Genomic DNA, 65,080 nt, shown 5'->3' with positions numbered 1-65,080 from the left:
TGTCCAGAAGGCCACTATTGACACCCTCAAGCAAGAGGGTAAGACACAGAAAGAAATTTCTGAACGAATAGGCTGTTCCCAGAGTGCTGTATCAAGGCACCTCAGTGGGAAGTCTGTGGGAAGGAAAAAGTGTGGCAGAAAACGCTGCACAACGAGAAGAGGTGACCGGACCCTGAGGAAGATTGTGGAGAAGGGCCGATTCCAGACCTTGGGGGACCTGCGGAAGCAGTGGACTGAGTCTGGAGTAGAAACATCCAGAGCCACCGTGCACAGGCGTGTGCAGGAAATGGGCTACAGGTGCCGCATTCCCCAGTTCAAGCCACTTTTGAACCATAAACAGCGGCAGAAGCGCCTGACCTGGGCTACAGAGAAGCAGCACTGGACTGTTACTCAGTGGTCCAAAGTACTTTTTTCGGATGAAAGCAAATTCCGCATGTCATTCGGAAATCAAGGTGCCAGAGTCTGGAGGAAGACTGGGGAGAAGGAAATGCCAAAATGCCAGAAGTCCAGTGTCAAGTACCCACAGTCAGTGATGGTCTGGGGTGCCGTGTCAGCTGCTGGTGTTGGTCCACTGTGTTTTATCAAGGGCAGGGTCAATGCAGCTAGCTATCAGGAGATTTTGGAGCACTTCATGCTTCCATCTGCTGAAAAGCTTTATGGAGATGAAGATTTCATTTTTTAGCACGACCTGGCACCTGCTCACAGTGCCAAAACCACTGGTAAATGGTTTACTGACCATGGTATCACTGTGCTCAATTGGCCTGCCAACTCTCCTGACCTGAACCCCATAGAGAATCTGTGGGATATTGTGAAGAGAACGTTGAGAGACTCAAGACCCAACACTCTGGATGAGCTAAAGGCCGCTATCGAAGCATCCTGGGCCTCCATAAGACCTCAGCAGTGCCACAGGTTGATTGCTTCCATGCCACGCCGCATTGAAGCAGTCATTTCTGCAAAAGGATTCCCGACCAAGTATTGAGTGCATAACTGTACATGATTATTTGAAGGTTGACGTTTTTTGTATTAAAAACACTTTTCTTTTATTGGTCGGAAGAAATATGCTAATTTTGTGAGATAGGAATTTTGGGTTTTCATGAGCTGTATGCCAAAATCATCCGTATTAAGACAATAAAAGACCTGAAATATTTCAGTTAGTGTGCAATGAATCTAAAATATATGAATGTTAAATTTTCATCATGACATTATGAAAAATAATGAACTTTATCACAATATGCTAATATTTTGAGAAGGACCTGTATCAATAGTGACTTTCAGCAGAGCTGTTTCAGTGCTATGATGAGTTCTGAAACCTGCCTGAAACTCTTCAAACAGGTCATTACTGTATAAATGCTCACACATTTGATTAACAACTATTTTCTCAAGAATTTTAGATAAGAACGGAAGATTGGATATAGGTCTGTATTTTTTCAAGTCATCTCGATCAAGCGAAGGTTTCTTAAGTAAAAGTTTAATTACAGCTACCTTAAAAGCCTGTGGTACTATAGATAGATTAATCATATCTAAAATGGGGCTGGTAATCAGAGGGAACACTTCCTTAAATAATTTGGTTGGGATTGGGTCTAACATACAAGTTGAAGGTTTAGATGAAGCTAATATTTCTGATAACTCAGGAAGCTTCACAGGATCAAAGCAGTCCAAACACAAATCAGGTTCTGCAGTTATTTCCAATGTTGTCTCACTTGCTGAGGATGAAGTAATCATCTTCGGGAGTACGTCAAAGATTTTCTTTTTAATAGAATACATTTTATTTAAAAAAAATCCCATAAAGTCATGGCTGCTAAGAGCTAATGGAATGGATGGCTCAACACAGCTATGACTCTGTGTAAGTTTAGCAACTGTACTAAAGAGAAATATAGGATTATTCTTGCTCTCTTCTATTAATGATGAGAAATAAGCTGTTCTAGATTGGCAAAGTGTCTTTTTATACAACAATAGACTATTTTTCTAGATTAAGTAGGAATCCTCTAGGTGTGTAGAGCACCATTTTCTCTCCAATTGTCTAACATTGTGCTTTAAAGTGTGCAGCTCTGAATTAAACCAGGGAGCTAGCCTCCTATGAATGATTACCTTCTTTTTCAAGGGGGCTGCATTGTCTAATGCACCACGCAATGATGAAGTAACACTATGAACAAGAGAATCCATTTGTGAAGGGGCAGAAACAAAATTATTGCCCTCCTCTGTGTTTTTTTTGTGATAATGAGGAGATAAAGTGGAACAGATTCTTTAAAGGTTGTTAGGTTGTAGAATGGTATTTTGTTTGGTGGCACTTCTTTAGCAGTACTTTTATTGTTAAAACTGAGCATTACAACACTCAGCCTCTAACTCAAAGCCAACTCCAAAAGTTGCTTTTGCTGCATTTCACAACAAAAGTATGAAGGTTAGTAGAAAATGACCTACAACTTAGACACATAAGTACTGACAACTCACTAAATAATGTTAAAGATTACAACTACCTTGGTTTACATGACTGACTGAAGATATTGTCCCTAATGTGTCACATTTAGTTTTTTAGGTTTTCACAACTGAAAATAGTTTTTCATCCCAAAAAAAGGAAGTTGTTTTTTTACAGTGTAAAGAGATTTTAAGTTAGAAACTTTAGTACTTTGACTGCCTTTGTTTACCAGAGGTCCACCTCCTAGCAGAAAAACAGCCTTTAACATACAGCAACAGCTGCAATAAAATGGTTTAGGTCAAAGTCTATTCGTCTGTTAGAATAGTACAATCAAAGCCCAGATTTAAATCTAACAGAATATATGTGGAAAGACTTGAAAATTGATGATCACAGATGCTCTTCATCCAGTCTGACTGAACGTGAGCTGCATTGCTAAGAACAGTGTGCAGATTTCAGTCTCTAGATGAGGAGACCTGGGGGAGAAACCCCTAAAGACCCCTAAAGCCTGGCAGCTGTCATTTTCAGCAGAAGGTCGTTCTACTGTAGATTAAAGGGGGTTGAATGTAAATGTATACCACTGTTTTCAGACCTGGAAAACATTTTAAATTCATGTTTCATTTTCACTTTACAATTATGCACTACTTTGTGTTGGTCTGTAAGATTAAGCCCTAATAAAATACATTGAGGTTTGAGGCTGTAATATGACACAATTTGAAAAAGTTATAAGGGTATGAATACTGAAAAAAGACTGAAGAGTGCATTCAGGCCAATTGTTTTGTAACACCAGTGCAAGGTCTACATAGAAGAAAAATAAACATTTCATGCTGTGCATTCCCTGATTTCAAGTGACTTAATTCATTGAGGGTTCATTTAAAGCTCTGAACTGGTGCATGTTACCTGAAAATCTTCAATTAAAGACTTGGTTTGCTCTCAGAGGAGCCTGAAAGCACAGCAGCTGTGTGAGAAACATCAACGTGGTTTTCGCACACCGCTTCAGGACATCAACTGAGGGGAATCCAAATAAAATGGTCTCACTAAAGAGGATAAATTAAAGTTCTTATCTTTATTCCCTTTATTCTCTTTTTTCCTCTTCTAAACAGCATTCACATCGTGGCTGCCATTAATTCAGGAAAGTGCTTGTAAGACGCAAACCGTGTACTAAAGTCAGCTTTGACATTTGAACATGGATGTAAGATGACGGCAAAGGTGCTGCTCTTGAATATTTTAGCCACCCGAAGCTAACATCGCAAACATAAACCCAAACACGTGTGCTGGGCTACAGTAACTCCAGATAAGAAGGGCAAATGTTTGCCCGAAGAAGCTGGAGGAAAAGACAAAAAGGAGCTGCTGGCTGTGAGATGTTTTTTCTCACATTATGGCTTTCATCCCTTCTCCCAGCCAATATTTATTGATCATTCGAATCATATTTTGCCCTTCAGAACACATTTTCAAAGATTTTAAGTTATGTGGATGATTTAGGACTTAGTCAGATCACTCTTTTGCTCTTCCCTTGGGACAGCTTTTAATTCTTTACTTTTCTTTCTTTCTTCTATCTGAAACTTTTGTAGTCCTAACTGTAGCTTTTAAAGAACTGCTACATGCTCAGGGCTGTATACAATAAAACCAGCAGTATGCTCTATAGTGCAAGCCACATTAACTCCAGTTATACTGGATTTAACCTAAAAACATCATTACATCTTTCATTCTCAGCCTCACAAATTCAGCAGTGTGTTTTGTTCTAATGCACAATTGTCACTCTAATTTTATTCACCTGCATCTGACAGGTAGGTGGAAAATGTTTTTATGCTTTTTTGAACATTCATACCACTCTGGTCACATTACAATTATAAACATGAATTTATTTACTGGATTCCTCTGTGATTTAATCCTTTTTCTTCTTATATTTGGAAATTATAATTTTTTTCTTTGTTTTAAAACCCTCCAAAAAGGAAAAAAAAATAAGCCACCTAGATTTCACCACAAAATATTTTATAGTAGGCCTTCATAAAACGTCATAATCTAAACAAATTTTAGGGAAGCAGGGGACAAATTCTTCTTTGGATTTAAAGATTGCTGACCCCTTATCTAAACTCACTGGCCAGGCAAGAAGCAACTCTGGAGGTGCTGTACACAAACATGTGGAAGAAGGTCTCTGGGCAGATAAGACCAAAATTAAGCTTTCTGGCATTACGTGCAAAACTGTGTGTGGCTGAAAACGAATGCTCTCCATCACCCTCAACACACAATTCCCACTGTGACACATTGTGGTAGCAGAATAATGCTTTGAGAAGTGTTTTCTTCAACAAGGGCAGGGAAGATGGATGAAGCTAAATACAAGGAGAAAATCTGTTAGAGGCTAAAGATAACGAGCCTGGAACAGAGGACCACCTTCCAACAGGACAAGAACCCTCAACATACATGCAGAGCTACAATGAAATGGTTTAGATCAAAGCAGATTCATATGTTGGAGCGGTCCAGTCAAAGTCCAGACCTAAATTCAATTAAGTTCACACAAGGTCTTCAATCTGACTGAGCTCATGTTGTTTTATGAAGAAGAATAGGCAAAAATATCAGCCTTCAGGTGTGTAAAGCTGGTAGAGACATGCCCCAAAAGGCTTGGAGCTGGAACTGCAACGTGGTTCTGAGGTCCATTTTCAGGAATACAATTAAAAACCATGAGCCATTTGTTTTCCACTTCACATTTATGAAATACTTTGTGTTCGTCTGTCACATAAAATCTTATTAAAAAACAAGCTCCTAAATGCTCTAAAGATCTGATTAACTAAAGTACAGATTGATAAGAATGCTTTAGTTGTGCTGTCTGTCAGTCTGTTATTTTAAATGTTCAGGAGTCAGTAAGTGTGCCACTGGTGAAGTTGTAAAGAACAATTATTTCTTCACTGATTAAACGCAATGATTGCAGGTATTTGTATACAAGCACTTTAGCATTATCACCTCCACTATTTACTGAACATAAATTACTTTATCTCTCGTTTTAGTTTATTTTGTTTTATTCTATTATAATGACTTGTTTTTGCACATCTACCTTCTTCTTTGATTGCACATTTGCTAACTATCTGCACCCTACTTGTGTGTTCCTAAGAGCTGCTGTAAACAAGTTAATTCCTCCATTGTGAGATCAATAAAGTATATCTTATCAAATGAAAGCTGGGATTTTATAAAGAGATTATTGTACTGCAACAAGAGAATAATTTATTTTAAGGCTTTTTATCCTTACCAAGGGTTCCAATAACTGGGTAGGGAGCTATACATACAGCATCTAGAATTTAACCCTAAAGGCATACAGATGAGAAACATCAGAACGCTGTGATAGACCATGCTGGAACCACAAACACCACAAAGAAAGTTATCATCAAAAGACAAAACTCGGACCATGCATGGTAACATTTATTACTCACATGCAAAAAGTACACCACAGAGATGAGAGCGGTCACATACAGTATGATAGAAAACAAAATCCAGTAATAATACAGAGGTGTAAAGTGAACAGCTGGCTCCTACACACCAGCACCACTGATGGAGAAAATCCAAATGAAGCTTGAGCCACGGTGAGGAAACATGGGGAATCTTTGGAGTTTTGCTGCTTTTGGATGTTCAGATGGAGTTTTTACTTTCTGCACAGCTATGATTCAGAAAACAGCATCAATTTGCAACTGTACAACCATACATTGTTGATGTTCACTTAAGGACTTTGGATTACATTAGCTGCATTGTTTCAGTTTTAAAAAGCCCTTAAATGACCATTAGAACTCAACAAATGGCATACAGTGAAATGCATTGTAGTTTTAACTGGGTACAAAATGCACTTTAATGGCCACAGAAAAACAACTCTTTTGAATATTGCATCACGATTCGCTGATTTTTATCCGAGCTTTGGAGCATAAGCCTTTTCATTTGTCAATACAACATCTACATGTATCTAAACTTTTAAAATGCTAGTTGTTTTTACGCAAACTTGCAGACTTGCTCTTTTACAAAAATAAGTAAGTGTCAAGGCCTATTACATGCGAAGATATTGCATATATATTTTTCCATATAAATACATTATGTACCTATACAAGGGGAAAAAGAAACATTCAGTAAAATAACATATTTTAACAGTCAAAATATAGAAATGTAAAATGTGTAGAAAGTTTGTAAATGTAAAAAAGTGTCTGCAAGGATGACAGGATAGATGAAACTGGGGATGGGGGGTGTTTGTAATAAAGGCTTGAATTAAAAATGGTAATCGTGCTTTTAACTGTCCATGAGAACACAAATAACTGTTAGTCTCTTTAGGATGAGAAACAAACAATAACAGTCTAAAAGAAGGCAGAGTATTGGGTTATCTACATTTGGGCATGCAGTTGGTCTCATTTTCTTCTTAAATTGAAAAACAAAATGATACAAAAGAAAACTGTTTTTCTTTCACAAACCCTTGAATTACAACACATTTTTCTTCCAGTTGCTGACGAAGCAGCCATCAAGACAATCTCGGCAAACCCAGCTATCTATTCATGTATAGATTCCCATATCTCAAATATATTTTTTTCCTGTATATGCTTCGAATGCAAGATGTTCATTTAGGATATATGAAGATTAAATGAGCCATCCCATGTTCGAAGACTATTTTTTAAAGGAACCTCGTCACAGACATAAAAAACTTCATCATTCATCCCTTACATATAAAAACCACCCTCTTCATGTCCAACGGTCCATTGTCCAAAAAGGGAGAAAACAACATGGAGCCTCCTTTAATAATCACACCAATCTGCATTCACTCCTTCCTCTTTTTTTACTTGAACAGTTCCATATCAGGATATTTTGTCAGGCAAATGTTACTGGGTTCTAATGCATGCATCTTTCAGTGATATATACTTGTGTGTATTTGTTGCAAGACAGCCATTCATGACTTGCCTACATTTTTTGCTGTCTGAAGTTAATCTTGATGCTGTGACTTCATGGCATAAAGTAGGGAATTGTACTCCATCTTTGTTTGAGCTGTCCCTTTTTTGTTGGCTTTGACGTAACATTTTTAGATTCTTGAAGCTCCTCCAGGTTGTTACTTTAAAGCTGGGAGAAAAAGAGAGAGGGGGAAAGAAGAAAGAAGTGTCAGAAACTAAGACAGGTCAGTACACACTTGGTAAAAGGTTTATATGAGATAGTGTATTTATTGAGATAGTGTAGTGAGATAGAGATTCGGGCTTTCTGAAGTCCTTTCAAAGTTGTCATCTGACTTTTGTTGTGTTTTCAATCATTTTCAATGACTTTAACATGAGAAGAATCCTTTATTCTACTATGTAGTAACATGTTAAATACATGGGAAAAACTTCCACATGTTCCCACACTATTTCATGTGTGGTCATTTTATTGTTTATTGTGATTTATACTGTGTAGCAACCTGTTAAGACATATCTCTCATATGGGAAAATTATTTCATGTAGTGACACGTGTTTCAGATCTTACAATCTTATTTTGTAGAAACGTGCAGAACCTGTGAAAATTTTTTTTAAATGCCAAATGTTTTCTTATATTATTAAACACGTAGGAAAACCTTCCACTAATTTTTACTTATGTGGGGATCATATTGTGTATTAGCATATAAACACATGATTTTCACATGTGCAAAGTTGTAGTCAAATGTGAAGCACATTTAGGAACTCCTTTTCAAATGTAATATTTATCCATGTGCTTCAAAAGATGAAAGTATGTCATATAATAACATGTGAAACACATGTAAGAAGGTCTGTTACATGTGAAATGTTTTCCCACATATTTCACATGTGGAAATTTTACAATGTTTTATGAAATTGTTTTACTCAGAAATTATATTGCTGTAGTAACATGTGAAATACATACAGGAAGGCCTCTCACATGTGAAACATTTTCCAATGTAGTTCACATGTGGAATTTTGTGCCATATAGCAACATGTGAAAGACAAGGCAAACCTTCCACATATAAAATGTTCTCCCACATATATCACATGCGGAAATTTTAGTAACGTGTGCAACACATTTAGTAACACCTTCGATTGGCAAGTGTTTTCCTTTGTGTTTCTCATGTGGAAATTATATAGTTTATTAACATGTGGAACACCAGGCAAACCTTCCACATGTGAACTGTTTTCATGTAAAGTTCTCAACCAACCAAACCAACCTTTTATTGTCACCCTATGGTTGCTTAGCAAAAGGAATCGCTGCTGAGTCAAAGATTTGATGTAGGGATATAAGATTTAACTCCTAGTTTCTCAGGGTGAAATTCCATCTCATTTTCATGGACAAAATATTGTGCATTGTCTCATCCCATGAACTGAAAGTACCCAACTAGCATGATGCCTTTGAACGGGCTCCACCTAGGATGTATGCCAGGATCCTGTTTGTGGACTTAGTTTGGCCTTCAACATCAACCCAGACATCCTCCAGCAGAAGCTCACCCAGCTTAGAGTGCCAGCCTCCACCTGTCAATGGATCATCAGCTTCCTAAAGGACCGACAGCAGCAAGTGTGGCTGGGGAGCATCTTCTCCTGCACAAGAATTATCAGCAAAAGTGTCCCCCGGGGGGGTGTTGTCTTCCAGCTCCTGTTCTCTCTGTACACAAATGACTGCACCTCAGCAAACTCGTCTGTGAACCCACTAAAGTTCACAGATAACACCCGTTACTGGTCTGATCAAGGACACTGATGAGTTTGCTTACGGACAGGAAGTGGATCGGCTGGTTCACTGGGGCGGTCGGAGCCACCTGGTAATTAACCTGCTTAAAACTGTGGAGATGACAGTGCATTTCTGGGGAAAACCCCTCATACTCTCTCCCCTCACCATGCTGAACATCGTTGGTTCCTAGGAAACACCCTTTCTCATGACCTGAGATGGTCCTCACACATAGACATACTGTTCTGATAAAGGCACAGCAGAGTCTGCACTTCCTGCAGCAACTGAAGAAGCACAACCTTCCACAGGAGCTCCTGGTCATCTTCTACGCTGCCATTAATCAGTATCTCCTGTGTTTGTCCATCGCTGTTTGGTTTGGCTCATTCACAAAACAGGTCAGGTTCAAACTGCAACAATCAATTAGGTCTGCAGAGAATCATCTGGTCTGACTTTCCTTCCATCCAGGACCTGTACAGGTCTAGGGTCAGGGAAACATCTCTGCAGACCCCACACATCCTGGAAGCAAACTGTTTAGTCTTTTACCTTCAGGTCGACGCTTCAGAGCGCTAATTGCTAAAAACCAGCCCCCATAGAGACACATTTTTTTCCCAAGGCTGTCTCGCTTATGAACACTTGAGAGTCAGAGCGGCCAGATCAATACCATGCATATTTGCACAAATTCAGCCGTGTCTTAATATTACACTGTATTTTTTCATATTTATATATATAAAAAAACTTTTATTTTTATTTCCCTTTTCATATTTGAAATGTCTTCATTGAGAACATAGTGGAATGGAAGTCAAATGTCTTGTTTGTGTGCACAAACTTGGCAAATGCAGGTGATTCTGTTATAGATACCATTTTAACTATTGGTGTTATATAGTCAACTGGCTTTATAATGTATTATGTGAATCTCAGGTAATGATTAGATTGTATTAGAGTGTTTTCAATTCTGAAAAATCTGGATATTTTTGTTTGTGTACATGAGATGTGAACTGAGATGCAGACGACGATGATCAGCAGTCCCAGGAAAATGGAGACGATACTCAGCAGACGAGCCAGTCGACCCAGCCTCCTGGCCCCATCTATATCCCCGTTCTGAAGGCTGTTTCTGGACTGGAATACACAAAAGAAAATTCAGAGATCCAACATTAAAAACCGACAATTATGATTTAATAATTTGAAACAATCTCAATGATTTATTAGTTTGGCTGTTGCCACAAAATTTTCAGAGCAAATGAAGCATTCAGTCCTTTAAAACCTACATCTAGAGACATATAGAGACTGACATATTTTCCCCCTCTTCTTTGCAAAATAGCTCAAGCTTAGTCAGATTGGATGGACAGCTTCTGTGTATGTATAATTTCAAGTCTTGCCACGTGTTGTAAATCAGATTTGAGGCATGGACTATCACTGAGCCATTTTAAAACGACAATATGCTTTAAACCCCTTGATTGCAGATCTTGTTCTACGTTTAGGGTTGCTTTCCTACTGGAAGGTAAGTTTACCCCAACCCACCCGACCTAACAACCACCTTCCTTTCAGGTCTGACTACAGGGGGGGTTGGGTTCATGTGTTAAGGGTGATGTTCAGTATTATTTTTACACCAGCAGACATTGTCAGTGGACCAGAGCTTTGGATCTCTGCAGCTACCCCAGAGTCACCATGGGTCACCATGAGCTGAAGAGCTACATCTTGGTAGGGTCATGCATACATTTGCAAGGCACTGCACACTTTAGATGTTGGATACTTTTGACAAAATAAGTCATATAGAATATAGAAGAAACTATGCAAAATCCAGAAAATTTACCATTTTAACTACAGCAACTCTTTGACCGTTTACATTAAAGTATTAATCAAGTGGATTCCCATCATTTAAGAAGGAAAACGGCAGCCCTACAACAGTGCTGAGCTGTTTATTTCTTCTGCAGTCCTATAAAGTGAAAATAGCAATAAAAATGTATTCCTAGCTGTCATTGGCAAAATTTTTTATTTTAGATTGGCAATTCTGGATTTATGGAGGATTGTGCCTTGCAGAGCCAAAAGGAATAGCTGAGAGCACAACAGAGCAAAGAAGCTGTATTTCATTTTCATGCTGTATGTATATTTCATTATTTTCGCCAAAGATATGTAGACAGGGTGATTTATGTGTTTGCATGTGAGACATGATGAATGGGAAGCCTCAAGTCCTTGCACTGCGGTTTCATTTGGGAGTCCTAAAACAGAAAAGCTTGCATGAGCAATTTCTCTGCCATTCCCTCCTTCCTATTTTATCCTCTACTGGTTTCATTTATTTTAGACTCACCTCAAGCAGGAATACTATACTCATTCTAAATGTTGATTACAAGAAAGACACTTGTCATACTTATATGCACAGATACATTTAAGTACTTTGGTAATGTTTTTCATCTATTTTTGGGAAACTCCACAGTTTAATTCGGAATCTGCCCAGTAATTATAATGCCCTGCACACTTATTGGCATCCTCGGTGAAGATGTGTAAAACGCCTCAGAATAAATTCACTCTTTCTTGCAGTAGTAAAATCTCACCAGTACATTTATTTAGTTGGGAAATCATATGTGTTTCAATTATTATCACCACAACAATACTTTCTATTACCAACTTTTGCAAAAAAGGACAAAACTTAGTCTTCTATAATATTTCATAAGGGTGGAGCAGACAGGGACCCCCCTCCCCTTCTGTCCTATATTGAGATGGCCATTAAAAAACACCCAGTTATGAAATATTCTGTTTTCTATAAAAATCCAGCAGAGTTTTGTTTAAAATGTCCTGGTATTTTAAAGAATACACAAGGTTTTCAGAGCCTTTGGAAGAAACACAGTCCCACATCATTACAGATCCTCCACCATACCTAATTGTAGTCACGGGGTGCTTGTCCACACATTCAGCCTTTCTTTCATACCAGAACCACCGGGAGTGTTTCTTCGGATAAAGCTTAATCTTTAGCTTAATCACCAACAAAATGTTCCGCTTAAAGTTCCAGCAGCATTCTGCAAACGTGCTGATGTTTGTGATGTCAGAACAAAAAAAAGCGTTTTCTGGCTTGCCCCTTAAAAGACCAGCATATAATCTTTGAATTGAACCAATGATTCCACTATTTTGACCAGCCTGATCACTGCTGTAGAAATCGTTAACAAACGGTGAACATCATTTGATCAAGTCTTACATTTTAAAGCTTTCACACAATATGAAGTGCTTTGTCTGATCAATGTTTAGGAGCTGTTCATGGTGGCTTGTCTTTGCAACACATGGGGAAATAGGGCTCTTCCTCCCCCTCATCTTTATTAAATTAATCTGTTTTTTTGTAAGTCAATTTCCTCATTTGGATAAAGTGGTATAAAAACATTTGTTGAACAGAAATCCATGTTTCTTTGTTTGCTCCTTTTATTTTACCAAGAAGAAACTTTTATTTTTGCTTTTCTTAATGACAGCCAGTAGTGTGAGAGTTGGCTCTCCTCAGCCAGATGACACCTGAGGCAAAAGAGCTGGGATTGCCTCAGTGTTAGAGAGGATTACGCTGCAGAGGAACTGAGAGATAAAAAAGACTTGATGAAGTAGCTCCTTAAGGCCTCTGTGACTCCAGGCTGAATGTGGGGTTTTCCACTAACCCCAGTGATGCTATCATAAATCAGTGACATTGGAAATGCTGACCAGTGTTTATGCCTTCAACCTTTTCCTATTAAGTCTGAAGATCCCATTTTTCCACAAGGATTTGAATTAACCTGGGAGCTTAAATCTGAACATCTTTAAAATAGTACTCTGTTTAAACACTTTTTAATTAAATTCCAGTCTTCAGTCACACCTGCTATCAACAAACGTGATCCTGAAATAAAGTTCAGCTGTTCCAGGTGGATTTTCCAAAAGGTTGCTCAATAGCGTTCTTTTTTTTTTTTTAAGCCACAGATTGCAGAGATTTTTACCAAGAATTAAAATTATTTAATTTTTCGAAGGAATCAGTCAGGAGAAGGGTACAACAAATATCACAGCATAATGGGTCCACATTTCCTTCAAGCACCCTCTAATGCATGGTAGGATTCATGGTGGAGTCTATGATGGTGAGCTAGTCAGGTCTGCAGCATAGCGTCCCAAAACCATGAAACTTCTAGCTCCATGCTTTACCGTTGGTAGAGGTTATTTTCCTGGAATGAAGTACTTGTTTGCCAAACACGTTCTTCTTTTTGTGTCCAAGGAAGATAATTTAAGACGTTCTAATCTTTCTAATTCTTTTTCTGTGAAAGGATTTTTCTTCAGTTTGTATTATTTATCTTTCTTATAGGGTTATCTCAGTATTTTAATTAAATGTTAGATGTGTTTAAATTTGGACACCCTGTGATAAACAAGCTGTCACACGGTGTCATCATTTTTTTCCTATGACTGTATAGAGTCAAGATGTTGATAGGCTCCTGTGAAAGAAGACTGCAGACTGAAACCTTATTATTTCATCTTTTTTTTATTTTATACATTTCCCCCCTAAAACATTTGTTGTTGAAATGACCATAACATCACATAAAAACTAAAAACAAATTTCAATGATTTATTACGCTCTAAATGTTTTCTGCATGATTACAGCCAGGCATTTTACCGGGACTGTGTACACCTTATAGATGCACTCTAAATGTTGATTTAAAAAATTTTTTCCCTTCACATGCAGAGACGTGCACACCGCGGCGTCTCCCCTTCACGACTGTGATGTGACGCTATGGAACAAACTCTCTCTGGAGCTTTTATTGATCTGGACGCGCATCACAAAAGAGAGCAACATCAGCACTTTAAATCAATGCAAGTCTCTTTCAGAAAACCCAGCCTATTTATCCTGCTTACAGAGAAAACATCAATGAAATAAGGAAGACTTATTAAGACAGTAAAACTTCCCATCCATTATGTCAAAACACAGAAACAAACAAGGAAAAGTTTCAATGAAAGCACTTTTGTTTATTCCTTGTTTTCAGTCCTCAGGGTTACAACACATTCGATTATGTGTGTATTTTTAATTGATTAATATCTTTATTGATTGCAAATAAGGCACACCTGGTAATATTTGTTTTCACAGTGTGAAATCCTACCCTTAAAATGCCTTGCTTTTTCCCGTGTGTTCACACTCTGCACACATTCTCTGTTCATGCTCTCTCATGTGTTCAAGCAGAGGAAGGTGGAGGCTGGTAAGGCAGTAAGTCCTCTGTTTTTTCTGTCTCTTATCATGAATAATGAAGAACTACCAGCAGCCTGGAGAAAAACAGCACTGTACAAAAGAAGCCATTTTCGATGATGTGACCATTTCACACAGTAAATCTGCACGTGGACTCATTATTTTGCATAAAACATGATTCATTTGCATATTTGTACAAATGAATAATACGTTTGGGACTTACACTTTTATTGCATATCTTCAATATTTGAAAAAGGTTTAAGGTAGAGAGCAATTTATGTGCAGTGCTTATAAAGAAGTTCATCCTGTAGAAGGGACAGCAGAAGTGTTTTAATGTTTTTTGTTTTATAACACTTTTGTCTGGTTGTTTGGGGCTTCAAGACCTCTGAGATGTTAACAGAGTTTTTCTTTCAGTTCTGCCTTTTTACACCACTCACCATTAAAGTTTTAAACCTCTTAACACGGTCAGATGATCAAATGTGTCAGATCCGTGAAGGCACTGCTCTTATTGCTGCGGATGCCTTGTAGCTGCTGAAAATGCTTGTAAGTTTGCTTTGCTCCTGTGGTTTAGCTTCTGAACCTAACATAAAATTTATAAAAAGAGTTTTGTTTTTTTAAAAAGAAGGTCTAGTTCTAAATTTATCTGTTGGCGTCTTTATTTTGTATAAATCCAGATTAACTGGGTAGTCCGAGAGGGGCCGAAACCAAAGAAAACTTCTACTGTCTTGATACAGTACTAGTCTCAGAATGTCATTCAGATTTATGGAAACCTAATTTTATTCATCTTTAAAACGTTGTCACTTTTGAATTGGGTGGTTGTTTATGCAAACACATGATATTTTTCACGGGTAATGAAGGTTGGAGGTTATAAAAAAATTTTTCAGGTCAGATTAACTGTCTTATATAACAGTAAGACAATGTAAACAAAAATCTTCAAAACAGGGTTCACTTAAACCTCTGTAATGTTTTTGCTTTTCACATTGTTTCACTTTTTTTATTTTATTTGTTACGTTTTCCAGTTTTAATACATATGTAAATATTCCCCACTTTTCCAAACTCAACGTTTCAGAGGAATCACCCCAGTCCTTTAAGTTTATCTAAAAATAAAGTTCATTATAATTATCTAGCTTTTAACTAGCTTTTAATATGTGAACAAAAAAAGAATCCGAAAAGGAGGTAGGAAACAAGGAAACAGAAAAAAAGGACACAGGAAAGGAAGGAAGGACAGGATGCAGAGTAAGAAGAAAGGGAGACAAGCAAGAAGAAAGGTCAGAAGAAATGAAAGGAAAAGAAAGGAAAGGGAAGGGAAGGGAAGGAAAGGAAAGGAAAGGAAAGGAAAGGGAAGGGAAGGGAAGGGAAGGAAAGGAAAGGAAAGGAAAGGAAAGGAAAGGAAAGGAAAGGAAAGGAAAGGGAAGGGAAGGGAAGGGAAGGGAAGGGAAGGGAAGGAAAGGAAAGGAAAGGAAAGGAAAGGAAAGGAAAGGAAAGGAAAGGAAAGGAAAGGAAAGGAAAGGAAAGGAAAGGGAAGCCCAGCTCTGTTTTAGAAGATGCTCCCCTGGTTCAACACAACTAAATAAAATGTATGGTGCATTACCATGCCTGTTCAGAACTTGACTCCACAGCGAGGAGGTCATTTGATCATTTAAATTAGGTGTTTTGGATCAAGGACACATCTAAATGCTGCAAGACACCAGCCCCTTAGGACTGGAGTTGCCCACTACTGATCTAGGCTGTGTCTTTTTCCATTCGTACAGCAGTAAACCACTATCAGACAGGGTTGAATAAATAGTCCTGGGTCAAGTTTCCAATTTTCAGTTTTCATTATTATAAGAAAGTTTTATAGAATTATGGTATCACCCTTAGATATTTTGTTGCGGCCCATCTGAAAATTGCACTCAGCCCTTATAAACAGTCCTTCTATGGTCAGTGGCCCTAAGCCTTGTTTTGGAGTGACCATTACAAAGCCCTGATCTGTCCCATAGAAGATTTGCATGCAGAGATGAAAAGGTGTGTGTGACCAAGGCTGACTACAAACCTGACTCAGTTAAACCAGTTCTGTAAGGAGGAATGGTCCAAAATTTCTGCGAAGAATTGTGAGAAGCTTGTGGAAGGGCACCTAAAATGCTTGAACCCGAGTCATACAGCTTGAAGGCAATTCTACCAAATACTAATGAGATGTTTATATACCTATAATGTTGAAGAAAGTAACAATTTTGTAATCCTTACTGACCTAACCCAGTAAAAGATGTTCTTTTTATACAGGGTATGTAAATATCTGGTTTCCACTGTATGTTTTTTTTGGAGAAATAAGAACATTATCACACGTAATAGTAAAAAAAAAATAACCAAACTTGTTTGCACATTTGGCTTTTTATATCATAGAACTCTACAACTGCAGCATTAACAGCTTTGCAAAGCTGCCATTTTGCAACTGCTAATAAGAAGCCATTTACCTACCCACACATGCATATATGCACAAGCACAATCATTCCTCCAGTGCAACATATGCAAGTCCATATTTTACAGGCAAATCTGCAGGGCATGCAATAATGCTGCTACAGTTTGGACATTTACATTACTAGGTTGGGCTAGTCTGGACTGAAAAAAAAAAACACATCACCAATGTGTCTTCAATCCTTGTAATTGACTGCCCACCTCCCACATTTAGCTTTCTGCACCAGTGTATCCTTCAGGAATCTAGATGCCAATTTTAGAGGGATCAGAATTTACCTTTCTTTCCTTTCAGTCTCTTTCAGGATTATTTCTCAAAGATACTTGAATTCTAGTATGGGATCTGTTTTTTGTGAATTAATTGCACCTAAAAGCTCAAACTTTCTGCCTGAAGGAAGTGCTTGGGTTCATTATTTTCAGTCATTGTGAGTGGGATGTTAAAACACCTAAATTTAACTAATCTTTAAAGAGTTTGAGCTGCACCAATATGCTTACTCCTGTTACCCTCCCTATAAATGAGTAAGGTATTTGTGAGTCTGCCAGTCTATACAAAAAAACAGGGTAACTAAGCAACCAAAAGCCCCTCTCCTATTGACTCATATTAATGTTATGCTGGTGATGAACTATTGACTATTGTTGAAGACTACATGGATACATCCAGGGGGGTGTCAGAAAAACAAACTTAAGGCGTGAATGAAACCACATTTATGACTAATTTTTTCAAGTAAAGTTAATTCAAAATTTTATTTAATAATAAAATTTAATAATTTAGGTACAATGTCAGATAGTTTTAGAAAAATATTTTCCTCTGCTAAGAGTAAAACATTTTCAACTAAACCAAAGTTTTTGATTTGTAGGAATGCAGCAGTACAAGCCAGCAGAAGTTTAGTCATCAAGGCCAAATCAATTTTAGGCTTTTTATTATTCACTGGAGTATTTGTTTTTTCTGTGTAGCCTGGTGATACAACAAACAAAATGGTTAAATGTCTCTCAGCAGGTTGCACCATGACCTCATGTTTTGTAGCAATCAACATTGTCCTCAAAATTCAGGCTTAAAATTGGGCCATTCCTCCTGCCAGAATTAGTTGAGTTTATTTAAACTATTTTTTTTTCATTTTTCATTCAGTTTTCATGACATGGAACAAGCATAATCATCGGCACCTCAACAGGGTTTTAGGAAGACTTTTCCAGGAGCTTAACACTTGCCTGCTTTATCCATTCCACAATCTGTTTTGATGTCTTATGGCATCATCTCTATAGAACAATCCGGTCGATCAAAGCTTCCACCGTCTGAGCCAAGCTGTCAACCTCCAATAGAAGGAAATCGTCAGTTTTATTGTCAGACGGGACAAAGGCATGCTTGGCCATAATGACAAGAAGAATATTTTGGAGGATGAGAAGGAGGAGGAGTCAAGGTGAGGCCTTCAAAAACAATAGATCCTGTACCAACTATTAAGCATGGTGGTGGTAGGACCATGCTGAGGTTCTTATTGGGGTCATCCATTTTGGTCGGACAGACCGACTAGGTTGCGCAGTTCGACATGCACAGGTCAACAGGCGGCGTCACCCGGGATTATAAAACCCGCGGAAACCAAACTTTTGTTGCCATTTGCAGCATGTGTCATGGGACGATGCAACGGAGGTGCATATCTGGAGAGACAAAAGTTTCCGGTGAACTTTTCCTCCACACGGCCATTCCCGGAAGAGCTTGAAAGCTGGAAATCTGTCTGATACAAGAATAACCAATTGAAGCCCCTGCCGAAACTCTGGCACAGGTGAAAACCCAGAGAGGTTTGTTGCCAAGGAGATAAGTTTCCTCTTTGTTAATTCAGTCGACTGCAATGGTTTCTCGTATTTTCCCGTTTTGGACGACGAGAACTTTACAGTTTTTGAGTTGATCACAAGCGCATGACACTCTGGCCCCCTCGTTTTTCTTCAGACCTGACTCATCCTCAAACCAGTGAAGAGAGGAAGTCAACGTCAAAGTAATTTTGTTCTTTTTATATTAAATTGGATAGATGTATTTAGAGGTCTGGGCGGGATGAGGCATAGTTAAGGTGATTTAGAATCACCAGTAGTTAATCCAAGGTATCAACTTGCATGCAATACTGATTGAAGTGTTTTATGCTGAGCTGCTTGATTTGCTGTGTTGCTGAATTGCGGAGCGCAGATGCGATCAGCAAGGTGCATGTTCATGTTTTTGTCTGGCTGATCCCAAATCAGCCAGGAGTTACAAGTTTTCCATTCAAAGCAACTGCAGTCTGGGCCTCGTGGACCAACCACTCCTTTGTCCCAGTTTTATTACTGACGTTTTTCCATAGAGTTTCTGCCTCAGAGTTTTTTTACCCTTTGTTCGAGATTTGGGGCAATCAGCACACCAGGAGGGCTGCTCTTTCCAAGTTAACCCAAATTGCACATTTTGTCCATAAAACTGTTGGTTTGATCTTCATAGACACTCAATGCACATATATTTTCTTCTATTATTATTTTTAGATAGTTGTTTTACTCCTTTATGTAGAATAGAACGAAGGTTTTTGAACCAGAATGGTAATTATGTCAGGGCTACAGGTCCTTCTCAAAATATTAGCATATTGTGATAAAGTTCATTATTTTCCATAATGATGAAAATTTAACATTCATATATTTTAGATTCATTGCACACTAACTGAAATATTTCAGGTCTTTTATTGTCTTAATACGGATGATTGTGGCATACAGCTCATGAAAACCCAAAATTCCTATCTCACAAAATTAGCATATTTCATCCGATCAATAAAAGAAAAGTGTTTTTAATACAAAAAACGTCAACCTTCAAATAATCATGTACAGTTATGCACTCAATACTTGGTCGGGAATCCTTTTGCAGAAATGACTGCTTCAATGCGGCGTGGCATGGAGGCAATCAGCCTGTGGCACTGCTGAGGTCTTATAGAGACCCAGGATGCTTCGATAGCGGCCTTTAGCTCATCCAGAATGTTGGGTCTTGAGTCTCTCAACGTTCTCTTCACAATATCCCACAGATTCTCTATGGGGTTCAGGTCAGGAGAGTTGGCAGGCAAATTGAGCACAGTGATACCATGGTCAGTAAACCATTTACCAGTGGTTTTGGCACTGTGAGCAGGTGCCAGGTCGTGCTAAAAAATGAAATCTTCATCTCCATAAAGCTTTTCAGCAGATGGAAGCATGAAGTGCTCCAAAATCTCCTGATAGCTAGCTGCATTGACCCTGCCCTTGATAAAACACAGTGGACCAACACCAGCAGCTGACACGGCACCCCAGACCATCACTGACTGTGGGTACTTGACACTGGACTTCTGGCATTTTGGCATTTCCTTCTCCCCAGTCTTCCTCCAGACTCTGGCACCTTGATTTCCGAATGAAATGCAGAATTTGCTTTCATCCGAAAAAAGTACTTTGGACCACTGAGCAACAGTCCAGTGCTGCTTCTCTGTAGCCCAGGTCAGGCGCTTCTGCCGCTGTTTCTGGTTCAAAAGTGGCTTGACCTGGGGAATGCGGCAGCTGTAGCCCATTTCCTGCATACGCCTGTGCACGGTGGCTCTGGATGTTTCTACTCCAGACTCAGTCCACTGCTTCCGCAGGTCCCCCAAGGTCTGGAATCGGCCCTTCTCCACAATCTTCCTCAGGGTCCGGTCACCTCTTCTCATTGTGCAGCGTTTTCTGCCACACTTTTTCCTTCCCACAGACTTCCCACTGAGGTGCCTTGATACAGCACTCTGGGAACAGCCTATTCGTTCAGAAATTTCTTTCTGTGTCTTACCCTCTTGCTTGAGGGTGTCAATAGTGGCCTTCTGGACAGCAGTCAGGTTGGCAGTCTTACCCATGATTGGGGTTTTGAGTGATGAACCAGGCTGGGAGTTTTAAATGCCTCAGGAATCTTTTGCAGGTGTTTAGAGTTAACTCGTTGATTCAGATGATTAGGTTCATAGCTCGTTTAGAGACCCTTTTAATGATATGCTCATTTTGTGAGATAGGAATTTTGGGTTTTCATGAGCTGTATGCCAAAATCATCCGTATTAAGACAATAAAAGACCTGAAATATTAGTGTGTTAGTGTGCAATGAATATAAAATATATGAATGTTAAATTTTCATCATGACATTATGGAAAATAATGAACTTTATCACAATATGCTAATATTTTGAGAAGGACCTGTATATGGTGTCAATAAATTTTCACATATACAGTACAGACCAAAAGTTCGGACACACCTTCTCATTCAAAGAGTTCTGTTGATGAGCTTCAAGAGGTAGTCACCTGAAATGGTTTTCACTTCACAGGTGTGCCCTGTCAGGTTTAATAAGAGGGATTTCAAGTCTTATAAATGGGGTTGGGACCATCAGTTGTGTTTTGCAGGAGGTGGATACAGTACACAGCTGATAGTCATACTGAATAGACTGTTAGAATTTGTATTATGGCAAGAAAAAAGCAGCTTAGTAAAGAAAAACGAGTGGCCATCATTACTTTAAGAAATGAAGGTCAGTCAGTCCGAACAATTGGGAAAACTTTGAAAGTGTCCCCAAGTGCAGTCGCAAAAACCATCAAGTGCTACAAAGAAACTGGATCACATGAGGACCGCCCCAGGAAAGGAAGACCAAGAGTCACCTGTGCTGCGGACAATAAGTTCATCCGAGTCACCAGCCTCAGAAATCGCAGGTTAACAGCAACTCAGATTAGAGAACAAGTCAATGCCACACAGAGTTCTAGCAGCAGACACATCTCTAGAACAACTGTTAAGAGGAGACTGTGTGAATCAGGACTTCATGGTAAAATAGCTGCTAGGAAACCACTGCTGAGGACAGGCAACAAGCAGAAGAGACTTGTTTGGACTAAAGAACACAAGGAATGGACATTAGACCAGTGGAAATCTGTGCTTTGGTCTGATGAGTCCAAGTTTGAGATCTTTGGTTCCAACCACCGTGTCTTTGTGCGGCGCAGAAGAGGTGAACAGATGGACTCTACATGCCTGGTTCCCACCGTGAAGCATGGAGGAGGAGGTCTGATGGTGTGGGGGTGCTTTGCTGGTGACACTGTTGGGGATTTATTCAAAATTGAAGGCATACTGAACCAGCATGGCTACCACAGCATCTTGCGGCGGCATGCTATTCCATCCGGTTTGTATTTAGTTGGACCATCATTTATTTTTCAACAGGACAATGACCCCAAACACACCTTCAGGCTGTGTAAGGGCTATTTGACCAAGAAGGAGAGTGATGGGGTGCTGCGCCAGATGACCTGGCCTCCACAGTCACCGGACCTGAACCCAATCGAGATGGTTTGGGGTGAGCTGGACCGCAGGGTGAAGGCAAAAGGGCCAACAAGTGCTAAGCATTTCTGGGAACTCCTTCAAGACTGTTGGAAAACCATTTCAGGTGACTACATCTTGAAGATTATCAACAGAATGCCAAGAGTGTGTGGAGCAGTAATCAAAGCAAAAGGTGGCTACTTTGAAGAACCTAGAATATAAGACATATTTTCAGTTGTTTCACACTTTTTTGTTCAGTATATAATTCAACATGTTTTAATTCATAGTTTTGATGCCTTCAGTGTGAAGCTACAATATTTATAGTCATGAAAATAAAGAAAACTCTTTGAATGAGAAGGTGTGTCCAAACTTTTGGTTTGTACTGTATATATATATATATATATATATATATATATATAAGAGAAGCGTTTGTGTTTTTTCGTGCAAGAGTGATTCATCTGTCAAAATAAGGTCAAAGTTCCCCCACAGATTGGTAAAGCAGCTGATTAAACAGTGACATTTAGCGTGACTTTGGTTAATAATTATCAATTATTAATGATAATTAACTAATTGTAATTATTAAGTGCTTTTGAGCCCATAATCACAACACCAGAGTGCATCTCTGATTTCTATTCATAAGTAATGATTGTTGGTTAAGAAATTATTTTTCGGAATAATTTCAGAATTATTTTTCGAATGATTTTTAATTAGAATTTTGATAAATATTAATTAATCAATAATCATAATCCTTACATTCTGTTTCACTGCCGGTGGTCCTGAGCACTGCACAGAGAAGAAGGAGTAAAGAAGACAAAGGACTATCTCTTGATTCTTCCATTCCACCTTAAATCATCAGCTAGATGGCTAAAACACTGGGTGTTTCAACAGGATAATGATCCCAAACACATCAAAGCTGGTTTTGAAAAAGATAAAGTAGGAAAAACTTTAAGCTTCTGGAATGATCCCAACCTCAATCCTATTAAACATATTCTAACTAGGAACTAGGTCAAAACCCAGGTCCGTGGAAGGCAACCAAGAAATATAAGCACACAATGGATTATTGCCTTTAAAAATGATCATTTATATTTTTGGCAGGAATTCTGATAATTCTGCAAGATTCCTGAATTTTCCAGCACCATAGTTGATGACTACATGCTAAAGCGCTAATAGGTAAAGACTTTTTGTCACTGCAAACACGTACTCAACATAATGAATGGCAATTGAATCTACTGTTGATCTAAAATTTAAAAATGTATCGTTTTCATTTTTAAGTTCTCCACCACTGGCCTGAAATCAATCTGAGCCGAACTGGTGCAACTGAGTCAGGTTTGTAGGACTCCTCGCTCATCCAGACCTGTTTGTGAAGTATGCCAGTCTCTCCTACTGCAAAACACCAACACAATATAAAGCTGCCACCCTGTACCTAACCGTTGGGGAGATTTTCTCCAGGCCTGCAAGCTTCACCCTTTTTCCTCTCAATGTTTGTTCGTTCGTTTGTTCGTCGTCTTCCGCTTATCCAGGACCGGGTCGCGGGGGCAGCAGACTCAGCAGAGACGCCCAGACGTCCCTCTCTCCAGACACCTCCTCCAGCTCCTCCAGGGGGAGCCCAAGGCGTTCCCAGGCCAGCCGAGAGACATAGTCCCTCCAGCGTGTCCTGGGCCGTCCCCTGGGCCTTCTCCCGGTGGGACGTGCCTGGAACACCTCCCGAGGAAGGCGTCCAGGAGCCATCCGGTATAGATGCCCGAGCCACCTCAACTGGCTCCTCTCAATGTGGAGGAGCAGCGGCTCTACTCCGAGCTCCTCCCGGATGGCCGAGCTCCTCACCCTATCTCTAAGGGAGTGCCCGGCCACCCTACGGAGGAAGCTCATTTCAGCCGCTTGTATCCGTGATCTCGTTCTTTCGGTCATGACCCAAAGTTCATGGCCATAGGTGAGGGTAGGAACGTAGACCGACCAGTAAATTGAGAGCTTTGCTTTTCGGCTAAGCTCTCTCTTCACCACAATGGACCGGCACAGCGCCCCCATTACTGTGGCAGCTGCACCGATCCGTCTGTCAATCTCCCGCTCCATTCTTCCCTCACTCGTGAACAAGACCCCGAGATACTTAAACTCCTCCACTTGAGGCAGGAACTCCCCTCCAACCTGAAGAGGACAAGCCACCCTTTTCCGGTCGAGTACCATGGCCTCGGACTTGGAGGAGCTGATCCTCATCCCAGCCGCTTCACACTCGGCTGCGAACCGCCACAGCGCATGCTGTAGGTCTTGGCTAGAGGGGGCCAGCAGGACCACGTCATCCGCAAAAAGAAGAGACGAAATCCACTGGTCCCCAAACCAGACCCCCTCCGGCCCTTGGCTGCGTCTAGAAATCCTGTCCATAAAAGTTATGAACAGGACCGGCGACAAAGGGCAGCCCTGCCGGAGTCCAACATGCACTGGGAACAGGTCCGACTTAGTGCCGGCAATGCGGACCAAACTCCTGCTCCGCTCGTACAGGGACCGGATGGCCCCTAATAAAGGGCCCCCGATTCCATACTCCTGGAGCACCCCCCACAGGGCATCACGAGGGACACAGTCGAATGCCTTCTCCAGGTCCACAAAACACATGTGAACCGGTTGGGCAAACTCCCATGAACCCTCGAGCACCCTGTAGAGGGTATAGAGCTGGTCCAGTGTTCCACGGCTGGGACGAAAACCACACTGTTCCTCCTGAAGCCGAGGTTCGACTATCGGTCGGACTCTCCTCTCCAATACCCTGGCGTAGGCCTTACCAGGGAGGCTGAGGAGTGTGATCCCCCTGTAGTTGGAACACACCCTCCGGTCCCCCTTCTTATAAAGGGGGACCACCACCCCAGTCTGCCAGTCCAGAGGCACTGTCCCCGACCGCCACGCAATGTTGAAGAGGCGTGTCAACCATGACAGCCCTACAACATCCAGACACTTGAGGTACTCAGGGCGGATCTCATCCACCCCCGAAGCCTTGCCACCGCGGAGCTTTTTAACCACCTCGGTGACTTCAGCCTGGGTGATGAAAGAGTCCAACCCCGAGTCCCCAGCCTCTGTTTCCACCACGGAATGCGTGATGGCAGGATTGAGGAGATCCTCGAAGTACTCCTTCCACCGCCCGATAATGTCCTCAGTCGAGGTCAGCAGTCTCCCATCCCCACTATAAACAGTGTTGGCAAAGCACTGCTTCCCCCTCCTGAGGCGCCAGACGGTTTGCCAGAATCGCTTCGAGGCCAACCGGTAGTCATTCTCCATGGCCTCACCGAACTCTTCCCAGGCCCGAGTTTTTGCCTCTGCCACAGCCCGGGCCGCAGCACGCTTGGCCTCACGGTACCCGTCAGCCGCCTCAGGAGTCCCACAAGCCAACCACAGCCGATAGGACTCCTTCTTCAGCTTAACAGCATCCCTTACTGCCGGTGTCCACCACCGGGTTCTGGGATTGCCGCCACGACAGGCACCGCAGACCTTACGGCCACAGCTATGGGCAGCAGCATCGACAATAGATGCAGAGAACATGGTCCACTCGGACTCTATGTCTCCAACATCCCCCGGGATCTGGTCGAAGCTCTCCCGGAGGTGGGAGTTGAATACATCCCTGGCCGAGGGCTCCGCCAGGCGTTCCCAGCAGACCCTCACTATGCGCTTGGGCCTGCCGAGTCTGTCCGGCTTTCTCCTCCTCCAGCGGATCCAACTCACCACCAGGTGATGATCAGTGGACAGCTCAGCCCCTCTCTTCACCCGAGTGTCCAAAACATGCGGCCGAAGGTCTGATGATACGACAACAAAGTCGATCATCGACCTCCTGCCTAGGGTGTCCTGGTGCCAAGTGCACTGATGGACACCCTTATGTTTGAACATGGTGTTCGTTATGGACAATCCGTGACTAGCACAGAAGTCCAATAACAAAACACCACTCGGATTCAGATCGGGGAGGCCATTCCTCCCGATCACGCCTCTCCAGGTGTCACTGTCGTTCCCCACGTGGGCGTTGAAGTCCCCCAGCAGAATAATGGAGTCCCCGGGAGGGGCACTATCCAGCACCCCCGACAGGGACGCCAAGAAGGCAGGGTACTCTGCACTACCACTCGGCCCGTAGGCTGAAATGATAGTCAGAGACCTCTCCCCAACCCGAAGGCGCAGGGATACAACCCTCTCATCCACTGGGGTAAACCCCAACACGAGACGGCTGAGCTGGGGGGCAACAAGCAATGTTACAATGATAAATGGGGTAAAACATGTTTATTTTAGTCTCACCAGACCACAATAAACCACAAGACACATAACAGGACTTGGATAATGACACTTTCTTACCAGCTCTAGTCAGCATCTTCACAAGGTCTGTTACTTTTATTCTGGGGTTGAGGTGTTGTCCTTTAATACATTTTACAAGTGTGCCTCCAATTAACTCTAAAGTAAATTAACTAATCAAAACTGTAAAAGTCATGACATCATCAGCTGGGCTTTCCTAAATTGTTTTAGGGCACAGTTACCTAAGTGAATAAGTAAGAAAATAATCTCACTACTCTTTAGTAGTGTACTTAGGGCCTTTCAAATCAAGTTATCTCTTGAAAAGCCACTAGTTCTTCTTTTATTATTCTATTTTCTACAATCTCCACAATTTCCCGACAGGAGACCCAACAGGTTGCTCTGACCTCCCCTCATTACTATAATTACAATGTTTCTCTATTAGAAGATTCTGTTACATCTCAGCCATGGGCATTTTAGAACTGAGTGGTGATCTTACATTTTAAGGCTACATCATGTGTTATCAGCCACATTACTGTTCATTTGATCACAGTGAATGCTCTGTTATCCTGCGGTAACTCACTTGCACTTATCTGACATCACTGCAATGACTAAGTCAGTTTTTCTAATCAAGTGATAGGAACTACTTTATGGCCATTCGTTGTCTCTCTCACACCCATCCACCCTTGCCGTGAGTGATGTTTTGATCTTCCTTGAGGCCAGTATCCCCTTTCTCATACCCTCAGGAAAGAGAGAGGATGCTGATAACAACCACAGAGCCTGCTAACTGCAGCAATCTGCCCTCTGCAGAGAAACTAAATTGACTTCTCTAGCCATTTATTGAGTTAGTGGCCAGCTCCGGTTTCTCCCTCCTTCACTTTCCTTTTTCTGCCCTCTGTCAAAGCCTCTCCTCCTTGATACGCTCCCCTCAAAGAAGACTTGTGAATGTCAGTGGCTCTGTGATGATGCTTGGGGAAATAAAGGCTGCCTTGTGGATACCTTCTATAATTACTTTACTGTGTAGTGCCCGTAGGAGTGACATTAAGGAACTAATGGGTTTCCTACATTGATTTTGCTTTATTCTTCCATGGATCTGAATCTAGTTTTACTACAGTTAGAGAAGTAAAAAGAAAGATATTATTCAAGGGTTTCAAATACCAACCTGACAGAATTATTACTGACAGATCTGTAAGACTTGTGTTTGTGTGTGATTCCAGAAAACTTGTATTAATATTTGGCTCAGTTTTCCTTTTTCCTACTCAGCGACTGAAGACTCCCAGGGTGGCAGAACGTAAAGCAGCTTGTTTGGATTAAGCTCTGTCACATAATGTTTTATTCTTTGAAGCATAGCAAAGAGTTGATTAAATATCCATCCATCCATCCATCCATCCATCCATCCATCCATCCATCCATCCATCCATCCATCCATCCATCATCCATCCATCCATCCATCCATCCATCCATCCATCCATCCATTCATCTGTTTGTACATCATCATGAATTGAATCTGGTTGCATGTTTAATTAAAAGGAAATTTATTCGGCCAACTGGGAGGAGCTCACAGTAGAGCCGCTGCTCCTCTACATCAAGAGGAGCCAGTTGAGATAGCTTGGACATCTATACCGGATGCCTCCTGGATGCCACCGGGAGGAAGTCCAGGGGATGGCCCAGGGGACGCTGGAGGGACTATGTCTCTCGGCTGGCCGGGAACGCCTTGGGCTGCCCCCCGGAGGAGCTGGAGGAGGTGTCTGGGGAGAGGGAAGTCCACAACCCGGTCCCGGATGAAGCGGAATACGATGAGAATGATTAATTTTTAATGCTTGCATGTTTGAATATTAAATGTAATCAAGCTTGTCAATTTTTTTATCAGGGACTTTTACAGAAGGATGGCTAAGGAAGTGTACATGAATAACGGTAAATAAGACTGACTCTCCTAAAAAGGTACTTCCGCAATTGCTAAATTAAAACAACAGTCAGTCTAAGTAACATCCTTATCGTCAGGGATTTCAAGCCAAGACAGCTTGAGAACAAGGGATTAAAAATAATAATTATAGTAAATTAGAGTGTACATTTCAGGGAATGGTGAACTCATGCCGTTGAGTTTATTTAAACTTAATACCTTTATTGAAATAATTGGAACTGGCTCAAAATTGAGGAAAACAAATAAATATATAGGTGTCAAAACCAAAGAGTCACTGATCTACCTGTGACCACAATAAGCAATAAAATCAGATGTATGTCACTCAAAGCATCCTTTAAAAACTTAGGTGGAGCAGCAGAGAATAAAGAAAGTGCTCCCTTGTCTCTCTTAATCACATCCTCAAACAAACAGTAGCTGATACACAGATATTCCTTGACATCTAATATGGCTCTAAAAGGATTGAGTTCCAAGAGGTAGGTGATCATATTGTTACACAAATATACATTATTTATCACATAGCATTTTAGGTGTGTTACACAGGCATAGAGATTATAAAGATCTCAGTCACTCTATATGTATGACCAAAAACATCCTGACCCATGACCTCAATGTAGATTAAAAGAACTTGAAGGTTTAGGGGCTCAATTACATTTGGTCTTTTCTTTAGTCGAAAATTGTGGAATGTTTTGTACATTTGAGTGTCAAAACCCTGTGAAGATGAGGCGGCAGATTTATGAAGCAGTTTCTACAACTAAACATTTCTACTAATCACTGATCAGATCAGCTTGTAGAAACTTTATCCAACCCCACTGTATTAAAAGTTTCCAAAGCAATAACTTTATATTTTTAACTGTTCTTTAGCAGAAAAAATATGTTCTGAGTGGTTTATTGGTGCACAGCCTACTTTCTCTTCAGCTAAATATATAAGTATTTAAAACTGCCACTCACTTACACACAGTTTTGTACTTGTACTCGTCATACTCGTCATCCTGGACCGGGTCGCGGGGGCAGCAGAATCAGAATCAGCAGAGACGCCCAGACGTTCCTCTCCCCAGACATCTCCTCCAGCTCCTCCGGGAGGTGCCCAAGGTGTTTCCAGGCCATCAGAGAGACATAGTCCCTCCAGCGTGTCCTGGGCCGTTCCCTGGGTCTCCTCCCGGTGGGACGTGCCTGGAACACCTCCCAAGGAAGGTGTCCAGGAGGCATCCGGTATAGATGCCCAAGCCACCTCAACTGGCTCCTCTTGATGTGGAGGAGCAGCGGCTCTACTCCGAGCCCCTCCTGGATGGCCGAGCTCCTCACCCTATCTCTAAGGGAGTGCCTGGCCACCCTACGGAGGAAGCTCATTTCAGCCGCTTGTATCCGGGAACTCGTTCTTTTGGTCATGACCCAAAGTTCATGGCCATAGGTGAGGGTAGGAACGTAGACAGACCGGTAAATTGAGAGCTTCGCTTTTCGGCTCACTTCTCTCTTCACCACAACAGACCGGCACAGCGCCCCCATTACTGCGGCAGGTGCACCGATCCATCTGTCGATCTCGCGCTCCATTATTCCCTCACTCGTGAACAAGACCCCGAGATACTTACACTCCCCTACTTGAAGCAGGAACTCCCCTCCAACCAGAAGAGGACAAGCCACCCTTTTCCGGTTGAGAACCATGGCCTCGGACTTGGAGGAGTTGATCTTCATCCCAGCCGCTTCACACTTGGCTGCGAACCACCACAGCGCATGCTGTATGTCTTGGCTAGAGGGGGCCAGCAGGACCACGTCATCTGTAAAAAGAAGAGACGAAATCCTCTGGTCCCCAAACCAGACCCCCTCCGGCCCTTGGCTGTGCCTAGAAAACCACACTGCTCCTCTGATGATACGACAACAAAGTCAATCATTGACCTCCTACCTAGGGTTTCCTGGTGCCAAGTGCACTGATGGACACCCTTATGTTTGAACAAGGTGTTCATTATGGACAATCCGTGACTAGCACAGAAGTCCAATAACGAAACACCACTTGGATTCAGATCGGGGAGGCCATTCCTCCCGATCACGCCTCTCCAGGTGTCACTGTCGTTTCCCACGTGGGCGTTGAAGTCCCCCTGCAGAATAATGGAGTCCCCGGGAGGGGCACTATCCAGCACCCTTGACAGGGACATCAAGAAGGCCGGGTACTCCACACTACCGCTCGGCCCGTAAGCCGAAACGACAGTCAGAGACCTGTCCCCAACCCGAAGGCGCAGGGTTGTGACCCTCCCATCCACTGGGGTAAATCCCAACATGAGACAGCTGAGCTGGGGGATATCTCTCGACCTTCCACACAAGCAGCAACAATTTTGTATTATTGTCAATTATAAATGAAAGAGCAAGAATACACTTTTTAATCTTTTACTTTAATTGATTGAGACTTTGATCTACTTAAGCAGAACTGTGATGATACTTTCAAATTGCTTTCATTCTGATGAGTATAGGAGGAAATCCCAGGGTCATTCCCACTTTCAAGAACCTCTTTACAACTGTTGCAAAATGAAAGACTGGTCACCATCAGTGAAGTACAATCACATTCATCAAAGCTGATTGGTTTGTATGTTTCTCATTTTGCTCTGGCATTTTCTATAATGACTGATTACATTTTATTCTGAAATACTGTAAACTGCAAGGTCTCCCAGCGTTTGCCACCTTAACTGTTCTGTATATCTCTCATATATCTCACACAAGCTGTAACTTAAATATGAATGATTATATGAACCACCGAGGATGTTTGTGTGCCCAACAATGGCTGCTTATTAAACCTTTCAAGCTGCTTGAAAAAGTTTTGTTGCTTTAGATGCATCTTGTCTCAACATTTTCTAGCATTGTGAAACTTTCTGACAGCTTTAATCACCTGTCAGAACATCTCTTGGGAAAAAATATAAGTTTAGAGATATTGGACAGCCACAGACATATAAGTTGAAAAGGTACACATGTGTAAATAGATTTGATTTATTCTTTTTCTTACAATACAAATAAGCATTTTGGAGGGGATTAAATATTAGCAATTAAAATGATTGAAATTTCAACCAGGTAAATTGATAATCTTGAACAGTGGTTAAATATTACCATTTGCTACGTTTTCTGGCAACAAATCAAACCTAAACATTTTGATTCAAATTCTATTCTGTTCTATTCTTTTCTATTACTTATGAATTAAATAGATTAATAATAAGTTAAGTTGAGAATGAAAAATTTAAAAATTAACTGAAGTTTCCTAATTTATTTATGATTCTTTTAGCTTACTTTCATTCAATCAGAAATATTGGCTAAAATCTACCAAAATAAAAAATATATAAAGTGTTACACTAATGTTATTGTTTGTATTGTAATAGTTTCCTCTTTTTGTTTACTTAAATTTACAGGTCCTTCTCAAAATATTAGCATATTGTGATAAAGTTCATTATTTTCCATAATGTCATGATGAAAATTTAACATTCATATATTTTAGATTCATTGCACACTAACTGAAATATTTCAGGTCTTTTATTGTCTTAATACGGATGATTTTGGCATACAGCTCATGAAAACCCAAAATTCCTATCTCACAAAATTAGCATATCATCAAAAGGGTCTCTAAACGAGCTATGAACCTAATCATCTGAATCAACGAGTTAACTCTAAACACCTGCAAAAGATTCCTGAGGCCTTTAAAACTCCCAACCTGGTTCATCACTCAAAACCCCAATCATGGGTAAGACTGCCGACCCGACTGCTGTCCAGAAAGCCACTATTGACACCCTCAAGCAAGAGGGTAAGACACAGAAAGAAATTTCTGAACGAAAAGGCTGTTCCCAGAGTGTTGTATCAAGGCACCTCAGTGGGAAGTCTCTGGGAAGGAAAAAGTGTGGCAGAAAACGCTGCACAATGAGAAGAGGTGACCGGACCCTGAGGAAGATTGTGGAGAAGGGCCGATTCCAGACCTTGGGGGACCTGCGGAAGCAGTGGACTGAGTCTGGAGTAGAAACATCCAGAGCCACCGTGCACAGGCGTGTGCAGGAAATGGGCTACAGGTGCCGCATTCCCCAGGTCAAGCCACTTTTGAACCAGAAACAGCGGCAGAAGCGCCTGACCTGGGCTACAGAGAAGCAGCACTGGACTGTTGCTCAGTGGTCTAAAATACTTTTTTCGGATGAAAGCAAATTCTGCATTTCATTCGGAAATCAAGGTGCCAGAAGTCCTGTGTCAAGTACCCACAGTCAGTGATGGTCTGGGGTGCCGTGTCAGCTGCTGGTGTTGGTCCACTGTGTTTTATCAAGGGCAGGATCAATGCAGCTAGCTATCAGGAGATTTTGGAGCACTTCATGCTTCCATCTGCTGAAAAGCTTTATGGAGATGAAGATTTCATTTTTCAGCACGACCTGGCACCTGCTCACAGTGCCAAAACCACTGGTAAATGGTTTACTGACCATGGTATCACTGTGCTCAATTGGCCTGCCAACTCTCCTGACCTGAACCCCATAGAGAATCTGTGGGATATTGTGAAGAGAACGTTGAGAGACTGAAGACCCAACACTCTGGATGAGCTAAAGGCCTCTATCGAAGCATCCTGGGCCTCCATAAGACCTCAGCAGTGCCACAGGCTGATTGCCTCCATGCCACGCCGCATTGAAGCAGTCATTTCTGCAAAAGGATTCCCGACCAAGTATTGAGTGCATAACTGTACATGATTATTTGAAGGTTGACGTTTTTTGTATTAAAAACACTTTTTTTTTATTGGTCGGATGAAATATGCTAATTTTGTGAGATAGGAATCTTGGGATTTCATGAACTGTATGCCAAAATCATCCGTATTAAGACAATAAAAGACCTGAAATATTTCAGTTAGTGTGCAATGAATCTAAAATGTATGAATGTTAAATTTTCATCATGACATTATGGAAAATAATGAACTTTATCACAATATGCTAATATTTTGAGAAGGACCTGTATTTAAATCCAAGTTAGAGTGCTCCAATGCTTTTCACTGGAAACAGCTGCCTCATTCGATTTGTCTCATAGTTACGGGCTCTGGAAATCACGTCTACCAATAAATCACGAAATTGGTAGAAATTATATTTCTGCCTGGCAAAACATTTACAAGTAAGGACATGTTCAAAATATTTGGTAGTGTGGAGCTCAATAAGTAAACAAACAGGTACCAAACAGGTGGCCTTTATTTAAGGAAAACTGCAGCAAATGTTGCACATGGTGTTTAATTCCTCTCTAAAAGCCGGAGAAAATATATATTTCCAGAAATTGCTCAGGAAAACTGGGTATTTTGTTTAAAAAGTTGATTAGAGAATAGGAAACAGATAATGAAGCGCAGAAACTGACTGGATGCTCAACTGAAAGGAACTAAAATACTAAATATGCAAGCCAAAACCACAAAGACATGGAAGGAAATTAAAAATTCAAATGAATTTGAATTGATTAAATAAAAAAAACGACTGTCCCATTGTTTAAAGAACATATGCTGAAGATCTTGCAATAATTCATTTGTGTCTAGGGACCACAGATAATTTCCCAGGTAACCCTCAAACCCTGAATTTAAGCCACAGTAGCCTACCATGTGAAGCATGGTGGATCAGGTGTCATGGTATGGAGATGTTTCTAACACTGTGGTGTTGGGCCTATTAATGTACCCCAGTTATCATGGTACAGCTTAAATACATCAAAATACGTGTGGGTTGTGCTGAATAGGAATAGGGTTTAAAGCTTTTCTTTGAAAAACATTGCCAGTAAGACTGATAAAAGGACTATCTAAAGGAGAACTGAAGAAAGGCTCTTTGTTGTAATTTTTGCTCATATAAAGTCCAACTTACCATAACGGAATACACCAATGCAACAATACTGACGGGCCAAATGGGGCAGAAGCAGGAGAGGATGACCAGGATGAGGTAATCCTTGGGCCTCGGGGTCTCCGGGACGGTGGCGTTCCCAGTGGAGGAGCGGCTCAGGCTGGCCTTAGAGGGGGAGAGGTGGGCGGCGGCGGACAGCTGCCCGACGGAGCCCGATCTCATACCGGCGCTGTGGCCGTTTTGATCGGCCTCCGTGGCCTTGTCGCCGGTCACGTTGACGGTGAAGGAGGTGGACATTTTCATCCCATTCCCCCCGGGCTCGGTGGTTACCGTCAGGAGTTTCTCCGTCTCCTGGAAATCCGCGGCCGGGGCACCCCCTCCACTCTCACCGCCCAGGCCGGACTTCTGGAAGTCGGTGTCGGTGTTGATGGCCATGATCCACTCTCGGCTATATCAAGGAATGTCACAAAAAATCAAAGAGTGCAGAACAGACTGAAAGCTTATTACAAGACGCAGCGCTTCCACATTCCTTAATGGAAATCAAGCTTTTATAACTACCCTTTCAGGCCGGAATTAACTTTAAATTAAGATCTCCTGCTCTGGTGAATAGATTTATCAATTAGTTTATCTGAAACGCGGTGGGCTTTATGGGCTCAGATGTGAATGACCCCGAACAAATAAAATCAATCAGATGAAAGCAAATTATTCATCCTCCTATATCAACGTCCTCCTTCATTACCATCCGCTGTTTGAGTCATTTCCAAAGAGCCTCAGATCAGAAACCCTCTCCTCTCCTCTTCTCTCTGATACATCCACCTACCCCGCTTTGATCCAGTCCCACCAGGATGCTTTAGGAGTATCTGTTTATCTTTAAAAGGTGTCTTTAAGTCTTCCTTTCCCTTTTTACAAAAGACAAACAGATGAAGGTGAGGTGTGTCTCTCAAAGCAGACCCAGACAGAGTCCCTATCCCCTGCTCTCTCAGCGCTGCAGAGGCACTTTACTCTACTTGGGACGGTGTCAGCATTCCAGATTTACTCTGAAGGCTTCCGGTGAATAAACTCAAAGTAAAAGCTCAACCTGAGTACTTATTTTTATTTTTTTTTTATTTTTTCTTGTTTACACAGAGATGAAAGACATTGTGTTATAGTACGTAATTTATGTATTTGTTTTTATCAGCAATCAGCCCCTGAGTCTTGGATCCTATTTTTAAACACATATTACAAGGGAATGTATTTATTTATAGCCATGACTTTTGCTTTGCTGAATTTATTAAATAATATTCAATAGACTTTAGCCCCTGGGTCTTGATTCCTGTTTAAATAAAGATGTATCTACAATGTACATTTATTTATTTAGGCACGGAAAATTAAAAAAGCACAATATGTTTTTCATTTATTCAGTTTAATTAGCAGTGAAATCAAAAGTCAATAAAATTGACTCTCGCATTAATTAATTAATTAATTAATTTATATATTTATATATTTATTCATATGGACTGGCGACCTGTCCAGGGTGTACACCACCTCTCGCCCATAGACTGCTGGAGATAGGCACCAGCTCCCCCGCGACCCAATATGGAATAAGAGGTAGAAAATGACTGACTGACTATTCCTGACTATTAGAAAATTAGCAATGAAACAGACAAACATTTTAAAAGGTTACAGTAACAGGAAGTAGCTAACTAACTAACTAACTAACTACAGGGGTTGGACAATGAAACTGAAACACCTGGTTTTAGACCACAATAATTTATTAGTATGGTGTAGGGCCTCCTTTTGCGGCCAATACAGCGTCAATTCGTCTTGGGAATGACATATACAAGTCCTGCAGAGTGGTCAGAGGGATTTTAAGCCATTCTTCTTGCAGGAGAGTGGCCAGGTCACTACGTGATACTGGTGGAGGAAAACGTTTCCTGACTCGCTCCTCCAAAACACCCCAAAGTGGCTCAATAATATTTAGATCTGGTGACTGTGCAGGCCATGGGAGATGTTCAACTTCACTTTCATGTTCATCAAACCAATCTTTCACCAGTCTTGCTGTGTGTATTGGTGCATTGTCATCCTGATATACGGCAGCTGTGGTTTTATGTTTTTTGGATACAATCCGGGTTAGCACCAGAACATCCCTTTCAGACAGCTTCCTCTTGCGTCCACAGTTAATCCTGTTGGACGTGGTTCGTCCTTCTTGGTGGTATGCTGACATTACCCTGGATACTGTGGCTCTTGATACATCACAAAGACTTGCTGTCTTGGTCACAGATGCGCCAGCAAGACGTGCACCAACAATTTGTCCTCTTTTGAACTCTGGTATGTCACCCATAATGTTGTGTGCATTTCAATATTTTGAGCAAAACTGTGCTCTTACCCAGCTAATTGAACATTCACACTCTGCTCTTACTGGTGCAATGTGCAATCAATGAAGACTGGCTACCAGGCTGGTCCAATTTAGCCTTGAAACCTCCCACACTAAAATGACAGGTGTTTCAGTTTCATTGTCCAACCCCTGTACTAACTATATAAAAAAAATAAATGCATTTTTGAAAAAGAAATGTGATTTTGATGGATAGCTACACAGTAAGCTGTACTATACCTACATTAATAATACTTTTAGTTATTGCAGAAAATGAAAATAAATAAAAAAATCACATCATGATTTTCCCATCCTGAAACGCTCACGATGATGAGGCTTTTATTTTGAATATGTTACTGTCTTTCTCCGGTTGTGAACTTGTACTTTCATGCCACCTTATCTTATGTAGAAAGGAGGGAGACGCAGGGGGGGCTGTCTACCCCCTCCTCTCCTCCACTTCTTCCTCCTCCCTTTCTTCTCTCCCTCCCAGCATCAGCACCAGTGGTTTATGGAGGGATGCCAGCAGCGGGATTGTGCTGCTATGCAGTTTTCTCCTGCAGTTCAATGTTCGAGCGAGCTTTTCAATAAATAGGCTACACTCCCGCACCATCAATCAGCTTCTTCTAAGTGCACTTTATAAACAGCCCCGAGGAGTTTCGTAAATGTATTTCTACAACATATGAACATGAAAACAAGATGAAAACAAGATTTAGTTTAGATTAACTACACCTTAAACTGTATTGTGTGTTAGGATGAAGAATTGTTTTAGTCCTCTTTTTGTTCACCTCTAACAGTGAAGAAACACCCGCATGTGTTTGTATTGAATGTGTGCTGGTGATCCTGTTTATTTGTTATGCCTCTGCACCTGCAGTCTTCCCTCACTAGATGATGCACGATGCTGCATTAACATCAGCCTTATTTCCGGGGGTTCCTGCTGCTCTCCTCTCCTGACCTCTGGGAGTGATTTTTAGAGGCGATGATTCCCTGAATGAAAACTGAGCTTTCAGTTTCTTGTCAAATATGAACACATTCATATTGAAATCATACTATTTGCTTAACAATGTTTTACCTTTTATTTTGTCTTTCATATGATACGTCGTTTCTGTGAAAACTGTGCAGTAAGATTGTGATGTAATATGTCTCAACCAGCCACTGTCCCTTTATTAGCATGTAAATGCTGCTGACTATCAGGGAAATCTCTTCCACAAAGTTCAGGCTGATGTGGGTTTAATTCTAGTCAGAGTGCCCCCTTGTGTTGAGGCAACCAATTTGCAACGCAAAGTTTTTCCCCTATTTAGATAGATTTTGTGCTTTCTAGCAGTCTGTTTCCATGGTTGATATATTTCTTTTGCAGACAAGTGGCTGTTAATCTTAGACTTGGTTACATTACTCATTAATGCACATTATCTTAGTTAATGAGATCTATTTCATTATTTCATTTAGCACATATCATGGGATGGTGTGGGATTTTCAAGATATCTTAACCTTAAGTACAGACACCACCATTTTACGCTTTCACCGTACTAAAGAAGTAACAATTATGATTATTGCTGCTAAAATTACATAAATTATCAAAAGTATAATAATTATATTTATAACATTTTTTTTATATCATTATTCTTAAGCAAAAATAGAAAATAAAAACAGGGTAAATCTGTTAGTTATAATTTGTTTATTGCACTGGTCTTTATACCTTTTTGCTATTATAAGGTAAGACTATGAGTCTAACAAGTTATTAGCTGGTTAACTAGACTGGTTATCTGCTTGGGTTAGGCCTGTGCCCAGGTAATTAACAGGCCTTTCCTTAGTGGCCTCTGAACTGTTGTTTTGGACAGTGTTACCTTGAGCAGAGTGATGGGTTGTCCTCCTTTAGTTCCCACACTGCAACTGTCCATGTTTTTCCTGGCCATAAATGTTTTCCAAATAGACACATTTGTTTTTGCCGTAACTGATTGAATTAAGTGGTATCCTTTCAGCCAGCTGACCAGCAGTACACAGCTACTCTATGCACCATATGAGAAAGCACTGGTCACTCTGGTACTGTCTGTGGCATCTCAGTAAAATGACATGAAACACTAAGAACATTTTGATGGAATATTTCAGCTATTTATAAACTGTGATGTTTTAATACCTTTATAAACTTTGATGCTGGTAACTGACCCATGCATAATATCCAATATATGAAAGTATGTTCCAAAACCTTCTTATTTACTATGATTTCATGCAGAAAGTATTGTACATTCATAGCTGCTTAAGTTTCTCAGTTAATCCATTCATCCATCCATCCATCCATCCATCTATCCATCCCTTCTCTATACGCACTTCTTCCATACAGGGTCGCAGGGGAGCTTGTACCGGTCTCCAGCAGTCTACGGGCAAAAGGCGGGAATCATCCAGGACATGTCGCAAGTCCATCGCAGGGGAACACAGAGACAAACAACCATTCACTCACGCATTCCCACTTAAAGGCAATTTAGAGAGACCAGTTAACCTAACAGTCTTGTTTTTGAACTGTGGGAGGAAGCTGGAGTACCCAGAGAGAACCCAGGGATGCACGAGGATAACATGCAACCTCCATGCAGAAAGACCCCCGGTCGAGAGTCGAATCCCTGAACCTTCTTGCTGCAAGGCAACTGTGCTTCCAACAGCACCACCGTAAAACCGTACTTGAATAAGTTCACTTATTCAAATTCATAAGTATATCATCCCTAAAAGTGACTTTTAAACTGCACTCAAACCAGAAGATCAAGTCCTATTTAGGCAGAAAAATGTGTCAAAATCATGCAAATCCATTATTTAGTACAGCATTTTTAAGTGTTATTAAAATAAACACATCTTACCCACAGAAGAAGGGGGCATTTCCAGATTTTGTTTCTGGTCAGTTTGATCTTGATCTTTGCTCTGTGGGATTTTACATTTTGTGGGAAACCTAAAATAAAACAGTTGATGAAGAAGTTTCACCTGAGGTTCTAGTTTTTATACTGCTCAACAATTTCAGTTTTGCTTCAGTTGCTGCCCTTAAATAAAAAAAACAAACATATTTTTTATAAAGTAATAAAACATCTCAGACTTGAAAGGTTATCATACTTTATTGAGTTTTGTGGATAATGCACAACAATTTCAGAAATACGCACACTTTCTTAAACAAATCATGCAAGTAATCTTACATAAAGGGCTTTATGCATTATTAACTTTAAAATTTAGCTACATGTTTGTATGTTCCTGAAAACAGTAAACTGCAAGATATAAACAGAGAGTGAATAAAAAAGTTAACTGTATGTATTTATTTATTTATTTTTATATATAGTTGATACCTGCAGACCTGTACACAGCTCAGGCGATGTTGAGGTGAACATTCACAGAAGGTCAAATCTTAAGTTTTCAGGTTCTGGGTCAAAACATGCCTTTGTACTTGTTCCTGTCCTCCTGGTTCTTCTCCTCCATGCGCATATTGAGCACCGCCAGTTCCTTCTTCACGGCCTTCTTCATGCCGGGGTCGAGGTCCAGCACCCTGGTGAAGTCCTGCCGCGCCTCTGCCTCATTCCAAACTTCTTTGTGGGCCTTCCCTCGCAGGTAGAATGCTTTTGCAACGCCTGTAGAACAGCCGAGTGAGGCAAGCATTTATTACAATAAAATGAATGTGTTCAAATATAGATGGGGTATACTATGCTTTGCAAAAGTATTCATATTCTTTGAACGTTTTCACATTTTGTTGCTTTACAACTACAGAGTTTTAGTGCATAATTGTGAAGTGGAAGTTACATGTTTTCAACACCTTCTACAAATAATGACCTGAAGGAGTGGCATGCATTTGCCCGTCTCTGAGTCAATACCTTGAAGAACCACCAGGGATACCAGGAACCTTTTGGGTGTTTCTTTGATTTGCAGTTGTGCCATACTCTTTTCAGATGATAAATTGAATAGTGCTCTGTGAAATTTGTAGAGTTTAATAATGAATGCTAGTTCTCAGCATTTAGGGTTTCCTTCAGTGCTCTGCTTCCAGAATCACATTTTTACTTTAGAGTTTGGTGCATTTATCTTAATTATATTGTTTTATAATCTAACCATGATTTAAATCGCTCCAAAGCTTTGGTCTGTTTGCAGTGTTCCTTGGTCTTCATGATGCTGTTTGTTCAATAATGTTCTCTCAAACCTCTGAGGTCTTCACAGAACAGCCGACAAAATGTTAAAAAGTTAAAGCGATATGAATATTTCTGCACAGAGCTTTATACATGTACAAACTTCTGAAAACCATTATCACAGTGCAATAGCAAGAGTAAACTTGCTTAAACAGGCTTGATTTTGCAAATCTAGTGCAGAAATCTTGGTTTTCTAAAAGTCTTTACACCCCTCACTGCTTTATAGAGGATTTTTGTCATTTCAAACCTGGATGCTGATTGATAATATCCGTGGTGTGCTCAATGACCTCGTAGTACTCCTCCATGCGGAGCAGACATTGGCAGTAGTTAAGCGTTAAAGTGTTCGCCATCTTCTCAAGCTTCAGCCATGGAACATCCCATGCCTTCTCCTGAAGAGAAAAATATTTGAGGTTCACCTGATCACACTGAATACATCTAAAATACATCTAATTACTGGTTTAGGGAAACATAAGAGGCCTTCCATAGGACTTATTAGCTGTGATAACCTTAGTCTGAACATTCTTGATGCAGATGATGGCCTCTTTGTATTTCTGCGTTGCCTCTTGGTAGTGTCCCTGTTTGTACAGCTTGTTTCCTTGGCCATGCAGCACAGGAACAACCTTGAGCCTCTCCTCATCACTCAGAGCCCATGACTCCCTGTTGTACTCACTGGGCTGCTGAACCTGTCCATCACATACATACACACAGTTTTATAACAGTCCTGTCATTTCTGATTTCATGAAGTAAAATGCTGAGCATAAATAAAGCTGCAATATTTTTAGTGTACAAGGTAATGGGTACAAAGCATTGTAGTAATCATTCTTTTCTCACCCTCAACAGCTCCAGGACAAAGTAGAGTGGCTTTGGTTCCTTCATCAGCTCATCCAGGTCATCGTAGCCCAGGCTGTGGTATGCAAACATGTTGGCCATACCACACGTGTGGACCTGCCACTCTACTGGGTCTTTTCCCTCTGCAATGCGACGCATACTTTTGGACACAAGTGGATAAACACCGGTGTGCTAAAGAGGAGAGAGGATTACAACATGGCACCTGTTACGAGTTTTCAATATTTTAGCAACGTCATCCATATAATAGCTTTGTTTTTACTGCCTGACAGTTTTTCTTTGTAAATTTGTCTACAAAACATTTTGGCTTTTAATTTTGCTTTCTTTTACTATCTTTGGTAATGTATCATGACTAAAAACAAAGGAAAAAAAGTCTTGTAAATTCAAATGGAAATGTAACAAAGCTGACAACATTTTCTAGTGATCTTAAAATATGGCTGAGCAGGATTAAATGACTGTAACATGGTGAGGACACAGTTTTGTGAACGGAGTGAGACTACATTATGGCAAGATGGATACAACAGGACTCAACTTAGCCAAAACTGAGAAATACATTCTGATAGAGATGATTGGATCCTTTTTAGTCTCGAGTTTGTGAGGCCTGTTATTAAACATCTAGAATATACAAAGAGTTCATTTTTACTGTCATCATTCAGCTGGTTGAACTAAGCAGAGCAAGTTCTCACTCAGGTACAAGCAGTGGTGATTTTATTCATCATAGCCTGTTGATCAACTAATGAACATTTGAGCTTCTGTTTCTTCTTTTTACATTTTAAAGTTCAGCTTTCAACCTTAGTGCCCCATGAATTTATGTAAAATCATTTTGAACATTTAGATGACGAGGCATTTCAGCTTTTTCTCACTGTAATCCAATATTTTATCATTGACTTGGATTACAACTATAAATTTAGGAAAGAGTTGGAAGCTTTACCAAACATCAACTGCAGATTAGAATGCTAAAAGGTCAGCCATGGACATGGGGCTTGTTTTAAAAAATTTAAACAATGACCTTGACTGTATGACTTACTTTAGAAATTATTTTTGTTGTCCAAAATTTCAATAAAGTTTTTTTCTATAATTCACTGAGTTAGCATAGCCCTTGATTAGATGGGTATGACAATGTACAGCATAACCAGTAGAACACTTGAAGTAGCCGTGTTATTTAAAGTCAAAAAGATGCTTTAAGCCCCATCAAATCTAATCAGAGTGAAGGAGGGTCAGTAGTGCTGATTCACCAGGAGTCGGAGCCGATTAGAGAGTGAGATCGCTGTGGATTAATGACAGGACGCTAGAACCCATCTGTCTCTGACACAGTGCAGCACACATACATAGAGCACACCTTAAAAAGACATGGAATGATAAAGACAACATTTACTAACACTCAAACAGAGGTAGATAGAACATGGGACTTATGTTTGATGGCTCTGGATGCCACAGTATAGGTTCAGAATAAGTAGGAATAGAGATTGACTAAATGAATATCTGTAGGAGAGAATTTATGCCATATAAGCAGAAGATCATCAGGGACACCTCCAGAGTTTGCAATGCACATTTGTAACAGAATTTTATACAATCTTTAATATAGTGATAATATAAATAATAAATACAAATAAAAAAAATACATGAATAAATGCATAAAAAAGCACTGATGCGTGTCTTCTCACATGAATAAATAATGAATTAATACAATAAAATTTTCATTTTATATGGTTGGCAGTCACTGCTCCTGAATGTCACAGAGACACTGTTGACCATGCTGTCATTTTACAAACAATTTTAGCATTTAAATATGTGGTAGGAAACAAAAAAAGCCCTCAAATCAGTTTTTTTGATCAGAAATATTTGTCATAAAACAAATAATAAAACATTTGCATTCACTTGCAGTCTGAAAAAGCGCAGAATGTTCTGTTGCTGTTTTTCACTCTTATGTTAATTTAATGTAAGTTTCTTTATGTGTTGAGTTTTTAGCTAATTTCGGTTCAGTTCAACTCAGTTCAGTTTTATTTTTACAGTGCCAGTTCATCAAAAATATATTTGAAAACACCTCACAAGAGAAAATGAATACAATTTATATACAGAAATATATAATCAAATTAATTCAATCACATACAAAGATTCAAACTTAGTTATATATTCCAGTTTGATCTTATTTAAGATACAAAGCCGTCAAGTTCAATTTATTATGCTATTTGTGTTTCCTAGAAGACACATTATATTCTATCCCTTAAGGCTTTATTGTAAGAGCGCTATACCAGTATGATGGTATGATTATGTTTTTGTTTGCCTATAGCTGAAAATGGTGGCAATATTCTTTATATCTGCAATATGATACCATACATTTAAGAATCTGTTTTGCAATATTTGTTATTAAAAACAAAACTACATGGAAAAGAAAAGGTAACAAACTTAAAATTAATTTATGGCCTTTTTCTCACTCACAATAGTGTCGCACCAAAACTCGGCTACTTCACCGATCCTCATGGAAGACAGCAGCGTCTCCCAGATGTCAAGTTTAAACATGTTGCCAATCACTATCTCCATGGGCGTCCCCACCTTTTTGCTGTCGTCTATCACTGTACGTTCGTCATCACACAGCTGCGTGCGGAAGTGGAACGTCACCTAGAACCGCAGTAAGCAACAACTAAATCAGGAGAAACACTCATGCATCACACCTGTATGGAAGATGTTGGAAAAGTGCAAAGAAGTCAAAAACCTGCATTGGGTTTAAAATATGAACAGTGACTGTTTAATACCTGACTTTACATCACTATGTTCACATGGCTCAGATGCTGAGTAAAGAAAAAAGGCCAAAAACCATTTATATAACCAATGCAGTGATGCACTTGTTGCTCTTTAATAGACTGCACCGATTGTTACCTGTTTTATAAGTCTTGGTGATATTTATATTTTATACATTAGAAATAAGCAGTCAACAGTTATTAGTGAATATTAAAGAAAATGTAAAAAAATACACCTATGTAACATAAACAAGAACATTCTGTATTAACTTTTGAAAAACAAATTGCCTTTATGTTTTAAAAAATATAATTCAGCAACAAAAATTATTTTAAAACTTTTTGCTGATGTTTTGTCAAACAATGTAGCATACTGCATTTAATTCTAACATAAAAGTAAAGTACTTTTGTGTCGTATTATATTGAACTGCACGGTGGAGCAGTTGGTAGCAACTGCCTTGCAGCAAGAAGGTCCTGGGTTCGACTCCCGACCCAGGGTCTTTCTGCATAGAGTTTGCATGTTCTCCCTGTGCATGCGTGGGTTCTCACTGGGTACTCTGGCTTCTTCTCACAGTCCAACAACATGACCGTTAGGTTAATTGATCTCTCTAAATTGCCCTAAATATGCCCTTAGGTGTGCATGGTGTGTGTCTCTGTGTTACCGTGCGATGGACTGGCGACCTGTCCAGGGTGTATCTTGGCGGTCACCCATAGACCGCTGGATATAAGCACCAGCGGGTATAGAAAATGGATGGATGCTGATTTAATTTAATTGAAAAATGGAAAATATTACTTTTCCTATATATACAGTATATATGTCCTCAGTACAACTTCTACTGGCTGTAACTGTGGACAACAATTAATTTAATAACCCATTTCTTATGCAATTTATGCATCTTAATGGCTTTTGCTTCCTAGGTAAAAATCTGGAAGATAACTGTCATGTTAATCTCCTTTGATACTTTTAGCTTATTTCACTTAGCTTGTTAAAGTTGGCTAATACAACAGAGTATTAGGACCAGGATAAGAGATTTTGTTTTTAAAATTATGAGAATAAAGCCATAAAGCCGGAATTAATATTACAACATTATTCTCGCGTATTACGACTTTAGTCTCGTTATATTACCACTTTATTCTCATAATTGAAAAAAATCTCTTAGCCTGGCCCTAATAGTCCATTGCACTAACTAGGTATATTTCTATAGTTACAATTAGCTTAATTTGATGTTAGCGTGTTTACAATTACAATTAGGTTAAAGTCCACAAGGAGGCTACAAGATATCATGTCTTTGATAATGTTAGCATAACAGGGTTAGCTTGTTTAACTCACTTTGTTAAATATGGCTAGTTAGACAAAACTAGTTAGGCAAAGTTAGCTAATTTGAATTTACTTTTAAGTTATTTTGTCAGGGTAGCTGGTGACAGTTTTGTTTAAAGTCTGCAAGGCATTTAATGTAAACAACCTTTGATAATGAAAGCATATGAAACTTAGCTGATAAAGTTGTTAAAATTAGTTAGCTGATTACTGCTGGCAAATTCAAGTCAGGTAGTTTGAATATGGTAGTTAGTAGTCTCTCTCTCTCTCTCTGTCTCTCTCTCTCTCTGTCTCTCTCTCTCTCTCTCTCTCTCTATATATATATATATACAGTTATATTCAATACATTAGAATATGGGTTCTGACGAGGCTCGTTTGTCAGATTAAAAGCACCTTTAAAAAATAACTATTAAAAAAACAAAAGAACTATTAAGTTTTGAACATATTCTTAATTTCTGTATTAAAAACCTATTTTTTATTGGGCTGATGTAATATTCTAATCTTAAATGTCATGTTTTTATTAGCTGCAAGCAGAAAATCATCATAATTAACAGAAATAAAGGCTTGAAAACATCAGTCTGTGTGGAATATATATAATGTTCCACTATGTGAATTGAGTTATATGTGCATTATATAGGTTTTCACTGTCTTTGATCATATAAGACTCATTACATGAATACATAGAAATAAGAAAAGAATTACATTGTAGTTGTATCAGATTGATTAGAAGGAGTAAATAAACTTCTCAAACCAACAGTACCTTTGTCCCAGTAATAAATTTGGGAAGATCTCCAGTTCCTCCGTGCAAAATGGTCTTCTTAATTCCCTCCGATCCAGTCAGCATTGTATGTTGCATATTCGACATGTTTTTTTTTTCTTGATTTAATCACAAAATATTACTGAGTAAATTATTGTACGTGTTATATAACACCTGCAAATGTATTTGAATGACTTGGAGGTATTACTTCTAATGGATTAGTTGAGACAGAGATAATAGGATTAGAAACTTCTCCTCCTCTCCTTTTATTCCCCCATCCCTTTGTTATTACTGTTTTGACTGGGTTTCTCTGAACATTCAGGAACCTCTAGAAAGTCAAACTACAATTAAATGATATAGCCTTTTCCTGTGTTACAACGCCACAGTCAAAGTCCAGATCTAAATATAGCTGAGAATCAGTAACATGACTTTAAAATCACTATTACAGATGCTATCCTGCCAATCTGACTAAGCTTGAGGTATTGAGTATATGGCAAAAATGTCTCTAGATGTGGTAGAGTTATCATGAGGCATGTAGCTTGTGGTAAAAGGTGATTCTACAAGATCCTTATGTCAGGGGGGCTTGATATTCAAAATAGATATCATTGTCATATTTGTATCTCTGGAAAAGTGAGTTAATAGCACTTTAAACGGCAACAATTACCCTGTTTTAATCTATTAAACAAAAACAAAATCAACAAAAATATGTTTTTAGCAGAGAAAAGAGTTAGTACACTCCACCCCCTAACAACTACAGTAGTTTTATACCTATTAGCTGAAAAACACTTCTGTGAGATGTTTCTTGTAGGAATTTGCCCATCTCTGGCATCAGGAAAGTTATACACACTCCTCATCTTCACTCTGAGATGTTTGAGGGGTTTCTCACATGTTCAGCTTGTTTTAAGACACTTTTCATTATCCCAATGAAAAATATCTGGGCTTTGACTACGGCCAAGACTTTCCATTCCTAAGTTCCCAGCCAATCCTCTTTAGATTTATGGATATGTTTTGGGTCATTGTCCTGTTGCAAGGTCCAGTTCTGCTCCAGCTTTAATTTCTTTATAGACAGTCTCAAATTTCTCTCAGTCCCCTTCTGATATATTTCAGAATTCATTGTATGTTCAATGGTGGTGAGCTGGCCAAGACCTGCTGCCTGATGCAAAGCATCCCCAAACCAAGACACTTCCTGCTCTTTGCTTCACAGTTGGTAAGAGTTTCTTTTTCCTGTAATGAAGCATTTGGTTTATGCCAACTGTGTCCTCTGTTCTGATGTCCAAGTAATGCAATTTTAGACTAATCTGTCCAAAGAACATTATTCCAGAAATACTGGTGTCTATGTTGGCCTTTAAGTTTTTTTAGAGAGCAATGGTTTTGTCCTTGGAAGTTAAATTTGTGCATCTCTTTCTGATTTTACAGGCCTTCATTTTCATTTTAACAGTACCAAATGTCTGCTTGAGGTCCCATTTCAGGGATTTTAGAGACCTCTAAGAGGTGGGTAGTAACTAGTTGCATTTACTTTTTCTTAAGGTTTTACTGCACTAGACGTATTATTTCTAAGTAAATTTTTAAGATTTCTTTTATGTAATGCCACTACTTGAGTACATGTTTTGGCTACCACTTCTAGTTGCTTCACTGGATAAAGAACAAGCATATATGCTGTAGCAAGTCTTGGCCATATATATATATATATATATATATAGGAGTTAAAATCTGTTTCAGTGCAGCAGCATGTGTGTGTGAGTGTGTGTGTGTGTGTGTGTGTGTGTGTGTGTGTGTGTGTGTGTGTGTGTGTGTGTGTGTGTGTGTGTGTGTGTGTTTGTGTGTGAGCCGAATTTGACAGAAAGTAGGACAAGAAACACCAATAGGTTTGTGAGAGGAAAGACGGACATGGTTTCCATTCCAGAGGAAATTTCCTGAATTTAAGTGGATGTGGTCATCTGAACAATGCAGGGGATGCTGAAATATAGTGAAGCAGACTATTACTGCATGGACTCCATGACCTTGTCTATTAAACATCTGCCTCCCATCTGGTTAGTGTGTGTGTGTGTGTGTGTGTGCGCGTGTGTATGGTAATGTAAAGCTTCAGCTGTATTTGTTGACAAAATCTGCAAACAGTTTTAGTTCAGTTTTTCCCAAACATTACCCAGTGTTAATGCCATATTCTTTACCATGGCTGCACTCCAAATAGTGTAGCTTTTACAGCTTTACATTTTGTCTGTGCAACACCAAGGAATAATCAGTATTTCACCATGAATTATCAGGCAGGCCTGCTGTTTTATCACTTGTCAGACAGGACCACTTAATCCCTAAAAAATGCTGCAACATAACTTGTTTTGGCTTCAGTTCAACCCGTGCTTCTTTGAACCTCTCCAAAGCAGAGGCACATTTAGCACCTTCTTGTGGCAGAGACTTGTAGTACCACAGGCCCCTTTTAATCCTATAGATTTAAAAACTGCTAAATGACCCTTTGAGATGTCTGATGTTGAGATGGCTCTACTTCGAATATAAGCCAACAAGTGTGATAAAGCTGAACATTTTAACCCTCACATTAATAATCCCTAATGAGGTAACATAACGTAAAACATCTAATCTCTCTTTTTGAGTTTTCTGCCCCTTTTCTTCCTTTCTTTTTTGATACTGTGAAATACTTGCAACAGTAGCATGCAGTAGGATGTTTTTCTTAGATGACCTGTTTGAGTTGCTATAGCTACAGCCTTTTGCATCATCATCTCACTGAAGAACAATGAAAAATGGCTCATCAGTTTGCACGTCTGGACCTCTACCTTTATTTATAAACCTGTAAGAGATTTCAAGAGGATTATTATAACAGAGATTGGTGGCTTTAAGTGACCCCAACCCCAACCTGTGAGTGGAGCAGCAATCCGTCCGACCTGTTGGAGAGGTCACACTTGTGACGATAGTGTATGTTCTAACTGCTTTGTGCCAGAATGACTCACATTTCTTGCGTCACACCACCTACATATTTCCCTATTGCTTAACTGCCTATGCAAGTCTAGGAGCTTTTGTGTGTGTATCTGTGTGTGTATGTGTGCATATCTCATTAATGTGTGCACTTACAATGTACCGTGGGAAATTAAATGGCCCAGTTGGCCGAACCTCATCCACATGCACAAATAGACACACTCATTTCCAAGACGAGGTTCAGCTAAAAGTAATCTTGTTCAACTGAATTCAGAGCCTGGTGACCATTTATATACATGTATGTTTTCTAAATGGTTAATGTACTGGTTCTGCTTGAAGTGATTAATATTCTATTTGTGGAAAGTACAGTCATGGGTTTCCTGGGGTGGAGCCATTCACCATGTTAAAGTAATTCATTCATATACATAACACACTGCGGAGAGCTTCTTCCATGACGCACGGTTTAGACGCACATGGAATAATGTTTATAGATGTGTCAACATTTTCTACTTCCTTGTGTGAACAAGGCAAGCGCAGAGCAGCCTTTTTAGAAAGACACAGGGATAGTCTCTCTTTATATTTCTCTGAAATTGCCATTTAGAGCTGATCAACGATATAAAAACAGCTAATTGGGAATCAGTACAGGGAACACAACTGGATGGCTTTCATAATATCAGAGTGCTGGTAGAAAGAGATTTCAATTTAATTTGTATTGCATAAATGAAAGATCTAATGCCATTTATAACAACAATTGTTTCTATTACTCCTAAGACTAACCAACTATCTTCTAAGACCAACTATTTTCTATTACTCCTAAGACATACTAACTATCATTGAAATAGAAACATATACAAATAACTTTTCCTTTATACAGTCTTATTTAATCCTTTTAGAACTTTTGGTTTAGAACCTTTAATTCTGGAGAAAGGCAGAAATTTACAGCAGCTTTTGCACATAAAAAATGTCATACTAATTTTGTAGAACCCCTTGCAAACAAGACAAACAAAAACCACTGAGGGAAATTTGGGATCTATTTACTGTATATATTTAGATTATGCATTTTAGGGTCTGAAATCCACTCCATCTCAAAATCTAAACTTAAACACATGTTATTTATTGAGTGCTTCAGATTTGCCCGAAAAAGCATTTGAAGATGCTGTCAGACTGGTTTCTATTTTACCACATAGCTATGTATTGAAAAACACATGTTACGTGGGTCTAATAGTGAGGAGATTAAGTAGGTTTTGACAAACAGTAAGTCTATGTGTGCCACCTTAGATGCTCTCCCGGTGTGGAATTGACAGTGTTCTGCTTATTACTTTTTGTTTAGCTTTTTTCAAATTTAAGGATTTCGGGATTCATGATATTTCTGAGCCTTTTGGATTTTTTCTCTATTTGGGTTTCTGCTGCCTTTGCCACTTTGATTGCTGAAGGGATAGTCAGCTTTGGCTCCAAAAGTAGTTTATTCAAAGCTGCAGGTGGAATTTGTCTCTTCTGGTAGTGACTTTTGGATGTTCAGAGCATAGAGGGAAACTCGGGTTGAGACTCTGACTCGAGTTGGACTTGTCACAAAAAAAAAAGACCAGACTCGGCTTAGACTTGCTATAAAATAGAGTAGTCAGGCTTCTCTACAGACTTCCTTACATCAGCTGCAAAGAAAATACCTATAAGACAGGGCATGTAAGAGCACTGCGCTACTGTAATCTTTTGGCTAACACATTTATTCAAAGTCTTAAAAAATCATATTAACTAAAGAGGTATGCATTACTTTATGTTTGAAACAAATGGCAATTTTTGAAATATTATTTTAAAACAAATGGAAAGGCATAACAATTTCTGCAATGAGGTGCTTGTTTTACATTTGTTAAGTTGCTGTCATTGATTGACTGACAGTTGTGGAAATATAAATGCATTATTATTAGTAGCTAAGACTAAAATATATTTGGGACTTTGCTGCTTATAGATTGATTTTGATTAAGAGTTTTTACTTATGATAGTTAGAAAAAACATAACAGTAGCCTCTAGTATTATAGAGTCCAGTTTTTACACGAGTGTTTATTATTCAAGGTTAAAGCTTGCAGGTGTTTTCTGTCTGTATCATGAGAAGCCGGCAGTGTATTGGGGAGGCATGGTACTCCTCTCCCTGAAGATTCCTGAAGACGTGTGGGAAACATTTCTTTAATTAAATTATGAAATGTATGTCTGTTTCTTTGATACTATATATCCTGTTGTATTTGTTGTATTTGTATTTGTCTAACTGGATTTACGGTGCATATGAGTGAGAAGAGAATAAAACTGAGTGGCTGCGAATGGCTGTGAATGGCTGCACTTGAGTGTGAGTGATTGTAGAAGCAGTGATTATATTATAAACTGTGCTGCCATAGAAGTGACAAAAAAAAAAGGGAAAACAAGTGTACCATAGTGTAATAACACAACAGTTGAGCAACATGGAAGGAGAAATTGATGGTGAAAAGAGTGATGATGGATGGGGAAGAGGTCCCTGGATACCGTTGTCAGATCAGGTAACTGTGCCGTCAGACTTTATGGAAAAACATGAGAAAAAGTCAAATAAAGAAGTTCAGAAAACTATAGAAAAGATCAAGGAAGTGATTGTTGGAGGAAAGGGAAGAATGGATGACAGAGAACCGTTAGGTAGATGGTTGAACCGAGAATATAAGAGGCATCTGAAGGATAAAGAAAGTTGGTTGATTAAAGCTGATGAGAAAGGACGACTTGGTGGAATAAAGTGTAAAGTTGAAGCAAAAGACGCAGGGAAAAGAGAGACAGAATGGGGCCGTTTGTTGGTTTGGTGGCAGGGATTGATTCACTGCAGTAAGGACAGAACACAAATGAAGCAGTCAGAAAAAACAGCAGTACCCCCACCGAGTGTCCCTCCGCCCTATAGTCTCACACATGGTATATCCAATGATAGATGTGCAAAGTGGAGAAATATATATTAGAGGAGACACAGAATCAGGCCAGTGACGTGCACATTACAACCCGTTTGTCCGTGAACCGTCAAAAGTATACACACCACAAGTGGGTGGACCTGCCTGTTGTGAGCCCTTCTCTGACAGCATAGAGAGAGATGCAGAGGCCCCAAAAGACGGAGCGTGCGGCTCTGACTCACAATCTGGACAGAAAACACGGCCAGAGGCACCCAGCTCTGAGCCTGATGGCTTCCGGTCTGGTGACCGGCAGACAGCGGGGACTCCTTTAAAGGTGGAGATATCCCTGAAAGGCTATTGGAACCCTGAGCTAGAAGTAAAAGAGGAGGAAGAAAGTGTTGAGCAGTGTAGTGTGGCTTCTGGCTGTGATTGGTTGAGTGAAAGAGCTGAAGAAACGCTTAGACTTTTAAGAGGGGTTACACAATTGGAATCAAAAGTGCATGATTTATATGAGAAAGCTTCTCAACAGATGACAGAAAAACAGTTTAAAGATTCTGGGAGAACAGACACCATGACTACTCATAGCCAGAGCGGTCCATCCAGATTTCAATGTCCGTTGTTGACCTCATCAGCTGGAATGACAAAATATGTCCCTTTTTCATTGGGAGATGTACAGGCATTAGTGGATAAGTTGCCACCTATTGCAGGATGTGGACGTGTCTGGTCACAGGAACTGGATACATTGACTAAAGGCATGACACTGGCTTTAGGTGACTTTAGAGCAATTTTGGGACGATCTGTGCGTCCCTCAGTTGCTAGAGAAATAGAAGAAAATGCTGATTGCAGTAAGGACCCTGATGACAGACCCCTGACACGTGTAATGACAGCCCTAGGGAAGGCCATAAGAAATCAGTATACGACCACCGCCCCCGTTGCAGTCCCTCAATTCGATTGGGACCCTAATCAGCATCCTAAAGAGCATATTAGTGCTGCAGTGGACACATGGATGAGAAACACAGGAGTTAATCCCAAGGGTGACGGGACAGGAATGGGAGAGCTGTTTAGAGAAGCCATATTAAAAGGAGTTCCTTTTGAGGTGGCGGCCTGAAGGTAAAGCTCTGAACAGTTTATGTGCAGGATGTGTGGGGTCTGCAGAGATTTTAGCCGCTCTTTTCTTGACCCTAGACCTGTATAAGTCCTGGATGGAGGGAAGGTCAGCCCTGATTATTCTCTCTGCATTCCTGATTATTCATTGCAGTCTGGACCCGTCCTGTTTTGTGGATGAGCCAAACCACACTGAGATGTGTGGGGGGGTGAGGGGGGTGTATGGGGGTGGTGTTCTCCGAAGGTCCACCACCATTTCCACAGTCTTGAGTGGGTTGAGTTCAAGGTAGTTCTGACTGCACCAGTGTACCAGCCGATCCACCTGCTGTCTGTATGCAGACTCATCACCGTCCTGGATCAGTCCAATGACAGTGGTGTCATCTGCAAACTTAAGGAGTTTCACGGACGAGTCCGCTGAGGTGCAGTCATTTGTGTACAGGGAGAAGAGGAGTGGGGATAGAACACATCCCTGGGGGGCACCAGTACTTATTGATCTAGATTGGGAGAAGATGCTCCCCAGTCTCACCTGCTGCTGTCAGTCCGTCAGGAAGCTGTTGATCCACTGACAGGTGGAGGCTGGGACGTTGAGCTGGGTGAGCTTCTGGTGGAGGATGTCTGGTATGATAGTGTTGAAGGCCGAGCTGAAGTCTACAAACAGGATCCTGGCGTACGTCCCTGGGTGGTCGAGGTGTTGCAGGATGAAGTGTAGACCTAAGTTAACAGCATCATCTGCCGACCTGTTTGCTCGGTAAGCAAACTGCAGGGGTCCAGCAAGGGGCCTGTGATGTCTTTCAGGTGCTTCAACACCAGCCGCTCAAAGGATTCAATGATCACACACATCAGGGCTACAGGCCTGTAGTCATTTAATCCTAAAATGGTGGGTTTCTTGGGCACTGGGATGATGGTGGATCGTTTGAGGCAGGAGGGGACCTCACACGTTTCCAGTGATTTGTTGAAGATCCTTGTGAAGATTGGAGCGAGTTGATTTGCACAGGCTTTCAGGCATGATGGGGAGATGTTATCAGGTCCTCCAGCTTTCTTTGTTTTCATGTGCTGAAAGAGCCTATTTACATTTTCCTTGGAGATCTTTAGTGCAGGCAGAGGATCTGAAGGTAGGGGGTTGGTTACTTTATGGGAATAATTTGTTCCTGAATGGGGTGTGGAGGAGACGGTTTGAGGTGTGAATGGCTTCTTGTCATGTCTGCAGTAGAAGCCATTCAGACGGTTGGCCAGTCGAGGATTCTGTTCAGGAAGGGTGGGGGGGCTCCTATAGGCAGTCAGGTTTCTCAGACCAGTCCATACAGCTGAAGTGTCACCAGTAGAAAGACTGTTCTTAAGCTTCTCACTGTAGCTTCTCTTGGCTGCTTTGATCTCCTTTGTTAGTCTGTTCCTGGCCTGCTTGTACCGCGCCCAATCTCCACTGCTGTGAGCTTCTTTCTTTTCCCTGTGCAGATTCCTGAGGTGTGGAGTAAACCATGGCTTGTTATTCCCAAAGGTGCAGAAGGTCTTGGTCTGCACACACATGTCCTCACAGAAACTGATGTATGATGTCACCACATCAGTTAGTTGGTTTAAGTCAGTGGCTGAAGTTTCAAAAACAGTCCAGTCTGTGCATTCAAAGCAGGCCTGTAGCATCTGCTTTGATGGGACACTTTGGTGGGACACTTAAAATGCTGCCTGTATTTGGGGAGTTTTTCTTTTGTATTTACACACAAAAGAAAAAAGAGGAGAAAGAGCACGTACAGAACCAGCTCCTTAAATTACAGCTGCAAGAGGCCAAAGAGAAATTAAATAAGAGAAAAAGTGATAAAACTGAAAATGTAATGTTAGCTGCAGCTGCATCTCCAGCAGCACACACTCCCATGTCTATGCCACTACCTTTGACTGATCAGTGGCAAGGAGGGGGATTTCCCCCTCCTCCACCCTATCCATTTTATAATTACAGGTACAGTGACCCCGGTCGTGGAGGCGGATGGCATGTTGGTGGTCAGCGTGGTCGTGGTGGATGGCGTGGAGCACCCAGAGGAAGGAGTGGAGCCAGCAGGGCACTGGAGATGTGTGCTAAAACTGCGGTCAGTCTGGACATTGGGCACGCACCTGCCCCACCTGGGGGTAACAGCAGGGAGTAACAGTCCCTCCTAATGCAGGTATGGCACCTCCCCCACCCCAGCAGGGCCAGCATCCACAGACAGGTGGACACCCGTCTTACAGCCAATACTGAGGACCAAGGCAGCGTGGGCATGGCAGACCCCATGTTGACTGCAAAGGTGGGAGAGAACTGTCTGAATTTTTTAGTGGACACTGGAGCTACTTATTCCACCATAAAACAGCAACCTCCTAAACCACTGCTCTCTACCAAGACTGTTTCTGTAATGGGCTTCTCAGGGGCTGCACAAATGCTGCCTGTGACTGTACCACTTCCTGGTCAGATTGGGACTCAGAGAGTAACTCACCCTTTTGTGTGTTCACCCAGCACACCTGTTAATTTGCTGGGCAGAGACTTAGTAGTGAAGCTGGGAGCATCAGTGCTGTGTGGTACTGATGGGTTAACATTAACTTTTCCAGATGGTTCCTCTTTGGCATGTGGACAAATGCTTCAGCATGGAGAATATCTTTTACAGCCAGTTGCAGAGGAATATGCTGACATCTACTGGGGACTGCTGACCGCACCTTCATCTCCAAGCGGCATCTTCTCTGTGTATCAGCTGTGGAAACCCTGGATTCAAAGTCTCTGCCCATACCCCTCTCCGCCTGATCCACCCCATGTCACTCTGTTCTTCGACCGTTGTCACACTGAATGGTACCAGGATTTGTTTAATGAAGCAGTAGTAGTAGTAGCACTCTTCTTTCTGCAGATTACGTGGTCCTGCTGGCCCCCTCTAGCCAAGACCTACAACATGCGCTGGGGCGGTTCGCAGCCGAGTGTGAAGCGGCTGGGATGAGGATCAGCTCCTCCGAGGCCATGGTACTCGACCGGAAAAGGGTGGCTTGTCCTCTTCAGGTTGGAGGGGAGTTCCTGCCTCAAGTGTAGGAGTTTAAGTATCTCGGGGTCTTGTTCACGAGTGGGGAAAAAATGGAGCGGGAGATCGACAGACGGATCGGTGCGGCTGCCGCAGTAATGGGGGCACTGTGCCGGTCTGTTGTGGTGAAGAGAGAGCTGAGCCGAAAAGCAAAGCTCTCAATTTACCAGTCGGTCTATGTTCCTAACCTCACCTATGGCCATGAACTTTGGGTCATGACCGAAAGAACGAGATCCCGGATACAAGCGGCTGAAATGAGCTTCCTCCGTAGGGTGGCCGGGCACTCCCTTAGAGATAGGGTGAGGAGCTCGGCCATCGGGGAGGGGCTCGGAGTAGAGCTGCTGCTCCTCCACATCGAGAGGAGCCAGTTGAGGTGGCTCGGGCATCTGTACCGGATGCCTCCGGGACGCCTTCCTCGGGAGGTGTTCCAGGCACGTCCCACCGGGAGGAGGCCCAGGGGACGGCCCAGGACACACTGGAGGGACTATGTCTCTCGGCTGGCCTGGGAACGCCTTGGGCTCCACCCGGAGGAACTGGAGGAGGTGTCTGGGGAGAGGGACGTCTGGGCGTCTCTGCTGAGTCTGCTGCCCCCGCGACCTGGTCCCGGATAAGCGGAGGACGACGAGTACGAGTACGAGTACGAGCAGTAGAAGGTAGCACATGGTTAATTTAATCCAAAAATATTTATGTGGCTCCAGAGGGTGTGGCTGCAACAGTTGATTTAACACCAGACCAAGCAGAATGGTATTTATGTGTCAGATGAAGCTGTTCCTCATGTTTCTCTTTCTGTGCATCCTGAGCACCAAGCTAAGGAATTGGGAGGACTGGTAAAACGCTCTCTGGCAGCTGTGGACTGGCAGGACACCTTAGTCACCAACTTAAGGTATTCTAAAAGCACAGACACATACTGTATAAAATGTGCAGCTACTGATGAAGTCCTGTTGCAGCATGAGATGCTCACACATCATCATGGAAGAGAAAAAACAGATCATCCCAAAGCTGCAGCTCTTTTGCAGAGCCTACCTTATCAGTTATGGGCTGAAGGGCCCACAGATGTAGGGTTAACCCCCTGCGCCCCAGTTTCTTTTCAGGTTGCATCTCCCTCGCCTATTTGGGTTCCACAATATTCACACAAACAACAGGCTCAGGAAGGCATCAGAGACACCTTTGAAGGCCTGAAGGCAGCAGGCGTGTTAGAACCCTCAGCCTCATCATGTAATACACCCATCCTTCCTGTAGAGAAAAAAAGTACTGGAAAATATCACATGGCACATGATTTAAGAGCAATAAATTCAGTTCTGGTGACTCCTACTGTTCCTGTCCCCAATCCCGATGTTGCTCTCTCCAACCTAGAACCTTCACAGCAGTGGTACACATGTATTGATCTAGCTAATGCCTTTTTCTGTTTGCCATTAGCAGAAGAGTGCAGAGACATTTTTTCTTTCACCTATGGTGGGGGGCAGCTGCGCTACACCCATCTGCCACAAGGGTTCACCCTTTCCCCAGGTATATTTAACCAGGTTTTGAAAGATGTGTTACAGACTTGCCCCCTACCACAGAACGTGACTCTAATTCAGTACGTGGACGACGTACTACTGGCAGCATCCACAGCGGAGCTCTGTTTGCAGTCTACAGAACTCGTGCTGAGAAATCTGCATAAACATGGATTCAAGGTCCGTTAAAATAAAATACAAATAGCAAGGAAGCAAGTTTCCTTCCTGGGCAGAGTTATTACCGCAGGAAACACGAGCATGTCAGGTTCACATAAGCAAAGTATTTTAACACACCCTAAACTTCTTAGGGTTAAAGACATGCTGTCATTTTTGGGACTTACAGGCTACAGTAGGACCTACATCCCAGGTTACAGCGATCTCACACAGCCCCTCAGAGACCTAACAGGGCATGCGAAATCTCAATAATCTTAATTGGACACAGGAAGCAGAGGAAGCCTTTATTGCAGCTTTAAAGCAGCTTCTCTCCAACACGGCAGAGCTTACGCTCCCAGACTACACCATGCCATTTTATTTGGATGTTTCTGTAACAAAACTGGCAGTCAATGGAGTTTTGTTTCAGAAAAAAGGGGGAGAGAAGAGAATGCTGATGTACAGGGGTTGGACAATGAAACTGAAACAGACAGTTCTGGTGGAAACAGGAGAGTTGAGGTGCACATTTAATTCTGCCGTGATTTGAGCAGCCATGGATTTATGTTTTTTGGATACAATCTGGGTTACCACCCGAACATCCCTTTCAGACAGCTTCCTCTTGCATCCACAGTTAATCCTGTTGGATGTGGTTCGTCCTTCTTGGTGTTATGCTGACATTACACTGGATACCGTGGCTCTTGATACATCACAAAGATTTGCTGTCTTGGTCACAGATACGCCAGCAAGATGTGCACCAACAATTTGTCCTCTTTTGAACTCTGGTATGTCACCCATAATGTTGTGTGCATTTCAATATTTTGAGCAAAACTGTGCTCTTACCCTGCTAATTGAACTTTCACACTCTGCTCTTACTGGTGAAATGTGCAATCAATGAAGACTGGCTACCAGGCTGGTCCAATTTAGCCATGAAACCTCCCACACTAAAATGACAAGTGTTTCAGTTTCATTGTCCAACCCCTGTACATTTCAGTAATGATGGATAACATGGAAAAATGCCACCCACAATGCACACAACATGCAGCAGGGTTGGCAAATGTTATTCAAAAAAAAACAGCTCACTTAGTGATGGGACACCCTCTGAATGTTTTAACAACTCACAATGTGGTGGCATATGTGAACTCTCAAAGTTTCACCATGACAGCACTGAGACAACAAAGGCTCAGCAAAATCTTGGAGGCACCCAACATAACCTACACTCACGAGGGAATCAACATGGCGGATGGAATAACACAAGGGGAACCACATCAATGTGAAGAGCTGGTTAGCAGGACAGAAAATGTAAGACCAGATTTAGAAGCCAGCCCCCTTGAGGGACCACAGGTGAGACAGCTGTTCACAGATGGTTGCTGTTTTAGGCATGATGCTGAAGGAATGAAGGCTGCTTATGCTATACAAGTCCTTCTCAAAATATTAACATATTGTGATAAAGTTCATTATTTTCCATAATGTAATGATGAAAATTTAACATTCATATATTTTAGATTCATTGCACACTAACTGAAATATTTCAGGTCTTTTATTATCTTAATACGGATGATTTTGGCATACAGCTCATGAAAACCCAAAATTCCTGTCTCCCAAAATTAGCATATTTCATCCGACCAATTAAAAAAAAAGTGTTTTTAATACAAAAAACGTCAACCTTCAAATAATCATGTACAGTTATGCACTCAATACTTGGTCGGGAATCCTTTTGCAGAAATGACTGCTTCAATGCGGCGTGGCATGGAGGCAATCAGCCTGTGGCACTGCTGAGGTCTTATGGAGGCCCAGGATGCTTCGATAGCGGCCTTTAGCTCATCCAGAGTGTTGGGTCTTGAGTCTCTCAACGATCTCTTCACAATATCCCACAGATTCTCTATGGGGTTCAGGTCAGGAGAGTTGGCAGGCCAATTGAGCACAGTGATACCATGGTCAGTAAACCATTTACCAGTGGTTTTGGCACTGTGAGCAGGTGCCAGGTTGTGCTGAAAAATGAAATCTTCATCTCCATAAAGCTTTTCAGCAGATGGAAGCATGAAGTGCTCCAAAATCTCCTGATAGCTAGCTGCATTGACCCTGCCCTTGATAAAACACAGTGGACCAACACCAGCAGCTGACACGGCACCCCAGACCATCACTGACTGTGGGTACTTGACACTGGACTTCTGGCATTTTGGCATTTCCTTCTCCCCAGTCTTCCTCCAGACTCTGGCACCTTGATTTCCGAATGACATGCAGAATTTGCTTTCATCCGAAAAAAGTACTTTGGACCACTGAGCAACAGTCCAGTGCTGCTTCTCTGTAGCCCAGGTCAGGCGCTTCTGCCGCTGTTTCTGGTTCAAAAGTGGCTTGACCTGGGGAATGCGGCACCTGTAGCCCATTTCCTGCACACGCCTGTGCACGGTGGCTCTGGATGTTTCTACTCCAGACTCAGTCCACTGCTTCCGCAGGTCCCCCAAGGTCTGGAATCGGCCCTTCTCCACAATCTGCCTCAGGGTCCGGTCACCTCTTCTTGTTGTGCAGCGTTTTCTGCCACCCTTTTTCCTTCCCACAGACTTCCCACTGAGGTGCCTTGATACAGCACTCTGGGAACAGCCTATTCGTTCAGAAATGTCTTTCTGTGTCTTACCCTCTTGCTTGAGGGTGTCAATAGTGGCCTTCTGGACAGCAGTCAGGTCGGCAATCTTACCCATGATTGGGGTTTTGAGTGATGAACCAGGCTGGGAGTTTTAAAGGCCTCAGGAATCTTTTGCAGGTGTTTAGAGTTAACTCGTTAATTCAGATGATTAGGTTCATAACTTGTTTAGAGACCCTTTTAATGATATGCTAATTTTGTGAGATAGGAATTTTGGGTTTTCATGAGCTGTATGCCAAAATCATCCGTATTAAGACAATAAAAGACCTGAAATATTTCAGTTAGTGTGCAATGAATCTAAAATATATGAATTTTACATTTTCATCATGACATTATGGAAAATAATGAACTTTATCACAATATGCTAATATTTTGAGAAGGACCTGTAGTGGAACAGACAGAATCAGGACTGACAACAGTGGAAGCAAGAAGGTTGGAAGGACCCGATTCAGCACAGTGAGCAGAAGTTATGGCAGTAATAGCTGCACTCAGACTGACAGAGGGGCAAGAAGTGAATGTGTACATAGACTGAGGCTTACTCAGCAGGAGCTGTTCATGTTGAACTCTGTCAGTGGTTGAGAGCAGAATTTTTAACAGCTGGAGGAAAACCTATAAAACATGGAGCAGAAACGAAAGACCTAGCAGAAGCCTTGTTACCAGCAAAAGTAGCTGTGATCAAATCTAAAGAACTTGATATCAGTGATTCAGGAGTAGCAAGAGGGAATTGGGCTGCTGACCATTCTGCCGAGATAACAGTAGGTTATATTGCTCAGATGATGATGGTGGCTGAAGAGTAAGAAATGAGAGAACAGTTGACCTTAGAGAGAGTAGTGGAGCTGTAAAGCAGAGCAGCCCCTGAGGAGGAGAACATGTGGAGGATAAGAGGAGCAACAGAGCAGTCAGGATGTTGGAGAGGACCAGATGGTAGGATGGTGTTCCCTCCTGGACTTAAACAAGAACTTTTTTCTGAGGCACATGGAGTAGAACACGTTGGAATTAAACAGATGCTGGAGAATCTGAAGGAGTGGTGGTATCCTTTTATGACAGACGTGGTGAAACACTTTGTGAAATGCAGTACAGTGTGCAATTCAACCCAAAAAAAACTTTGTCACCGTTGCAGGGAAAATTTTCTTTAATCACAAAAGGGACTCAAACTAGACAACTCTTACAAGTAAAGTTATGTAGTTAGAGTGAGCTATTTATGTTGATTTTATTTAAGCTAGACTGTAAGAATAAGCTGATTCACTTACCTTAACGTTAGCTAGTTAGAAAAAGCTCATTAAAATTAGCTAGTTAAATTTATGTAAGTAAAGCTTTTTTACATAACACTTTTTAAAATATAAAATCACAAAGTGCTTCACAAGAGCCAACAATACATAAAACGAGAAAGTGAAAAAGAGAAATTTATAGAAAGCAGATATGTTTTTAACTAGTAAGATGCTTAGGTGCATTTTGGGGAATGCTGATTAACAAACAACTGGTACATTTATTTAGAAGACAGTCATTTGTTTAAAGATTAAAATTTTTGTATTTATATTTAAATTAATATGCTGATGTGTAATTATTAATTTGTAGCTTTATTTTTGGCATTTTATAACCTATGGTATATCTAATCTGAACACATCTTCATCTGCTGACAAATACTTTACAGATGAAGGCCATGATAGCATGTCTCAAAGTATCCATCAATGTGGGGTTTGCGTAGGTAGGTGTATGTACAGGGGTTGGACAATGAAACTGAAACACCTGTCATTTTAGTGTGGGAGGTTTCATGGCTAAATTGGACCAGCCTGGTAGCCAGTCTTCATTGATTGCACATTGCACCAGTAAGAGGAGAGTGTGAAGGTTCAATTAGCAGGGTAAGAGCACAGTTTTGCTCAAAATATTGAAATGCACACAACATTATGGGTGACATACCAGAGTTCAAAAGAGGACAAATTGTTGGTGCACGTCCTGCTGGCGCATCTGTGACCAAGACAGCAAGTCTTTGTGATGTATCAAGAGCCACGGTATCCAGGGTAATGTCAGCATACCACCAAGAAGGACGAACCACATCCAACAGGATTAACTGTGGACGCAAGAGGAAGCTCTCTGAAAGGGATGTTCGGGTGCTAACCCGGATTGTATCCAAAAAACATAAAACCACAGCTGCCCAAATCACGGCAGAATTAAATGTGCACCTCAACTCTCCTGTTTCCACCTGAACTGTCCGTCGGGAGCTCCACAGGTTCAATATACACGGCCGGGCTGCTATAGCCAAACCTTTGGTCACTCATGCCAATGCCAAACATTGGTTTCAATGGTGCAAGGAGCGCAAATCTTGGGCTGTGGACAATGTGAAACATGTATTGTTCTCTGATGAGTCCACCTTTACTGTTTTCCCCACATCCGGGAGAGTTACGGTGTGGAGAAGCCCCAAAGAAGCGTACCACCCAGACTGTTGCATGCCCAGAGTGAAGCATGGGGGTGGATCAGTGATGGTTTGGGCTGCCATATCATGGCATTCCCTTGGCCCAATACTTGTACTAGATGGGCGCGTCTCTGCTAAGGACTACTGAACCATTCTTGAAGACCATGTGCATCCAATGGTTCAAACATTGTATCCTGAAGGCGGTGCACCAATACACACAGCACGACTGGTGAAAGATTGGTTTGATGAACATGAAAGTGAAGTTGAACATCTCCCATGGCCTGCACAGTCACCAGATCTACTTATTATTGAGCCACTTTGGGGTGTTTTGGAGGAGCGAGTCAGGAAACGTTTTCCTCCACCAGTATCACATAGTGACCTGGCCACTATCCTGCAAGAAGAATGTCTTAAAATCCCTCTGACCACTCTGCAGGACTTGTATATGTCATTCCCAAGACGAATTGACGCTGTATTGGCCGCAAAAGAAGGCCCTACACCATACTAATAAATTATTGTGGTCTAAAACCAGGTGTTTCAGTTTCATTGTCCAACCCCTGTAGCTCTTAAGCAAAGAAATGACATGATGAGGCATTACCCTGTGAATTACTATTTCAATGTGAAAAGATTCACAAAGAGAGGGATGGCAATTGGAAAAGTATTAATGATGTGAAATTACATGGTTATTTCTTTGGCGCTCGGACTTGGGAGGAAGACATGAATGCTGAGAATGACATGAGGTAAGATGATCATTTGTAAGGCTTAGATTGAGAGATGTTATCCCCCTGATCCGACACTGGTGGTGGATTGGCAGCCAGGGAGCGAGGAAGCCAGGAGTAGATGTGAAGGAAGATGGTGGAGGTGGGGTGGAGGAGGGATGAGCTCAGCTGACAGGCGAGGATGAACACAGCTGAAGGTCCTTTAAAAACAAGGTGTCGGAAGGTGATTGGATGGAGAATCAAATGGACAGGATGCTTATTGGAAGGCTGGGAGACGCACAGAAGAGTCATTGGAAGGTGGAGGTGGTGAAGGTGAGTCTTTCATTCTGAATTTTTGTTTAAAGTCCATTTCTTTGCTTACCTCACACGTGCCTTCTTGGAAGGACACACTGTCTAAGACCATGCCTGAAAGTCCGAGGTAGGTTTATGTGCTGCTCAGAACCTTCATACTCAACTGAAACAAAAACTAGTTATGTGCTAAATGGTTGTCAGAAATGAGGTTTTCTCTGATTTAGATGATGAAAATTAAATGAAAAAACCTTAAACCGAATGCTGTGCAAAATTTCTTTTTGTTCTTAATCTTTTTATTTTTTTGCATTTCTTGAAAAACCTGCTTCCCTAGAATGATGCATAACATCCAAACTTCCATGTTTCTTTTTAAGTAGTTCACAGAGCTCAGAACTTTGAACCAACAGGAAGTCACACTGCCAAACAAATATTTACTAGCTGGTGTGGTATTTGTATGAGTGGACATAACCAACTCTGAAATGGTTTCAAGACACACAACCTTCATGAAAACACTGTTTGTGGAATTTGTTTTACCAGGCAAACCTAAATAAACTGTTTATAAATGCAAGCTAAGAATTGAAATGGATTTAAAAAATGTAATGCTGAACAGTTTCAAAAAATGTGCAACGTGTCTCTCTCCCTAAGACGATTGCATACTTTGATACGTACAATTTTGAAAAGATAGAGAATGATTTGATGATAAAGAAGTCTGATCCGAATAATTGCTAACGGCATATTCATATTTTTAAAAAGTGATTTCAACTTTGTTTATTTGATCCATATAATTAGACCAGGAAATCAATAATATAATTTTGATGACAAAACAAGTAAAGTTTTTTTGATATTGGCCTTTAATTTGTTATACAAATAACTTATACCCCAGCTTCTCTTACTTTTTGCCAATAATTTGGACAATAAATGCTGAAATTAAACTTTATGTGGTCATGTTGGGACCTTAAATGTCAGTATATTAGGTATTTAACATGTTTAGTTTTTTGTGTTTTCTTGCTTGGAATAACATGCCACTCTTATACTTATCTATATATCTATCTTTTTATAAAATGATTTGTACCTAAAGGGAATGCTGGTTGATTACCATTATGACTACACTCAATCTAGAGTCATGAAGTCCTGGTTCTAATTAGCTTTCTTCATCGGACCAAGCCGCAGAGATAGAGTTAGGAGCTCCATTATCCGGAGTGTTGTCAATTGGTTTTGGCATCTGATCAGGATGTCTCCCTTTGGAGGTTTTTCAACCACATCTCAATGTGAGGAGACACAGAGGAAGACCCAAAACTGTCTGGTGCCACTGGAAAGAAGGATCTCTTGGTTTCCCTTTATTTGACTATTTAACAAAACCTGTTGAAGCCAAATAAATGTCTGGGGTTCAACATAATTATTTTG

The 65,080-nt window shown here is 41.0% G+C and overlaps 2 protein-coding genes across 4 annotated transcripts; both read right to left on the bottom strand.

Annotated features, from left to right (window-relative positions):
• Nucleotides 1–5,803: 5,803 nt before the first annotated feature.
• trarg1a (trafficking regulator of GLUT4 (SLC2A4) 1a) lies at nucleotides 5,804–34,911 on the bottom strand. 2 transcript variants are annotated; one of them, XM_047392703.1, is made up of 4 exons: nucleotides 34,726–34,911; nucleotides 33,930–34,353; nucleotides 10,045–10,177; nucleotides 5,804–7,486 (listed from the first exon to the last, which is right to left on the bottom strand). In XM_047392703.1, exons 2-4 carry the CDS (start codon nucleotides 34,338–34,340, stop codon nucleotides 7,476–7,478), a joined length of 555 nt encoding a protein of 184 aa, XP_047248659.1. In that variant the 5' UTR covers nucleotides 34,341–34,353; nucleotides 34,726–34,911; the 3' UTR covers nucleotides 5,804–7,475. The 2 variants fall into 2 exon arrangements, with proteins under 2 accessions (XP_047248659.1, XP_047248658.1); XM_047392702.1 differs by having other exon boundaries at nucleotides 33,930–34,910.
• A 4,414-nt stretch (nucleotides 34,912–39,325) lies between these two features.
• On the bottom strand, nucleotides 39,326–46,240 carry aipl1 (aryl hydrocarbon receptor interacting protein-like 1). 2 transcript variants are annotated; one of them, XM_047392276.1, is made up of 6 exons: nucleotides 46,051–46,240; nucleotides 43,680–43,859; nucleotides 41,226–41,414; nucleotides 40,901–41,077; nucleotides 40,642–40,783; nucleotides 39,326–39,848 (listed from the first exon to the last, which is right to left on the bottom strand). In XM_047392276.1, the coding sequence occupies exons 1-6, from the start codon at nucleotides 46,153–46,155 to the stop codon at nucleotides 39,649–39,651; spliced, it is 993 nt and encodes a 330-aa protein (XP_047248232.1). In that variant the 5' UTR covers nucleotides 46,156–46,240; the 3' UTR covers nucleotides 39,326–39,648. The 2 variants fall into 2 exon arrangements, with proteins under 2 accessions (XP_047248232.1, XP_047248233.1); XM_047392277.1 differs by having other exon boundaries at nucleotides 43,794–43,859.
• Between the last annotated feature and the right edge of the window lie 18,840 nt (nucleotides 46,241–65,080).

This window comes from Girardinichthys multiradiatus, chromosome 18 (genome assembly GCF_021462225.1).
Source record: "Girardinichthys multiradiatus isolate DD_20200921_A chromosome 18, DD_fGirMul_XY1, whole genome shotgun sequence".
Lineage (NCBI taxonomy): Eukaryota > Metazoa > Chordata > Actinopteri > Cyprinodontiformes > Goodeidae > Girardinichthys > Girardinichthys multiradiatus.
This window is presented reverse-complemented; position numbering and strand designations above follow the sequence as displayed.

Excerpts from the sequence above, each read along its gene's own strand:
- aipl1 (XM_047392276.1), bottom strand. The coding sequence starts at position 46,155 with ATGTCGAATATGCAACATACAATGCTGACTGGATCGGAGGGAATTAAG. Across the intron at positions 41,078-41,225 it reads TTGTCCTGGAGCTGTTGAGG|GTTCAGCAGCCCAGTGAGTA; the intron begins GTGAGAAAAGAA and ends TGTGATGGACAG. Across the intron at positions 40,784-40,900 it reads TCAAGAATGTTCAGACTAAG|GAGAAGGCATGGGATGTTCC; the intron begins GTTATCACAGCT and ends TTTTCTCTTCAG.
- trarg1a (XM_047392703.1), bottom strand. The coding sequence starts at position 34,340 with ATGGCCATCAACACCGACACCGACTTCCAGAAGTCCGGCCTGGGCGGT. Across the intron at positions 10,178-33,929 it reads CATTGGTGTATTCCGTTATG|TCCAGAAACAGCCTTCAGAA; the intron begins GTAAGTTGGACT and ends TGTGTATTCCAG.